The following is a 72,089-nucleotide window of genomic DNA, read 5'->3' on the forward strand; positions in this document are numbered from 1 at the left end:
AGCTCTTGCTTCCACTTGTGTGCTTCCACTCGGGCTCTATCTTTCAATTGGTATTAGAGCCAACCACTCGAGGAGCTTCTTCATCTTTTGGTTCAGCTTGGATTCAAAGCTTTAGCTCAAGGTTTCATAGCAGCCATTGTTTCTTCCCCCTGAGGTATGCATTGAATTTTCCCTTCATTTGGCATGTTCCATAGCTTGTTGAGGAGTTTTCCAAGGGTTAGCTAAGCCTTGTTGAGTGCTTATTGAGCTGAAGAGAGGCTATTATATCCATTTTGAGTGGATATAGAGCATGTTGTAGAAGTCATGGATAGCCATGGTAGCTTGACAGTACTGCTATATTTTGGCCCATAGCTTTTGCATACGGTATCGGATCCATGCATTCTATAGTTCAAAACAAAGAGCAAGATGAGAGCTATACATCTAGGCACTCACAAAGTCGATTCTATATAGTTTTTTGTTTTTTTTTCACATAGAATAGAATAATTCTAGTTTGATAGCAAATACTAAATTCCATAATACATGTTTGATACTTCAAGGATGCTATTTTGGTACCCACATGGTATGATTATGCTTTTGAGATGCTTCTTGGATTATCTAGAGCTTGATTAACTCAATTTTGCAGAGGTTCATTACTATCATAACAGTTTGGATAGTAAGCATATAATAGTGAGCTTCATGCTTTGAATGCCTATAGTGCCTACATGGTATTTCAGGTACGCTACATGTCTATGGTGATGCCTAGCATTGATGTATGAGCATGAATATGGTTATGATATGCTTTGACACTTGGATTTGGGTTGCATTTGATGTACTTGGGCTTTGATAATTTGCTTTGAGCTTTTATGCTTACTCGCTTTTATGGATATTGAAGCTTCATTTAACACTTATGCTCTTGGATGTATTTGTGATACACTTGGGCTTCTGGATGCTTTGATGTATATGTCTTGAGCTTTGCTTGCTTACTTTGCATTCTAAATTTACTTTTAGTGGGAGACACTTGTACTTACTTGGCAAAGCTTGGTTCTTTGAGATAATGGGACTCTCCATGTGGTCTATTATTTAGTGAACATCACGAGTCCTCAAGTCCTGCGGACTAGTCATCAACATTCTACATCATGTGAAGCTCCACACAAGCTACTGCTTGTCATGCCAAATTGACAAGTTGTTGTTGTTAGCGGCATCTATTGCATCACAACCATTAGCAACACCCTAGCATTTAGTGACTATTTGTCACAGTAGGCTGCTTAGTCTTAGAGTATCAATGACACCTTCCTCATTGCCCTCTAGTGGCAACATAATAGATGAGATAATGTTGATAAAAATCATGCTACAAGGGTAGAGGCAAGTTGTTCCATGCAGTCCTCGACCAAGTCACAAACTACAAAATTTCCCTCAATCTTCATCTTCATTACATGATACACATGTTGACATCCTACATGCTTCCTTTGTGTGAGCTCACCAATGTCATATACTATATGGTAATCTTCTTTGTGAAATCCATGACCTTGGAGGCTTGGAACTCCTTTGATCTCAATGTGTCCTTTAGTTATTTTCTAAATGAAGGGATCCTACAGACCTATATCTCTTAGCTTAAATATGGTGGTGATTTCAATGACAATGTCCCCCCTCCCTAGCCTCTCCCCTCATGTGTGTGTGTGTGTGTGTGTGTGTGTGTGTGTGTGTTTGCACTTTGCATATAGAAGGTAATGAAGGTGTACAAGGATGTTTGAGACATAGGCATGGTGGCTAAAAAGATGAGTAGCTCATAGCAAGTCTACAAGTAGAAGGCAAGCATGGCTCTCTAGCTCCTCCATCTCACCACTAGGTAACATATGTGTGTTAAGCAAGATTTTAGAGTGATGCATGTTGAGAGAGATTCATATCTTTCTAACATATAAATTTTTATATGTATCAGTAGATTGCTTGGTAAACACTAAATTAATATGTATTTCTCATGAGTTTGTCTTACTCTCACTTGTTTTCAAAATAGGCTTGAAAGGGCAACCATCTAGAAATGCAACACCCCCCCTTAACTATTGTGTTTCAAGATCATTGGTGTATTTAGTCATCATTATCATCATCACCATGAATGGTGCACTACAAGAACGATGTTGCAAAATCAAGCATTTGCAATCTTCAAGCCTCAACTTCATTAAACATGATGATCAGGGATATGTTAGAGGAGACTTGGGCCACTTTGGGGCATCTGGTTTCATATCTTGTGACTTTAGGCCTTGCATCTACCTCCTCGATGGCATCGACTATCACGATGAGATTATTGGCATATGGGTGAGCATGCCCAATTATTGGATGATGGGATAGATCATCCAAGATTGCAATATTGATGTTTATTTGCACACTATATGTTTTCATTATTGATTTATGGTGTGATTTTGGATTGTAAGAACTTGCTTATGCACCATTTTTCTCCCTCCTTAAGTCCTTAACACCTCTCTCTCTCTCTCTCTCTCTCTCTCTCTCTCTACCCTTAGTCAAAGTTTGTGATGATCAGATTTTGGCTGGAGTTGATTGCATGATGTTCAGGGAGAATTTCTTCTGTGGGGTTGGTTAGGCTTGAGCCCCACCCTACCCCATGGTAGATGCAATGTTCTCTTAGCTGTGGTATTTGTCAAATCCCATGATTATACGCCTAGTGGCTTTTGCAGCCTTATTGATGGTACTCATGAAGCTCATAATTTAAATTGGCCCTGAAAGGACAACCATAAGGATTTTTGAGCTTGGTGTCAAAGGTATAGTTCTTTAAGTAGGCATGGTAAGATTTGTCATGCTTACAAGCCTAAACCATGGTAGATGATCAGATGATACTCCACTGTCTTACAAAGTATTTCCATAGAATCAAAGGTTTGGTGGGTATTTGCTAATTTGGAGCTGAATTTCGAATGTTCGTGGTAGCACTATTTTCATGCATTGTTTTTTGGCAAGGAGTACGATTAGCAAATGAAACAACATCTACATGTTTATATCTATTCAAAAACAAAGACACATGGATTCCATATTGTGAATGGCAAGCATAACATGCGCTTCATACCTAAGATCTCTCTCTCTCTCTCTCACACACACGCGCGCGCGCGCGCGTGCACACACACACACACACACACACACACACACCCATTGGCATGCATATAGGACTTCAAAGAGTGTTCATAAATGAATTTCAAACTAAGAGCACAAATAAGTGGGTGTGAATGAGAATTAACATTACTTAAAATGGGTGTTTGAGGGTAGACTATGGGTGGATGTATTATGTATGAGAGAGAGAGAGAGAGAGAGAGAGAGAGAGAGAGAGAGAGAGAGAGAGAGAGAGAGAGAGAGAGAGAGAGAGAGAGAGAGAGAGAGAGAGAGAGAGAGAGAGAGAGAGAGAGAGAGAGAGAGAGAGAGAGAGAGAGAGAGAGAGAGAGAGAGAGAGATGTGTTTGTGGTAATATTTTTGCACATCATTACATGTGGAGCATTAAGGGAGCTTTGCACATACAACAATGTGAATCGCTGAACAAACATGAAAATCTGCTCACATGAACATGTCACTCATTGGCATGAGAAAAGAAACCCATCTCCTATGACAAGATTAGGCCTTGTGAGATGACATTTTTGGCAAGGGATGCCCACACCCCCCCTCTCTTTCTCATATCACTTATTGCCTTTGTCTCTAATGCCACAATGCCATGCTAAATTGGTAATCACTAGATGGAGTAAGATTTAACAGAAAAGTTTATGGCAAACTATTTGATTTAGTAATTTTCTCAAAACATGTAGAGAGTGAAAGTTGATGCAATTGCATATATATCCACAAATGAATGTTTGTAATCATGTAAAAAGGTCTAGTTGGATCTAAGAGGGACCTGAAGCGCATATGTGTGTTCACTTGAAAGGAGAGCATGCCATTGGATTATGTACTAATCTAAACTATGTAATACTTAAGCATTTTAAAAAGTATCAAATACTTAGGGGCCTACTTTTCCACTACAGTACTTTAGTTATGATATTTTATATAAAATGATTTTAAATCAATTGTGTTGCATTACGTGTACTTCATTGCTTACTATGCACGAGTGCACCATTGGTCTGCACGACTGCTTCCCTTTGCTATGAGAGGTGTAGCTTCACGAGCTTTGCAAGCCCACAAATCGTACACCACGGGGTTAGTGGGTTACTGAGATGGGGCCAACTTGTAGGAGTTTATATGGTGAAGGAAGATGTGACGACAAATATTTTTCTGGGTATTCATTTGTGCAAGTAGTCCTAGTGCTATTGGTTACTTATCACATTTTGAAAATAGACATTTATTTGGCTTTGGTCCGAGCCAATGCTAACCTTGTAGCAATGATAGCATGTGAACCGATCCTTTGAGGGTGAAGAAAGGGGTGGGCCCGATGCCAACGGAAGCCATGTGGCGCTGGCAACAAAAAGCCAACTCAATTCATTGGAAAAGCCCCCCTTCCCCCGCCCCGTCTCCAACCCTATAGGAATCCGGGTTTACAAAATTTTTGAATTTTTCTTAAAATAATAAAAGAAGAGGACCAAGGGAAAAGGGACAAAACAGAAATGAGAAAAAGAAAGAAAATGGACGATTTTAAATAAAAGGCAGTAAACAAATGCGGAGGCAAGGGGGGGTAAATCTACGCTCTTCCATTTTTTATTCCTCCCCCCCCCCGTCCTCCCCTCTCTCTCTGTCTGTGTTTCGTCCACCCCTCGTCTTCACCAAATAGCGCGCACGCGCACACACAACAAAATCGCACAACACACACAACGTACGCACACAGCTCCATCGTCGCCATCGCCACGCTGCCGCCTCCCTCCCCCGCCTCCCCTCTCTCTTTCCCGTTTCATTTTCCCCCCCTCCCCCTCCCCCTCCCCCCCGCTCCCGGCTCTTTCTTGTTATTTTTTCCCCTTCCTCCCCCTTCCCGGCCCCCCCGGGCCCTAATATCACCAGAAACCCTATCCATTGCCAGTGCCATTACCGGGCTTGTTTATCCCCTCCCCTCTCATCGCCGCACCTCTGCCATCGGCCGAGACTTGCACAGCCTCCGCTGCACAGCTGGCCATCGCCATTCTGCAGCGACACTCCGACATCGTTCAGTTAGTGAGGAGCAAATTCTATATTACATATGCGGTAGTAACTTGTTTTCGGCAAATCTTTTCACTGGCGCACGAACCTGGCCTTTATGACAGACCGGGGTTCAATCACAGAAGATCTACAGGTATTGCGATTATGGCTGCCACAAGCTTAGTGCACGACATGCGCATCAGGCATCACCACTACAAAAGCAACAGAGCGGCATCTGCCATTGGTTGAAAGCTGAAAGATCTGGTCAGCCGAGGGCCATGGTTCGCCTTCTCGGCTACAATTCTCTAGACGGGGATGAAGAAGCCCCCCGGGAAATACTGAAGAATCCCAGCCCTGCTGGCGAAAATGGATGGCTTATTCGATTCTTTGATTCAGCTTTCTTTTGTGAGTGGATTGCCGTAAGCTATTTGTACAAGCATGAGCATCAAGGAGTTAGGGATTATCTCTGCAACAGGATGTACACCCTTCCATTGACAGGGATCGAGAATTACCTTTTCCAGCTATGCTACATGCTTGTGCACAAGTCAAGTGCTGCATTGGAAAAGTTCATGGTGGATGGTTGTTCCAGGTCATTAAAGATTGCCCTGAAAGTGCATTGGTTTCTACTTGCTGAAGCTGAAGAGGCCGACGATGCAAAAGAAGTAAAGAGGTTATTAGAGAAATGTCAGATGGCAGCGCTGATGGGAGATTGGCCTCCATTGGTACGGCCAAAGAAAACAGAAACAAGTCCAAGCAGCAAAAATCGCATGTTCAAGCTTCTCTCCTCGCGTAGGCTTCTGAATCTTACTAGTTCTCCTCCTTCACAGAAAGCTACATCACCGGTTGCATCCCCTGCTCCTGTGAGTGAAGAAGAAGTCATTAGAAGTCCCTCGGATGACCTGGATTCATCATTAAAGGTTTTAAAGAAGTTGATGCCAGGTCCAAAAGTGCGTGATGCATTCTTGAAAAAATTTCAGACCAAGGATGATGATGAAATAATAGAGCGGCCCAAGGAAGTAGAGTCTGATAGCTTTTTCCGTAGAATTTTGAAAGAGAAAGAGGATGAAGAAAAAGCTGTACGGAGTGATGACTTGGTCAATTCTGAGAGTTTCTTCAGACGGTTGTTTAAGGACAAACCAGAAACAGAAGAGAGAGCTGCAAGCAAGATTGGGGAGGAGGAAGGGTTTTTCAAACGCCTTTTTCGCGACAAGAATGATGATCGTGAAAGAGTAGATGACAAAGAGAGAACTGATGAGGAGGAAAAAGGGACCTCGAGCATTGAGGAGGAGGATGGTCCTGAGTTTTTTCTCTTCCGTAGGTTTTTCAGAGTTCACCCTGAAGAAGAAGACAAGGTGTTGCCTGTGTTGTCAGTTGAAGCTTCTGCTCTAAGCAATTCTGAAAGCAGTCCTGGGACAGATGGCTTTTTTAAAAGGTTATTCAAGGATCGGAATATTGAAGAGTCAAGAATCTTCAATGTACGTCGAGAAGATGGAATGAGCCCTTCAAGTATCCTGAAAAAGCTGTTCAAGGACAGGTTTGACGATAGTGGAGCTGTCACTGTCGAGGAAGGGCCAAAAACAGGTGGTGATGGCTCCTTTCCAGGAGAACACAAAGACAGTTTAAAGGCTGCAGAACCCAATGTCAGGAATGGGTTTTACCAAGAAAAGAAAATCACTGAGGCAGATTCTAAATTTGAGAGTTGCATGTCAGAAACACCAGTTGATGTTGTGTACAAACAAAATGGTGAAGATAAGCCAGCTACTGCATCTGTAAGGTGGTCAATGCCAAGGCCAGGTGAAATGAGCCCAAATTTCGGCAGTGGACTCTTCACAGTAAGTTTGGCTTCTGCTAGTTTTAAGCATTCTATGCAGATAGCTTAGGAAGAGAAGCTCATGTTAAAAAAGGGCGGTTTCTTGAAATTTGCTTTGGGAGCTATCTTCACCTTACGTTCTATGGAAATAGTCTGCACATTAGATTAGGAAGAGAACTCTTGTTTAAAAAGGGTGGTTCCTTGAAATCTGCTTCAGGAGCTGTCTTTGCCTTACTGACTCTACAGTAGAAACAGATGTATATATATGTTCTTCAATTTGGGATAGCATTATTATTTAAAATTTCAGTGAGAAATGTTTGGTTCCTTGGTGTGCCATTCTTGGTTAAGGGGCTTGAGGGTGAAGCCAGTTCATACTATTTTCAGGTATAACAGCTGTCAGCTTTGTAGTAGGTGACTGTTGCCAAAAGGCAGTTGGATCAGTGTACGGTTGACCAGCCTTTACTCAGTTCATGTGTCACTTTTGGGTTACTCAAACCCTCTTCTTCTTTGTGGGGTTGTCATTATGATTTTGGCCTTGTATATTCTGCTTGCTTTCTCTCTCCATTTTTGTTCATATGTTCATCTCATGTTTACTCTGTATTTCAAAATTCAGTTTTTGTTAGAGCCCTTGATACTAGTCGATATAAAAGGTTGGTTACATCATAGACTGCACACTGAAGGCCATGGAAAATGGCTTGAAAGCTGGAATTAGCAATGGTTGAGAAAGATATTAGATTCTTCTTGTTACCTAGCACACAGGGAACATCTTGCAAGAGCATAGGAGTGCACACGTGATGACCTGTACATTATCAAAGCCTTTGAGAATATGCAAGGCGTTGTTGCCACACATGATGATAGCCCCCTTATGGGCGTCATGACCATCCCAATAGATTTGTTCTTGAGTGGGGACATTGAAGTTGCTGAAGATGACTCCGCATCATGAGTGTCATCTCTTGACATAGAGCCAAAAGGTGGGTTGGATTTGTGAGACACAAGCCATTGCTTGGTGCCACATAAAATATTCTAGATTTCTTGGCCATGAGGACATGCCTCTTCATATCATCAGCCCATGCAGGATTGTTTGTGCCATTGATCTTGTTGTTAGCTTCAAGCATGCCTAAGAGATCATTATTGGTGCTGGTCATTATGAGTGATCACCAAATAATTCTATCCAATAAATGAAGAGAGAAAATATGACCTCAAAAGAAAGGGCAACCACAATGGTAATTGAGTAATGCCTGTTTGGAGTATCAAGTTGAAGAATTGAATATACCTTTCTCTTCTTGTTTTGAAGAACTAAAGAGAGAGAGCATGTTGAAATTAAAAATACAAATGAATGTGCTTTACCTGAGATGTGGCAGACAAGTGAAGGCCAAATAGAGTGGTTGAAGGCTGTAAGTTTCCCCAAACAGATGGCAGCAGCAGGTACCTAGTCTGAATGCTAAGTGAACTATCCCCAATTGCACAATTTGTCTTCAATATTGACCCAAATGGACTCAAACAAGCTAACAGATGATATCTTCAATGCACGAGCAAAAGCCCCCAACATTTGCGGGTCAAGGGTTGGGAATTTCAAGGACAATGTTGGAGTGGGTAATTTGATGGTCGAGAAAGACACATTGGAAAGAAGTCCCAATTTTTAAAGTGAACTGAAATTGAAAAGGAAATTAAGAAATTGTTATTGATTTGTGTTGGATGTTGCCTAATGTCAAATGAATTGCAATCAATGTCAAAGAATTCTCCACATGGAGGTCAATTATAGTATTTGTTCGAAGTTGTTGAAAACCCCAATGTTGGAAGTGAAATTGGTAGAAGTGAATTTCTACAAATTTGTAGAAAGCTCCAAATTTGGAGTGGAAGTGGAGGCAAATTGTGAAAAGCCACAAATTTAGCACAATTTTTTGCAGATTTTCCTCATTAGGAGCATTCACATTCTACCCTTGTTGACATGGTGTAAGCATGGTGGACTACGTATTAGCAACCTCAAACACAGAAAACCAAAACCCCCCCCCCCCCCCCCCCCCTTCCCCTTGACCCCACAAAATGCCCATTCCCCATATCCACAATCTTACAATATCCCAATGGCCCATTGGGGTTATAGTTGACCAAGCCTATTCTCATTCATAGTGGATCTTTAGTACACAGAGTAGTGCCCCGCGCACAATTCCTTGACACCCAAGATCTTTTCCATGGAGACAATGGGCATCTGCTTAGGAGAGATCTTCAGACTATTGTATGATGTTAAACCCTCCACTCCACTACTTGAGCTCACTTAGCATTTTAGTGAGGTTTTTCATGCAATAGCAATACAACTTTTTTCCACTCTTAGCCCACATAGTGAGCTACTTTTGGGCTGATACATTGGAATGGTTGGTATGATGATGATTGCCGCAAGGCTAGAGCACACCTATAGAGAGAGGTGGCGCTGGGATTTGCCATCCACAAATAGGCAAGGTTCCTCTTCAGGTGCTTCACATGGTGAAAGAAAAGAGTTTTCCTTGCTTAGTTGGAGAGAGATATGTACTAGCTATTCTTGAGCTAGGATTCCAAAGAGTTATGGAGACTTTTCAGAGAGCATTGTTTCGTCACGCTCATGTGGGAACAAACTAGGAATAAAGATTGCTTTTTGTCTCACCTCTGATCATGAACCTTAAAAGGCAAAGTTGCTCCAAAACACACTATGCAGTGAAGGAATACTGATCCTTAGGGCCCAAACTTCCATGTTTCAAGGACTGAGGCAAAAAGTATGAGTTGGAGAGTGTATCGCACTTTGGCAGATCTTGAATCATAGCAAAGTATGTCAAAAGATGACGTACCAGCGAGACAGTAGGGTTGGCAGGGAGGAACACGGAGTGAACTCGGCAAACATGGAGAAGAGAAGAGAAGAGAGAAGAAACTCTAATGAATGGAATGATGAAGACCCGAATCATGGAGTGAATGTGATACAAGGGAACAAGGGTGCTATAGCACAAGGAAGATGATGAAGGCAGCCACGAACCACGAACCACAATGTCCTCCTGAAGGGGGTGAGGGCAGCGGAGAGGCTGGAGAGAAGAGGTGACGGACTGAATGAATCAACCGTGAGGAATGAATGAGAGAGTGGCCTATAAATAGGCATAGTCAGTCTAGGATGGCACCCCTTTTTGGGGCTGCAAACCCTAAATGCAAACGCAGAAATGCAAAAACGCAAACTGCAGGTGAAGGGTTTCTCAACACCCCCTCTTAGGCCTAAAAAGGGAAACAAGAGAACAGTGAGGTGGAGATGCAATGCTACATGCTGAAGAATGCTCATGCAGCAGGTGCCACTTGGAGAGTGTCCTTTGTGGGGAAATTGTTCACTTGCCCAAGCGCCCTAGTACAAAGATGATGAAAACATGCAATGCATAGGAGGAATGTCAGACTTTGTGTGGTGCTGAGAACCATAAGGATATGCTCGTACTCAATCTCAGGATGTGGCTTTATGTTGACCAAGGGACGAAGGCAAGAAGAAGAGAAGGAAGAAGATGTAGAGGATCCCTAAGATCCAAGATTTCCACCGGAAAGGGAACCCGCAGGAAAGACCAGTAGACAGAGTGAATTGGAGAACCCGAAACTCAACCTCGGGAGAGAAGCCACTAGCTCCATCCATCCATGCGGGAAGGAATACGAAGGCCTCGTCACCAAGTCACGGTTGAACCTCCGAGGTCCCGATCTAGGTGGTACCTGAAGATCCTGGGTATCAGTAGAAGAGATGACTGGTCGAAGATAGCCACCCTAAGAAAGTAGAGGATGGGTGAAGAACTTCATGCGGAGTAGGTTTCCCCTTTGATGCGGGAGGTGGAGGGCCTTTTGCTGAAGTTTAAGAAGAAGTAGATGTCCCTCTCTGAGGGCAAAGAAATAACATCCCCCTCTGAATCCCTCTCTAAAGTAGATAGGGAATCCAAAAACTCATGGATCATGGACTCTAAAATGTTTGATGACGAAGGAAGTGCCACCGGTTGTGTCGAAGAAGGTATTTGGGGTGCTGAAGAGCTCCTAGAGGTAGCCTCTCGAACTTGAGTAGTCGAGGGTGGGGAAGGGTGGGGCTTAGAATGAGCAAAAGGTGGGCAACGGTTGTGGTCTCTTAGCGGAGCAAACTGGGTAGTCGAAGAAGAGGAAGGAGTTGAACAGCCACTCTCTCTCTCAGGAGTAGACTGATGAGGAGACGGTATCAAACAATCACTCTCTCTCGATGGAGCAGACTGCAGAGCCATAGTTCGTGGAAGCCACTGTACCTGAAAATAAGTGGGAGAAGACTGCCGCTGGCATTGCGACGATCTCCAGGAGGTCGTAGCGCCAATCAATCCTCCATGTGCTTGTAAGGACTTAGTGCGCATCGGATGTGTCTTATTGCCTTGAGCATAGTACTCTGATAGCCGATGTAGAACGATCTCTATGGTCCAGAAAGGAGAGGTGGCACAAGGGGTGCTTGGTGGAAGATGCATATACTCCGGGGGGGTGGGGAGCAAAGGTCGAAGTTGGCAAGCATCGGTGGTGTGTTCGGTGATGCCACAGTAGGAGCACCCAATAGTTTGGACATCTGTTGGTAAAGAAGCCATGGATACCAGTCTGCCTTGCTAAAGAAGGAAGAGGTCAGCCACCATGAACCACGAACTGCAATGTCTGCCTCAAGGGGTGTGAGGGTAGTGTGAAGCACGAACCGCAATGTCCGCCTCAAGGGGTGGGAGGGTAGTGGAAGGGTTGGAAGCGAGTTGCCAGTGGGAGGAGGAAGTGACCAGCAGTAAGAGGTTGCAACCAGGAGAAAAACGCAGGTGAGAAGAGAGAGATAAAAAACGCAGGCAGGACAGCTTGTAGGAGAGAGAGACTAAAAACGTACGTAGCAGGTGAGAGAAAGACTAAAAACGCAGGCATGACAGCCTGCAGGAGAGAGAAAGACTAAAAATGCAGGAAAAAAAACAGCAAGAGTAGTCAATATGCTGAAATCAGCTCCAAACAGTGTGTGATAGGCTGGAGATAGGCGCCAAACTGTTGTAGATAGCAATGGCAAGCTTGGATCGCGATGTCCTCCATGTTTGGAGTGTGGGCAGCAAGCTGAAATACCTGAAATTTGCAAAAACGAGATTGTTTTCTGAATGGAGAGTGATCAGCAACAGTCGTTCTGCTGTAAACAGCTGCAAACTGCGGGTGGAAGGCTAGAAAAAGGTGCCAGACTGTAGATAACATCAAGGGATAGCTGAGATTGCGATGTCCTCCGCAAAAGGGGTGTGGGGAGCAAGTTGAAAACACCTAAAATTTGCAAAAACGAGAATTTGATGCAGCGGAAGAAGAAGAGAAGTGGATGCCGAATTCGCCACCGGTCTTTGCCTTCACTGGAGTGGAGGATCTTTGCCGCTGTTTGAGCAGATCTAGCTCTGATACCATGTCAAAAGATAACGTACCAGCGAGACAGTAGGGTTGGTGGAACACGGAGTGAACTCGGCAAACATGGAGAAGAGAAGAGAAGAGAGAAGAAACTCTAATGAATGGAATGATGAAGACTTGAATCATGGAGTGAATGTGATACAAGGGAACAAGGGTGCTGTAGCACAAGGAAGATGATGAAGATAGCCACGAACCACGAACCACAATGTCCTCTTGAAAGGGGGTGAGGGCAGTGGAGAGGGTGGAGAGAAGAGGGGACGGACTGAATGAATCAGTTGTGAGGAATGAATGAGAGAGTGGCCTATAAATAGGCATAGTTAGTCTAGGATGGCGCCCCTTTTTGGGGCTGCAAACCCTAAGCGCAAAACGCAGAAACACAAAAACACAAACTACAGGTGAAGGGTTTCTCAATAAAGTAGCCTTCATCAGTGTTTGGCAGTAGCAAATGCAACAGTAGGCAGTTGGATTAATGCCAAATAGGTAGAGGAGAGAGAAAAACATCAAATGTAATAGGCTGGTGATGACATGGTAGGCTAGTGGTAGCTTGATCAATAAATGCAAATTTGAAATGACGTGGTTGTGAAGATACACCAGGGCTTGCACTGAGGAAACATAGCATGTACTACCAAGATTGAAATACAAAGACTCAGATAGAGACAAGCAAAACTCAAACCCCAAATGCAAAACACAAAACACAAAGACAAACACAGAGAGAAGAAACTTTGAAGTGAATGAATGCCGTAAATGAATGTAAGAGTGTACAAAAGGGCAGAGCAATGTAGTGTTGGAGAGTGATGGCCAGTGGAGATGGATCCCAAGTCTTATGAGCACTAGTTGGAGTGTCGGAGAGAGGAGGGTTGTTGAGCGACATAGAGAGATGCTGGTGACAGCTGTGGAAGGTGGAAGAGGAAGGTGGTGACACCAGGAGGCTGCAAATGTAGGTGAGTAGGAGACAGCTGGATGAAGAGTGACACCAATTGCCGCCTAGAGTGGTGAAGGCCAAACGCAAGTTGTAGAAGGTCGCCAAAAGGTGTGGGAGATCACTGCTAACTGTTGCTTGATGGAGGGGTGCTCAAATGCAAGCTGGAGGAGGTAGACTGTGTGCTGGCGATGGTAGAAATGTCCAAATGTAGCAGGGAGGAGGGCGCTAGACAGTGGGCGATAGCTAGGGAGAAAGGCATGAAGCATTGCAAGGGCTGATGGTGGAGTGGTGGCAATTGTGAAAGGTAGATTGCCACGTGGTTGAAGGTTGATGGCTGAAATTTAGAGTGAAAGAATAAGGCTGAATGGTGGGCTGCCTGTCTATTTATAGATGTTGAAGAGTGCCCCAAAAAAATAGGGCGTTGGAAGACCACTAAAACCCTCTCGAACTATGCACCAAAATTGGTTTTTCATTAATTAAGCATGTTTTGGGGCTGTTTAAAAATGCTAATTAGTTGTAAAGTGTGTTTTAGCTCAATAATGGCGATTAGGACAGCAACCAGAGATAAAAATGCAGCCTTGGCAGATGTCGTCGGCACTAGACGAAGTGCTAGATGCAGCAAATATAGTCTCCGTTGGTCACTAGGCTTTAAATGCAGCCTCCAAGTGAAGGTGGATAGTAGGTAGTAGCAAAATGAGAAGAGGACAGCGAGAAGGCTGCAAACAAGTACCAAACGATGGTAGATAGTGTGGGGTTGGTGCGCAGATCGGACGCAGGTAGCTCACGTAGTGAATTCCCAAAGGTCCCCAAGAACAAAAGTACTCTACTTTTTAGCACAAAGACCAATGTAAAAGCAAGCACGACATGAGACAAGAGACAAATTGGGTTGAATCTCCCCCATGCCTTGTGTGAGCGCTTCACAAAGCATGTATTTAATATATATTTCCAATCTTTTTGCTCAAAAATAGCCCAATTACGAAAATATGACAAGCTTTTAGCTTTTGAGTTTGCTTTCTACAAAAAATAGGAAAATAAAGCTAATGGACGGTGCCCAAAGAGTCTGGCACGCCCAATCTCAATGTCCAAATAAAAATAACATATCCAGGCGCATAAGCGCATACAAAATAATAATAAATAGTCGATGTCTCTATAGACATAATCAAAATATAGGCGTGGCGCCTATCAAAATATAGTCGAAAGGTCGAAAACCCGCTAGACTCCAATGCTTTCCTCCGCCACTGCTGCTATCTCTACACATCAACTGAAGCATTCACAATCGTTAGTAAAATAACACAATTAAACCGACAAAAGTGAATACCTAGCAGTCTTCAGCTACATAAATAAATCAACTGGTTAGAAATAAATCCTAACCTTAATTTATTACGAGTGCGCACTCTAAACTCATAAACGTTTATTAATTTAATATGCATTTTGCGGAATCACCCGCTATGGAATCACCCATGTACACACTAAATTAATGAAACGCCCGAAAAGGACAGGCGTCCCCATCAACTTCTCGCACAAAGAATCCTCTTTGCGTATGAGCCCCGGTTATCTAAGTTTACGGAATCCACCGTAAAACCTCACGGAATCCACCGTGGAATATGCCTCCTGGCATCAGGGGTAGCTTTGACTAAGATATCCTCCAAGAATGGGGTGTGGGCAACAAAGTTATGGCACTTGCAATTTGCAAAAACGAGATTGATTAAATGGGAGAGCCACTTGTCTATTTATAGAAAGGTAGGGGCCTCGCCAATTAGGGTTTGCATGTGGGACATTGAAACTCTCTAAGACTATGTTTATTTTTTAGTAAAAGGTTAAATTAATTAATTAATTAGAGTTTTGAATTTTAGCTCAACAACGCCTCTTAGGCCCAAAATTGGAACTAAAAAGGGTTTGCAAACAGGCCCAAGCCATTTTTCTTTTCTTTTTCCTAGGGCATCCCACCCTAAAGTAGCCAGGGCATCGAGGAAAGGGTGCATGTTTGTTGCATAGTGACCTACCAAAACTACAGAGGCGATGGTTGTCTTACAGAGGGAGTCTAAGTGTTTACTCCAAAGAGGCAAGAGCATCGGACAAAGGGTGCGCATTGGTTGCCCAGTGGCCTACTAACTCCTGCAAAGGTGGATGGAAACACAATGGACTTTAAAAAAAAAAGGCTTTTGTTTTGTTTTCCAAAGATTTAGTATTAAGTTAGGTTTTTTAGGAGTTTTTCGCGTATTGGGTAACAATGCCTGAAAAGGAGAGAAGGGATGGTCAGACCATTACAAAACAAACAAGACTATCCCTACCACTTTTGGATATCAATGACAAAGAAGAGGAAGTGTGGGGAGGAGGGGAGGGAGGAAATGTGGTAAGAGGCAAAAAAGATAGGCGGAAGCAAAGCTCGGCGAGCTAAGTGAGTGAAGCAAGCAAGAGAGATTGTCTTGAAGACTGCCATGTACAATGTTGCAACCTCCATCCCCAAAAAGTAAGATAATTGACGGAGGTCGGTCTTCTCAAATGTGAAACTAAGTGTTAGAAGTGGATGCAATGATGGAAGTGTGGAAAACTGTTGAACACAAGAGATAAAGGAAAGAGAAACATTGCAAAAGAAAAAAACACCGCACAAATAACTTAGTAGCAAAGAGATGCTTGGGAAATGGAATCTATACATCAAGATATGAGACAAAACAAATCCAATGTGAGTCATTGGTTGTGAAGGCACTAGCACTTGCTCCATCTCTCCACCAAAACCTGTAGGAGGTGAATGATACAAATTGAGGAGGAGGAGCCCCAGAATATATAGGTCAAATCTAAACCATAAATGATGTTAGGTTGGCCAGCAATAAATGCTATAAACACCATCAAAATGACAAATATAAAATGCCTAAAATATCTAGAGTGTACCCAACCCTCTTTGGCATGCACAGACTCACACATGAACTAACATATCCACTAATACCTTCTCTCGAATCATGGGTGATTTTGTATATTTTTTTTTTTGCAAGCAAAATGTGGCTGATTATATTACTTAAAAAACTGATTACAACAGAGTGCTCATGCTCAACAGACTAGCTGGAGCTGATGCGAAGTTACCAATACATCATGTATACAAGCCTCTCAAGGTGGTCTAGGGGGGATGGGGGCAAGAAGCCATGGGGGGGGGGGGGTATATCGCCAACTGGGGTTGCCTGCCTGCATCACAAAGAACAAACCTTGACCGCCCCAAGTGCGCATGAAGTGACCACGGAGCTCCTGATGAGCCCTGGACTCGCCCTGCACCTGATCCCATCGGCCGAGAAGGGAGTGGATAATGGAGGTCCAGAGCTCTGCTAAGGTCGCATGTGCTGAAAGTCTCTCTCCGCCGAAAGCCTCCTGGCACCGCGCCTTCCATATATGCCATCCAGTAAGACTCCCTATGATCTCCCTTACCTCCGAGTGGTTTGCTGTGGGCTCCAGTACCTGGCGGATGGGTAGAGACTCCAGACTGACCACTGCGCACGACCCTGCCTCGATCATGAATATCGTGTCCTGCATCCCGGCCTCATACAAAAGGTGACGGCCGTGGTTGACTGCCTGCCAACAAAAAGCTCCCCATGAGATACACCCAAGCCTGGGTGCTATACGTCGAAGGATACGACATGCTCCTCTCCACACGAGTTGCGCCTCCTCACATGACCAAATGCAGTGCTTTGGGGTTTCCAAAAGTTGCTGTGTGCAGTGCTTACAACCTCCCTCCTTCTATATCTGGCCAAGGCCAACTTTCCACTGCCAAGCCTCCATGTGCCACCAACCAAGCTTCGTGATGCTGTGCTCCGCCTAGTGCCTGCTGCGTGACGGCGCCTAGTTCATATCCTCCTGCATCAGGGCGATTTGGTACATTATAATGATATAATGATAAGAATCCATCAAAGTCAGTACAACATTAAACACCAGAAGTGAACCATGGATAGCCAAGTAGTGAGTGGCCAGTCCACAACTAAGATGCTCAGAGGGAATTTGATGCCAATGTTGATTGTACTAGCTCTTTGAAATAGAGAAGAATCATAGCAGCTCTCAATATTTGTCAACAATGTCTCATAGTAGCATACAAGACCATCTTGTCAAAAATGCCTTTGAACATATATGACCATGGATTCCCTGCTTTTGGCTAGACTGCCAAAGTGTCCCGTCATGTGAGCTCAGACTAGGAGCCTATCCCGCTCTCTATCAAAGAAGCAGCTCATCCTAAACCTGGATGTCAATCCTAGCTCTAGGATTTGAACTTGCTAGACTTTGGTCGATGTGTCAAGGAAATCCCTCTTTGGAACTTGCGCACCTGTACGCACTAGCAACCAGGAAGAGTGGCCCTTGCAGCCATTGCCAGGGCCACATAGTTGGAGCTAAACTTGGATCGGGAGATGAGGAAGATACATTGAGAGAGTCGTCACCCTTCATCACCATCTGCACCTACTCCTGCCATAAAGCTGCTAATGTCTTGTAGTCCTTTCAGAGATGTCCCTTCTTGTGACAATAATAGCATTGAGACTACTTCTTCCGTATGTCACCCCTCTTTGAAAGTGGAACATTCGGAGCACTAAGAGATAGCATCCTCATAGAAAGTTGAAGTGGAACACAACAATTCTCCAACATAAAACTTGTAGACGAGTAAAGAATATCTACATGTTGACCAATAGGAGGAGATGTCAGAGGAACCATGATGAGGGAGATACAAAGGGGATGAGTAGAGGCAAGGGATTTGGAGGGATAAAAGTATGCCAAAAATAGAGATTCACAAGGATTGCATGAGTTCAAAGTAGTAAAGAAAGCACATAGAGAAAAGATCAAGAGTAACTAGAGTGTAGTGATGAGAACACAACAACAGGATGCACATGAACCCCTCTAAAGCTGAGCAGTATATCACAAGGGGAAAAAGTAACAGATCAAACACAGCCAAAACCAGCCTGAAAAATTGTTGCCCAGCCTTGCAAGAAGCAAAAGAGCAAAATGCAGATGCTGATGACAAAACGTAGGTAGTAATTGCAGATGACCTGCTGGAAAACAGGTCGCCTTAGCCTGCTGTCCCCAAAATGCAGATGTGGAAGGGTCAATAACAGGTTCCGAGCCTTGAAACAACACCAAAAAATGTAAATGCAGATGGCAGACTGCAAAACACTGAGAAAATAGTAGAAAAACATGCCAAAAATTAGCAGAGGAAGATCGCCTAGGCTGTAAATCAGTCGCAGAAGTTAGAAACAGGTCCAATCAGCAGACGAAAAGTCAAAACTCAAACCTGAAATAGTGTAAAACAGCAGCAGGAACATAGATCCTACAATCTGATACCATGTTAGAAGTGGATGCAATGATGGAAGTGTGGAAAACTGCTGTAATAGATTGCTGAACACAAGAGACAAAGGAAAGAGAAACAATGCAAAAGAAAAGAACATTGCACAAAGAACTCAGAAGCAAAGAGATGCTTTGGAAATGGAATCCACATACCAAGATATGAGACAATACAAATCCAACGTGTCATTGGCTATGAAGGCACCAACACCTACTCCCTCTCTCCACCAGAACTTGTAGAGGGTGAATGATACAAATTGAGGAGGAGGATCCCTAGAATATATAGGCTAAACCTAAGGCATAAATGATGTCAGGTTGGCCAGCAATAAGTGTCATAAACACCATCAAAATGACAAATATAAAATGCGTAAAATATTTGGAATGTGCCCAGCCCTTTGTGGCATGCACAGGTTCACACATGAACTGACATATCCGCTAACACTAAGGTGGGCCTTAATTTCTTCTATGGCAGTAGAATTTGAGCCAATGAGAAGTAAGTTGTCAACATATAGCAAGATATAGCTGATCCCCTCTGAAGTAATATAGACATATAAGTTCAAGTCATAAGGGGTAGAATGGTATTTGTGAGTGTGAAGGAACTTGGCCTATCCTTTGGAACCAAGACTGTGTTGCTTGCTTCAGCCCACAAAGAGTTTTTTACAGAGGAAAGACCTTATCCTTTTGGTTAGCAAAAGAAAATCCAGATGGTTGCTCCATATGGAGTTTCTCTTCCAGATAACCATTGAAGAAGGCACTTTTGACATCCATCTGATAGATTGGCCAACTGTGGTGAGTAGTGAGTGCAACCAATAGATGGAAAGATGTCAACCGTGCAATAGGGGCAAAGGTCTCTTCATAGGTAACCCCTTACTTTTATCAAAACCCTTGCACTACAAGGCGAGCCCTGTACTTATCTAAAGGCCCATCAACATTTAATTTGGTCTTAAAAATCCACTTGGTCTCGATGACTTTCTTGTAACTTGGATGATCCACCAAGGTCCAACTCTCATTTTGGTCAATATTCTCTAGCTCCTTTTCCTTAGCCTCTTGCCATTGGGTTTCTAAAGAGCCTCGTGCTAGCTTTTCGGCTCGGAATGTGCTATATGATTAGCTGTAAACAACGATGGTAATGAAGCATGAGGTGCAAGCCAGGTAGATCTTCTAGGGCCCTTTAGAGTGGAATTCATTGGTAGGATCCTTGAATCCCCCACGATCTACTAGTACCAATGAGGTAACGAGTGTTGAGGAGGGGGGCGCGTGCTGAAGAATGTGCATGAAGGTTAGGAGTAGGTAGCAGACTTAGCTCAGAAGCACTACCTTCGATGGTATATCTTGAGGAATTGGCTCAGGGTCCGGTGCAGAAGACTGCACAATGTTGCATTCCTTAAGAAGACTCCCTCATTATTAGTGGACTTGGCTTTGTCCTTGGACTTTGCAATACTAGACTAGTTAAGGTGACCTGCCATTGTCAACCTTTCATGCTTGTGTCATGTGGTGCCAACTCTGCATATCACTCCAAGGAAGCCAATCTCTGGGCGTCCACGGCTGCCAAAATAATGTTATGCAAGCTGTCCATAAATTTTGAAAGAGTCATCATTAGAGAGACAAAAAGGACACATGAATGGAAATTTGGTGAAGCAAGTTACATATCCATGTTCTCTTAGTATCTACTATCCATGTTGTTTATGAGGATTCTTGTTCTTTTCCTTTGCCATAACTTGTAGTTTAATACTGTAAAGTGTTTGGAGAATGGCTGAGTGCATCTTAGACTAAGTGCTCACAGCATGTGTCTTCAAGTGCCATTATGCAAGCCTCTGCGTTGATCAGTCATCCATGTTACTCATCACCAGGTGTAGAGAGAGAGCTGACCATCTTATTGGGTCTACTCCTTGTCCTCTTTCCAACAGTCTCCGTGGTTAAATAATCTTAATTCCTTAAATTCTTCATTCAAATGTAGACTTTTTTCATTGTTTTAAGATTGTCAAAACCTCCAATGAAATTTGAAAGTTTGGGGAGATGAAATAATACTGGCAAGTTTTTCTGTAGGTGCAATCTTGAATGATGATATGTAGTTTGAAGTTGAATTTTGCTTAACATAAATGCTCCATTGTTCCAACAGAAAATAACATCAATTTGGACAGTGGAATACCTGTCTTTTATTGTATTATTGTTGAGGGCTCTACTACATATGTTTCAGGGGTAGTAAGGTGTAAGAGTTATTGGCCTTAAATTGTAAATATTCAGGCTCCATGGGTTTAATATGTGAGGGACTTGACTATCACTTAAAAACAAGAAGAGAATTGCTAAATGAAAGGGGAAATGTGGTTTAAGAAAAAACAGAACTGTTGTCTTCCTGCTGTAGAAACCTCTTTGACGGCAATTATTTTGTAGTACCTCATCTTGCTCCAATCTCAATAGCATTCAAAAAATTGGAGAAAGAGTGGAACTCCTTTGGCACCAACCCTACTGTGTATAGCAACCCTTCATTGCTCTACATGTTTAGTTGTTGTGTCTTGGGTTTCATTCAGCTGATAAAACAGTCTCATATTTTTCTCATGTATTGGGTTTCATTCAGGTGATAAACAGTCTCACACTTTTCTGTATAATCACATATTTTTCTGCTGTTTATAGCTTATTAGAGCAGTTTCAGTTCTATTGAAAAAACCTTCGAAACTTTACCGCTTCATCTTTGCAGAAACGTCCAGGGTCTCCGAAACAAGGGACAACAAAGTCAGCTGCAAAACCACCCCTACCTAAATACTCATCCTTCCATTTAAGAAAAGGAACGTACCATGCAACGTTAGATTTTGTCCAATCATTGTGTGACACTTCTACAGGACTTGTGGATGTTTATCCTATGGAGGACAGGCAAAAGTCTTTGCATGAGGTTGCTCACTGCATGATGGTTATTTGCTATTTGTTTGTTATCTTCTGCCTTGCCTTATTGTCTCTTTTTATTCTAATTACACACTTATAATTGTGGTGGAATGCAGTCACTTGTAGAGCTGAACACACATCTGGTTGAAGCTCAAAATGATGGCGGTACAGCTCTGCTTCTCACAATCCTCTAACTTTCAATTACTGTTTCTGCTCCTCCATGTTTAGTTTTTTCTCTTAGGTACCATGGTTGATGCACCCTGGTTAAGAAGGCTGCTTTTAGCATCCTCTAGGGTAAAAACGAGTTTGCTGCTGTAGGGTCTATCTCATCAGAGAGTAAAAATGAATTATGAGAGTGGTATAAAGTATTTTCTTCCAAGAACAGGTAGATGTATCCTTTGGGCAAGGGCTGAAGATGCTTTGCTTGACTTTTTTTGATGGACAGGTGTGTGCTTTCCTTTAGGCAAGGGGCTCTACAGAGTGATACACATCCCGGAAGATGAGGCGACTCTTCTCAATTCGAGAGAAAAAGCACCTTATCTCATATGTATGGAGGTTCTCAAGTGCGATGAACCAAGGTGGGCATTGCAGAAGCTTGAGACATGGCATTTGTTGTATTGTTCTTTTCCTAACTGTAGGTTTCTATAACTCAAAGCAGAATAACACATTGGTAATCAGGAGGTGAGTTGGTGGGGCATTCAAGACTTTGACAAAGAAAGGTTGCTCACTGTCTCATACCTGCTGCACATTCGTCCCTCTCTTCTTTTTTTGATTCTTCTCTTGCTGGCTTCTGACTTCTGCCACTGACTTCTTGTCTTCCCCTCTTTTGCCTCTAATCTTCTCTCCCCTATGTGCAACTTCTATGCCTCCAACTCCTGCTTTCCATCCTCACTCTGATTTTGCCACCTCCCTTTCCCTTCTCTCCAGCTACCACACTTGCCCTCACTTTTTCTCCACCCTGCCTCCTCTCTATTTCTCACCTCAGATCCTTGTGCCTTCCCTTCCCCCTTCTTTCTTTCCCCCCTTCCTTCTTCCCCCTTCCTCCCTGCCTTCCTGCCTCCTTCCTGCTCTCTTGTTCTTCCTGCTCGTCCTTCTCCATTCCTTCTCTTCACTCCACTCCACTTTTCTTCACTCAAACTCTGTTGTGGCTTCCCCTCTCCCTTTTATCCACCCTACCATGTGGTGCGATGCTTTTAAAAAGTTTCTTGTGTGACCATGTCAAAATATATCTCTGTATTGTCTCTTGCATTGAACAGCATTGATAGTCAGGGAAGATGAGAAAACAGTAGGAATAATACTTAAACATAGAAAGTGAAGGTGACAGTGGTCATGTCAATTCAGCATAGCTCCAGCCAGCTAAATCTCAACTGCTGGTTCTGATCAATGCCTTATATTTGTTCATTATGTGCACAATCAGACGAAGATTTTTGATTTTTGGGGGGTTTTTAAAGGTAACGTTGATGGGCCCTCCCTTCCTTTTCCCCACCTTTCTTCCCTCTCCCGTTTTGGTGGCTTTACTTTCATGCATCTGTCCATGTTGCCATATGGCTGCCATATATTGGCCTTGCATGCCAGCAAATTGTGCTTGCTGCCCCATCAGCTGTGACTTCAAGCTCTAGAATTTGGATGCTTGCCACATCATCGGTGGCATCATCTTAGTGATGCAGCCGTGGCTGTTTATTTTTATCCCCCCTCAGTTACTTGCTTCTCACGATTTTCTGTGCCCTTGAGTCAAAACATTAAAATGCAGAAAACAAGTGATGACTTCTATCTGGTCTTTGTTGATCACATTGAAAGTTTCTAGGGACTTGTTCAGATGGACTTTGGGAAGGTAAAGGCTAGATATCAATGGCGTGATTTGACCTCAAGACAAGCAATGCAGGTATTTTTCATTGATTTTGTGAGATTAAGAATTTTGCTCAGAATGCAGTTCCTTTACATGATTGATAAACATGAAAGCTACAACCAGGAGAAAAGGAATCTGTGGATCAGGAAGAAGTCACTTGCAGTGATAACTTTTCTTATATTTATTTTTGTGACTCCAGAAAACATTTGCAAAGAAAAGTAGGTGGGCAAATTGCTTGTCCATGTAATTGATTACTCTCTGGGCAATTACAAATGTGGCTGTGAACGCATTTTCTTGGCTGCTGCAAATAAGTGCCATTAGTATTGGTCACCATTCTAATCTTGTTCCAATGGAGGATATGGATGCTTCAAATGAGGGATTTCAACAGGTTTGGGGGTACTTGGAAAGGAATATCCTATGCTCTTTATTCTGTGATGAGGGTGTATTTTGTGTAAGTGATCAAGGATTGTTATAGCTACATCGACTCTCAAAACACATCAAGTGTTTGTTAAGGAGAGTGAGATATTTGTTCAAGTTTTAGGGCAGCTTTTGCAACTTATGGTACCATTAGGAACTTGGGAAAGTATTGAGAAGCACAGCAATGGATTTACCATAGAAATTCAAAAGACCTTGAATGGGAATGATGATGTATTGTGGATATGGTTAGTCAGTTTGCTCACATTGAAGGATATCATGTTAGAAGTTTTATGGTATAGATATTCAATATGCCATCTTTCAAATTACGTAGTTGTAGATGCAAATATGAGGAGTACCAGCTTATTCTAGGGAGCCTTGTTTGGTAAATTGGGGATAAAACTCATTTTTTCATCTTTGTATTATCCACAATCAGATGAATTTTAGGTTCTTGATTTGTTGAAATCTTGTTACCATGATCAAAAGATAGAATGGGAGAAGTACTAGCCTAGTGTAGAGCTTGCTTATGTTAATTTGTGCCAACTTTATAGAGTAGTATGTTTGAAATGTGGAGCCGGTTTTTGAAGAGAAAAAGCGAGAAGATCTTATTTGAAAACCAAAAAGACTGTAGTCTGTAGATAAACTAAGAAAGATGTTCAAATAAAAGGAGACTAGGTTTTGCTCATCAAGCTGACAACGCTTGATCAAAGCATCAAAAAGAAAAGGAGAGTTGGAATACTAAGCTTTTTAAGAGGAATTACTTTTGCAGAAATTAAAATCCTAGTGGGCCATTGGAGGAGTACAACGTTTTTCATGTGAGTCTATTGGTGAAATATGTGGGTGATCCATTGGGTGAGCCAGTTCTTGAAGATCTAACTAGTAGTTGAGTTGGAAGAATTTCTTGAGCACAGTATTGGTGTGTCTGAAAAGTGCAAAATCAAAGCCAGAATTTTAACAAGGCAAGGCTACTGGGTTTTCACCAGCCCTATTGAGCTCATCAGCAGCCTTTGCCTTGCTTATATGTTACCCCACTGTATACAAGTTTATGGAGTTTTAAGGCTGCATTTTTGTTTTGGTTGCTAGTAAACTTCTGCTAGTACTGTTTGATATGGCAGAACTGATCTGATTTTAGGGTTTACAGTGCCAGCTGAGGTGAGAGAAAGCAGTTGGTGGAGAATGAGTAGTTGAGGTGAGAGAAAGTCACATTTGTGGAGAGAGAGCTGATTTGATCCTCTTTCCAGCCTTTACATGACTCATTAATAATACTTGAGTCTTTAGTAAGGTCGGTCCATGTGTGCCACATGACCTACTTACTTGGCTGTGGCCCTTGTTCGCATTCATTAATTGGCTTCTACTCTTGTTATGTATTCATTAATTGTCCCGGGCCTGTAAATGCTTGTGTTAGCCCTTGATCACGCATGTATCTCATGCATGCTTTATGAGTCATGTCCCCTAAACCTCAAATCAGCAGACCATCAAAGCTCTTAAATGTTTCCTTGTCATGTCACATAATTAATTAGTTACTTTGTATTTATCTGTTTGTCCGAGTAATTTTGAGCTAGATAAGGCCCCCACTTTTAATTTGTCTGTCAAATGTTTGTCTGAGTAAATTTGAGCTAGATAATGCGGCTGGATCTATCCAGAACTAAGCTAGCATGCTTGGCTCACATAGTTTTCAGAACACATATAAGCCAATTAGTATTTCAGAATTTCTATTTTGTTAATTGCTTTGTTGGTTGTGTGCTTTTGAATGCTGATGAACCGTGTTTGTGCTATCAGTGTCAGAGATGCAAAAAACACAGGGCCACAAAAACTTTCACAAGGGGGAATACCCCTTGCCAATGGTGATGTACAATTACAGCGGCCTCCACCTTGGGCTTATCCAGTCTGGAATCAGTCTAAAATGCAGCGGAATAATACAGACACGATGCTTAGAGCAGCTTCTCAGGCTATTGACAGAGCAATGAATCATTTGTGGGAAACAAAAGTGAAATATGTACATGTAGGCCTTTCCATATCAGAAAGATCCTCTCTGGATTCTAACTCAAGCACATCAGAAAATACTGCAACAGAAGAAGAGAATGGAGACACTAGGAGCTCAGACTGCAGTGGAAACTTTGGTGGTTCTGGGAATTTGGAAGGTTGTCATGAAGGAGAGGTGAAAAATGCAGGAGAAAATCATGTTGGCGCAAGACATGAACCTGTGGAGGAGCCCTGTCAGGTGCCATGGATTACTGTGATATTGACTGCTGTGCCCGGTGTTAGCATGGAAGATATAGAAGCTGAGGAGCCTGCTAAAAGAAAAGATCATCGCCGGGTGCCCAGTACAGTTGCAATGGCTCAAGTCAAGGTGCACCCTCTTTCACTCCAGCTCCCTCTGGTAAAGAGCAAGGTTGAAGCTCCATGGCATTGTGGAATTTACTACCTGTTTCTGGTATTGTGGAAGTTATACTTGTAAACTCAAGAGCAAGGGTGGAATTCCATGGCACTGTGGAACTTATCACTTGTTTCTGCATCTTTGTTGTGATTGAGGAATTCATGTGAGCTGCTGTAAGTTAAACAATATATTATCATAAATTTGTAATTTTTTATATGGAGGATTGGTTTCCTGTATCAGTGATAGTGATGATGACTCGAGACAAATGTAGGTATGGATCCAAGTTCTTAGTGCAGTTCATGCATCCACTAGTATTGACATTCTAAGTATTCATTTTTGGTTGATGTCAGCAAGCAAGGGAACGTTAAAAGTTTGTTTCTAAGCTGGAGTATTGAGCAGATCTGCTGTCTGTTTACATTCCTTGGACATTCAATGAAACATTTATCTATGTACAACCTGCTTGACAATAGCAGCAAGTCATGAATTGTGCACATGTATGAACTACATGTAGATTCAGTGGTAGAGAGCATCTTGATCATGCTTGTAGTTCTCATTTTACAGGCTGCTGCTGCTAAAGGAGAGTCTCCACTTGGTCTCCCTGTGAAGAAGACTTTGACAGGGACCACACAAGCACAACCAAATGTACATGTTTTTCCTGGATTACTTTTTTCTTCTTGATAGTGGGTCAGTCTTCCAGCATGCGTTCAATTATCTGCTTTCCTTTTCAGGGTGATGCTGAAGTTTAGTCTTTGTGACCATAAAACTAATGTTAGCGTCTGATTGGATAAATCAGTACTTATTTGCCCAAGGGTTGCACTGGTTCTTTTCCTGCTGTTTCTGAGTTTCCAAGTTCTGATAAGTGCCTGCAACACTAGGTGATCAGTTTCCTGAATCTCTGGATTGTAGGACATTGAGGGTATGAATGGGAAAGACACCGATGCTCTTGCAGGTGAGCTGTGGGAGGCTAAAAAGGAAAGGATAAGAGCAGCATCAAAATTTGGAAGCATGCCTGGTTGGGATCTTTGCTCAGTAAGTGCATGAATCTCCTTGCTCAATTTACATTTCCCCATTGGTTTGCTACAAAACATTTGGAAGCATGCATGGTTGGGATAACTGCTTAGTATAGCAATCTCCTTTTTTGTTTAACCATTGGTTTGCTACAAAACATTTGGAAGCATGCATGGTTGGGATAACTGCTTAGTATAGCAATCTCCTTTTTTGTTTAACATTTTCCCATTGGCCTACTACAGTAGAGTGGGTCTGTTCTATGATTCTGAACTATGCATGTATTAAGGATGACATTTTCACCCTGATGTGATAAAAATCCTCTGATATAAGCTCAATATGCAGGTTATTGTCAAGAGTGGAGATGATTGCAGGCAGGAGCACCTAGCAGTTCAACTTATCTCTCACTTTTATGGTTTGTCTTAGTGGCTTTTCCACACTTTCAAACATTTACTCAGCATACTCTCTCTCTCTCTCTTTCACACACACACACACACACACACACACACACATGTATATGTATGGTTGTATATGTACACATATACATTTGTATATGTATATGTGTATGTGTATGTATATGTATATGTATATGCGTGCGCGCACACACACACTTTTTTTTTGGGGGGGGGGGGAAGTGAGATGTATTTATGTCTCTAAAAACCCAGGATGGGGTATGATACAATGAAGTGAGTACATCTGAACATGCTATCTCGACTCAAGAATAACAAAGAAAATGAAATGAAAACAACTAACTATATTGATACTCATATTCTTGAGGGTTGCTGGCATAGGCTGCTATTATGTACCAAAAAAATGATCAATAGGCCTCTATGTTGTACTCTTCTTGGGGCAAGAATATCTATCATTCTATGATCCAAGACAATGAGTCCATTGGTGGGACCTTTGATGTGCCCCTTTGATTGGGTGTTTGACAAGGCAAAATATCCCACTCTTGTGTATCCATATGTGAAGATATTGTTTCATTTTTGTAGATTTTGGGGGGGTTGGCTCAATTGGGCCACGTGGAATGCCTTCATCTTTGATTCCACCTTTAGGGTTCAAAGTCCTGTTGAGTATGAGTGTGGTGAAGGCACATAAAATGAAAAAAAAAAAAAGATAATTAGAATGGAATAGACTTTGAGCTCTTATGAGAAAGATAATTAGAACGAATAAAGTTTGAGCTCTTATGACTCATGAGAGCTTTAATTACAACATTGAGTTTCTATTACAAATATAGAGGATAGCTAAATTTGTTAGAAGATACATTTACTTTTGGGGAAGTGGGTGCAGAAATCCTTGATGATTGCTTTTCCTCCTTGATGCGTTGCTCGCTTACCATTTCTTCATGCCTCTCTAATTTGGGCTAATTTAGTTGGTTGATTTTTGAGCTGGAATGGAGTCAACTTGTCCACTATCCGCACTCTTGTCCTTGTAGGGACTTAGTCTGCTTAATCATCCCTATCTTCTCTATGATATCCATGCAGATGTCCTTTGCTTGTGTGCCTTTTGGGATAATGTTGATGGGCTCTCCCAAATCTATGAAAGGGATAACCCTGCTTATGTGATTGCAAAGCATTTATATCTAGGATGAAATCTTGGTCAAACTTGGGAGCAAGATTCTCCCTATCCCATCCAAGAGGGAGACCACCAATCCCTCTCTCTCTCTCTCACTACTTTCAATCCTCTTATTCTCCTTGATTATTGACACAACATCTTTTTAAAAATGTGTTGAATCTAATGAACTCACTTTTTGTATTTGATTGGCCAATTTTGCTAGTAATGACTCTTTTACGGACTCTTCCTTTGCTTTCTCTTGTTCCTTCTTCATACTTTGTAGCTGTTCTTGCAATTCTTTGATGTGTTCCTTCTCCTTGATCATTTCTTATTTCATTACTACTAACTCCCTTGAAAATTTTCACCTCGTGCAATGGGTTAGATTCCCATGGCAAGGGCTTTGCTACTGCTAGGGGGATTGAAGGAGGTGCTGATCATAGAGAGTGCTGTGTAGACTTTGAGGTTCACAGCCAATGAGATTGTCGAGGTGGAGTTAGGCAAACATATGCACTACGTCTGTATACATAGTTGTATTCTTTCTTGAGTTTTCATCATTTGCAGATCTTTTGTGTGTGGCGCCCCCCGCCCCTCGCCCCCCTTCGTGTTCACTCTATCTCAATTCAGTCATAATGCTTTCGCACCGTTGCGCTTTGGCATGGTATTAGAGTAGTGTACAAGGTTTGATTGATCATGGGCAGACTTAAAGGGGAGATTTCAGTGCGAAACAAGGCTGTGTGGACACAAGACTGAGGTGAGCGTGGGCATGTGGGAAAGGAGCAAAGTTGTTACTGATTTTTGCTGTTCAAGGAGGAAGGCTGCATTTTGAACCTTCAATTGCAGATTTTACCTTTTCATCGCCTTCCGCGAGTGAAGAAGGAGCAGGACAATTGGAGAGGAGCTCGAGCAAGTTGGATTTGCACAATCAGAGGGGCTTTTTTTTTGTGTTTTTGTTGACACTATAGGTGAAGATGTCTTCTGAGGCTGACACAAAGTTTTAGGCAATCATGGTGTCAGAAGTGGCTGTAGTGATGGAAGCGTGGAAAATTGCTGTAATAAACTGTTGAACACAAGAGACAAAGGAAAGAGAAAGAGAAACACTACAAAAGAAAAAAACACTGTACAAGGAACTCAGAAGCAAAGAGATACATGGGAAATGGAATCCATATACCAAGATATGAGATAGTACAGAACCAATGTGAGTCATTGGCTATGAAGAGATCGGCACCTGCTCCTCTCCCTCCATCGGAACCAGTCAGATGATGAATGATCAATGAATGTGGAGGAGAAGCTTGAATAAATAGATAAAAATAATGCCATAAATCATGTCAGGTCAGCCAACATTTGATACTGGTTGGCCAGCAATAAATGCTACAATGACCTTCATAAAATGCTAAGAAAAATGCCTAAATAATTAGGATAATATTTCGGTCCCCTAGCCCATTGAATCACATGCACAGACTTAGCCATGAACTGACATATATGCTAACACCCTCTCTCAGATCATGGGTGATTTGATACAATATAATATACAATGATAATGCCCCTTCATAGTACATACAACAAGGACCACCAGAGTAGAACTATGGATACCCAAGTAGTGAGTGCGCAAGCCACCACCAAGGTGCCTCGGACCTGATGTCAATGTCAATCGTACTAGCTTCTGAAAATAGAGAAGAATCATAGCAGCTCTCAATATTTGTCAATAGTGTCTGGTAGTAGCATACAAGACCATCCTATCAAAAATGCCTTTGAACATATGTGACTATGGATTTTTTGCCTTTGGCCAAACTGCCAAAGTGTCCTCTCATGTGAGCTCAGACTAGGAGCCAAGTTTGCTCGCTGTCAAAGAAGCAGCTCATCATGAACCTGAATGTCAATCCCAACTCTAGGCTTTGAACTTGGCAGATTTCAATTGGTGTGTTAGGTAAACCTTGGTCGTGAACCTATGCACGTGCATGCTTGTATAGATGAGGTTTACCTACCCCATCTCATCACCCTCTTACACTCTCCCTTTGGCATTGGAGAGTTGTGAGGGATGACCCCAACACTTGTACTAGCAGCTTGGAAGGGAGGTCCCTATAGCGATTGTCAGGGCCACATAGATGGAGCCTAAACTTGGACCTGGAGAAGAGGAAGACGTGCTGAGAGAGTCATCACCCATCATCACCATCCGCGCTTGCTTCTGTTGTAAAGTTGCTAATGTCTTGCAGTCCTTTCAAAGGTGTCCCTTCTTACCACAATAATAGCACTAAAACTTCTTCTTTTGTCGTATGGCACCCCTCTTTGAAACTGGAATATCTGAAGTACCAAGAGATAGCATCCTTATAGAAACTTGAAGAGGAACATAGCAAGTCTCCAACGTAATATTTGTAGACAAGTAAAGAATATTTGCACGTTGATCATCAGGTGGAGATGCCAAAAGAGCCATGAAGAGGGAGATATAGAGAAGATGAAAAAGGTAAGGGATCATTAGAGAGAAAAGTATACAAAAAATATAGACTCACAAGGATTGCACGAGGTCAAAGCAGTAAAAAAAGCACACAGAGAAAAGAACAACAGTAACTAGAGTGTAGTGATGGGAACACGACAACCGGATGCACATGAATCCTCTCTAAAACTGAGCAATGTATCTCAAAATGACAAGACAGACCAAAAATAATTAGAACCAGCTTGAAAATACTGTCGCCCAGCCTTGAACGGGAGTAAACAACCAAAACGCACGCATTGATCAGTAAAATGTAGGCAGTAGACACCAAAACATAGATTTGAAAGGGTCAGTAGCAGCTCTCCAGCCCTGGAAGAGACCCCAAAACTTGAAAACAGAAATGGCAGTCTAGAGAACGTTGAGGAAACAAGTCGAAAATGATTAGAAGATGGCCGCTTAGGCTGTAAATCAGTTGAAGCAGTCAGAACAAGTCCAATCAGCAGACCAAAATTCAAAACTCAGACCTGAAATAGTGTAAAATGGCAGTTTACAAGGATCTTGCAATCTAATACCATGTTAGAAGTGGATGTAGTGATGGAAGTGCGGAAAATTGCTGCAATAAATTGTTGAACACAAGAGACAGGAAAGAGAAAGAGAAATACTACAAAAGAAAAGAACATTGCACAAAGAACTCAGAAGCAAAGAGATACACGTGAAATGGAATCCATATACCAAGATATGAGATAGTACAGAACCAATGTGAGTCATTGGTTGTGAAGGCACTAGCACCTGCTCCTCTCCCTCCACCAGAACTAGTCAAATGATGAATGCTCAATGAATGTGGAGTAGAAGCTTGAATAGATAGGAAAAAGTAATGCCATAAATCATGTCAAGTTGACCAACAATAATGCTAAAATGACCATCATAAAATGCTAGGAAAATGCCTAAATAATCAGGATAATATCCTGATGCCCTAGCCCATTGAATCACATGCATAAACTTAGCCATAAATTTACATATTTGCTAACACATGGACTGGAAGGTGTTAAAAAAAAAAGAGAGACTAAGGGACGAGAGAGAGAGAGAGAGAGAGAGAGAGAGAGAGAGAGAGAGAGAGAGAGAGAGAGAGAGAGAGAGAGAGAGAGTAGTGTTTGCAGGGAGAAACAAAGTGTATATGGCAAACACTGAGAGAGAAGAGAAAACTCAAAAACTCAAGAACGTGGTGACGATGCACTGAATCATACTATGAGAAGAAAAGCTGATATTGCGAAGTCGAAGCTGAGCAAATGACTGCATTGTTCTATCTGAATGAGGTGGCAACACATGTGGGAATTCACATAGTGAAGGGAGTGAAACACAGTCCTTTGGGTAGTTGGCTATTGAAGTAATCATGGCAAGTTGAAGGACAAATGTTGAAGGAACCGACCGCCATCCTCTGATGTCGTTAGGGATGAAGAAGATGATCACCAACTGTTTATGGAGCAAAGTGTAGTCCTTAGATGTTGGGAAGTGGGCCAGGGTTGCAAGCACAAATACTAGAGGCCACAAGGTTGCAAACGCAAATATGATGACTGATGCCATGTGTGATGTACTGTTGCTATAGGCAAGGACGTTGACACTAAGGTGGAGGAGGTGATGCTAGGGAGGGAGATGGCCTCTAGACAACCAAACACAAGTGGTGACACTGCTTGGAGATGGAGGATATTGATGCCAAGCTGATGGAAGATGATGCTAGGTGGAGAAGATCCAAAATACAAGCTAATTGATGCTGCAAGGTGGGAGAGAGAAGTTGCCAGCTGTGTAGGATTAATGCCAAGATGTGGGGAATCCCCCAGGCAGCCAAACACAGAGTGTAGGCTGGCCTAAGATAACATTGGGGTGAGAGAGAAGGTTGCCATGTTGGAGAAGAGAGATGGATCTCCACCACAAACCACAATGTCTGCTTGAGGGGGTGTGAGAGTTGTAGTTAGACAGGAGGGAGAAGGAAAGAGTGTCGGAATGACGAAGGAAGAGGGGGTGAAGAATGATTGAAGTGGGTGAATAATGAATGAAGTGATAGCCTATTTAATACCGTTCTTGTGAAACAGAGAATTGAAAATTGCAGAGAAGCAACTCTATGAGTGCTCAAATTGTATCTCTCGTTGTGCTCTTTGTTTCTAGTTATAGAACATCTAAATCCGATACCGTATGCAAAAGTTATGGCCAAGATATGACAATGTTGTCAAGTTGCCATAATTGTCCATGACTTCTATAGCATGATTGCTCCTCAGCTCAATAAGTACTTAATAAGGCTCAATTACCCTGAGAAGCTTCTCGAAAAGTTGGAATAGGCTGAGAGAAGGGACGACTCAATGCATACCTTGAAGCAAAGGATGAAGAAGCTCGTCGAATGGTTGGTCCTGATACCAGTTGAAAGGTAGAGTTTGAGTGGAAGCACATAAGCGAAAGCAAGAGCTATCACTGAGTGGATACTCACTGAAAAAGTGCGAAACCTTGACCGAAGTGGAGAAATTGAATAAGTGGTTTCTCAATAGAAGGTACTCGTCCTACCAACTCTTCCATTAGATTAATAGCTCGATGGGGAGAACTACTGCATTTGGCACGTTATGATGCTTACCATATTGGAGTCCTATGATTTGGTGGTGGACGGAGGCTATCGATTGTCCTTCATTGAGAGACTAGTCCAAAGTTTCTACAACAGATCTTTTGGAGTTGGAAAGGGTTTAGGTGCATTGGGAAAAACTGAATGTTTGCATTTGTTTGTTTCTCTTTCTTTCATGCACTACAACTGTGATCCCTTAGCCATATAGAGTACTTGATGGTGGCTAGGGAGATATGGTTGGAGCTTGATCAAATGTACAATACAATGATCGTTATGAAACGTGTTTCTTTGGAGGTATAGATGGGGACCTTGAGCGTCAATAAGTCATCTTCTATGTGGGAGCATGTGAACAAGCTAAGGCAGCTATAGATGCAGGTGCAGAATGTGGGGAAGGTGATCACTTCCGAAGACATGGTGATAACATCACTTTTGTAGTTACCCCCTAGATTTTGTGCATTTTACTTCGCTTTGCTTGCTTCAGGGCGGACAGAGACTCTTCGTGGGAGGAGTTGGCTCCTATGGTTTTGGACTAGGAGGAGCAATTGAAACGGTAGAATGCTTTCAAATCAAAGGCATTGATAGGTCAGTCCTCTCAGAAGAACGAGAAGGACCAAAAGCAAGAGGATAAACCAAAGAAGAGCAAGGAAAAGGACTCCACTTATCATATCAATGGCAAGTTAGGTCACTGGAAGAAGGATTGCCTCAACAAGGAGAAGCCTTCAAAGGATTCAAGAGCAATGGTTGCTTCCTCATTAGCTGCCTTTCTCCACTTGGAGATGGTTGAGGCATCAACCCCTAGGGCTTTTGATGGCCCTGCATCCTCGTGAGTGGATTGTCGATAGTGGCGTCTCTCGGCATAGGACTCCTCTTGTAGCAGGTGTTGCCCATTGGCAACCTTTGCATGGGCAGATTCTCATTGGTGATAGCTCTTCTATTCCTATTCAGGGGAGGGGTGACATGCAGCTTATGTAAGATGGATATGGTGGTGCCCATACTTCAGAGGTACTTTATGTGCCAGGTTTGGTTTACCATTTACTTTCGGTATAGAAGATTTATGCCCTTGGCCTCTTGGTTGAGTAAGCTAAGGTCTCCTTTTGCCTTGGCTTCTCTTCTTTTTACCTCTCAGATACAGTTTGAGCTATGGTATTCAGTTTGGCCATCTAAATTATGAATACCTTTGGAAGGCGTCTAAGGGACAACTTGCTCGAGGATTGTGGTGAATCAACAGCTATGTGTATCTTACATTCTTGGAAAACAACATTGTGATGCCATTCCCAGCAAGGCTTCGAGGCCATCTTCAATGCTCTTGGAGCTTGTTTCTACAGATCTTTGTGGACCTATGCGGATAGAGTCCCTTAAGGGGAGCTTATATTTCATGCTGATTGTGGACGATTTTGGCAGGTTGACATGGGCTTATTTTTTGTAGTTAAAGTCGGAGGCTTTCTTCCACTTTAAGGATTGGTTACTCTTTGAGGAGAACCGATCAGGGCAGAATTTGAAGATACTACGGTTGGATAAGAGAGAAGAATTTGTTTTTAATGAGCTTACAAGGTTTTGTGCAGATCGTGGTAGTCACCAAGAGTTTGTAAACACAAACACACCTCAAGAAAATGGCATATTGGAGTGGAAGAACTGAAGTGTGATTGAGATGGCGTGCACCGTAATGGAGCATAGATAGACGCCTTAGTGTCTCTAGGTTGAGGTTGTGGCTACTATAGTCCACATCCTTAATTGATCCCCCACTTTAGCCGTTGTTGGTATGGCACCTTGTGAGTCATATTTTGGGTCTAAAGTATGTTTCTTATTTCAAAGTCTTTGGGTGTGGTGCTTATGTCCACATCTCGAAGGCAGAACATGATAAATTTGAAGCAGCTTTCCGATGATAGTTGTTTGTGGGCTACAGCTCGTAGTCCTAGGGTTATCCGACTGTATGATTTCATTAAGCAAGATGCCTACATGAGTTGAGATGTTTTGTTCACGGAGGTTCCATCCGCAGAGGGGCGTGAGGATCACCCCAGGCTTGGAGATCCAAGAGATAGTTGGGCACCAACGACTGTACCTTTGGATCTCGTCCCTCGTGGGAATGCTTCATCTTGGGATAAGGATACTACTACACCACGCTTCCTTGATTGAGCCACGATTGGTGGATGTTTCAGAGACTCTAGCAGATGGAGTGTGATGAGGAGAGATCTGGCCTTCTCGTTGGGCTCGAGACACACTTCGTGATTGAGGGAATCCTTGAGGAGTGGCAGCTATAGGATGGTCTGCGATGGTCTCAAAGGAACCGGACACATACTATCGAGCTTGTTTGTACTAACTATTATTTGATGATCTGTGCCATACAAGATGGGGAGCCCACCTTCATGAAGGAGGCTTTGCAGTTACAATATTGAAAGAAGGCTAAGGGGCAGGAGTTGGATGCTATTGGGTGGAATGGCACTTGGGATTTTGTGCCTTGGCCCGTTCGTAGGAAGGTGATTGGTGCAAAATGGGTCTTCAAGACCAAATATCACATAGATGGTACTTTGGATAAGCAAAAGGCACAACTCACTACAAAAGGGCTTTGCACAGTGGCCAGGGGTGGATTTCTATGACACCTTTGCACATATAGCTCAAATGGCTATCATTAGGGCCATTCTTGCCTTGGCTAGCCATAGGAGATGGTTGGTTTATCAGCTTGATGTGAAGTTTGCCTTTCTCAATGGTGATTTGAAGGAGGAGATCTATGTTGAGCAGCCTCTTGGCTTTTCATCATCATATGGACAAGTGTACAGGTTGAAGAAGGCCCTTTAAAGTTTATGACCTCAAACATGCTCCATGTGCTTGGAATGATAAGATAGACTCGTTCCTCCAAGGGATGTTGGGGTATTGATGTTCCTCTTTTGATCCCCTATTGTATGTTCACACCTTTGTCGGAGGACATGCATTGGTCGTGCTTTATGTGGATGACCTGTTTTTGACAAGTGACCATGCCCATAAGGTCAAGGAGACTAAGGTGGCATTACCCGAGGTTTTTGAGATGATGGATATGGGCCTTCTCCATTTCTTTTGAAGCCATGAGATTTACCAAACTCCAAGGGGGGTTTTCATCTCTGAGCAACGATATGTGCAAGAGCTTTTGGCGACGTTTGAGATGGATGGTTGTAAGGCCATTTCTACTCCTATGGATTTGAATGGGAAGGCTATTATCCATGCAGATTCTCCTTTGGCAAATGCTACACGCTACGGGTAGTTGATTGGGTCCTTGATATGGCTGCTCAACACTCGTGTTGACTTGTGTTTTGCTGTAGGATTGCTGGCCGGGTTCATGAGTGAACCCAAGATGGTGCATTGACAGGTTGCTCAGTGGAGTGTATGGTTTGTGAGGAGGACCCCTTGATCTATTATCCAACAGGTGTAGATGGTTCAGATCTTATGCTTACAGGTTGGAGTGATTCAGATTGGGTTAGAGATGTGGATCACAGGAGGTCCACGATGGGTTAGAGGTCCACGACAGGTTATTGCTTTACCTTGGGTACTTTTGCTATTTCATGGAGCAATAAAAAGTAGCCCATGGTAGCCCTATCTTCGATTGAGGCAAAGTATTGCGTGGTGTCTTCTACCACATGTGAGACAATATGTTTTTGGAGGTTATTGGTAGAGCCCGGCTGTCCACAGTCAAGTCCTACTACACTTTAGTGTGACAATGAGAGTTGCATTGCTTTGGCTCGGAACCTTGTGGTCCATGCCAGGATGAAGCACATTGAGATCCACTACCATTTCATTCGGGACAAGCTCTTGGATGAGACTATTGATGTGGTGTATTGCAAGACAGAGGACAATCTTGTAGACTTGTTTACGAAGGTGCTTCCATGGTTTTTTCTTTGTTAGCATTCAAGACCTCACCCTCATGCCTTGTCTAGGATTTGAGAGGGGGTGTTAGCAATATGGTCATCCCTTGGACAGACATTCTAGAGGAGTCGCCTGCAGTTTGGTCCCTTTGTGTGGCAGTTCGGGCAGTCAGACAGGTGCCATGTGGCAGTGCTGGCCAGATTTGCACATGTAGGAACAGTCTGTGCATTTACTGCAGGTGCCACGTGTGCTATCAAGCAAGTCAGCCTGTTTTTGTGAGTAATTACTGGCCGACCTGTCCTATTTTTTGGGGCTATTTATGTCAGCCCAGCCCACACACTTTTTCATCATACTGATCACAAGTTTCTAGGTTGCTGATCATGGAGATTGCTGTACAAACTTCGAGGTTCACAGCCCCTGAGATCATCGAGGTGGAGATACATAGAATACACACTGTGTCCATGCACATATCTGCATTCTTTCTTCAGCATTCATCTTTGCAGATCTTTTGTGTTCTTTTGTCCCTCTCTCTCTCTCTCTCTCTCCTCTCCATGTTCACTTTGTTTCTTAGTCTCAGTCATACGCTTTTGCACTGCTACACTTTGACATCTAAGTGGAGAGATTGCTTGCTTCACTCATGGAAGTCAAAGCTTCCCTACCAAGGGAAAGTTTTCTTTGGATGCTTCTCGTTGGGGGTCTCTCGATAGGCAACGCGCTGCAAGCCCGTAAGATATCCTGGGGCAGATGCATCTTTTGTACTACTTGTGATGAGGCACTAGTTCATCTTTTTATTTCTTGCCTAGTTGCCAAACAGGTTTGGGATTTCATTTCTAGAGTGTGGACCTCGCTAAAAGGTCAAAGAATCACGGTGTGTTCTTGGGTCCTTGGTAAGATGCCTTCTTTAGCTAGGTAAAGGGTTGCAGTCTCATCATCCTTGCCTCTTTCACTTCATGCGATGGGCTGCTCTTTGGCACATCTGGCGGACTAGAGATGCCTTTATATTTGATTCAGCCTCAGATATCCGTGGCCATGTGGGACGAGTGCGAGTCTTGCTATTATAGCAGATTTCTTCTATGATTTGAGCTGGTCTCTTTATTGGAGAGGTGGCTGCTCCATGCATGGAGGCTATTCGCTCCACCCTTGTTGTACCATATTCATCATCCCCTTCCTTTGCTCTTGTGGATTGTTGCTTGATACCTTTTTAAGAGTTTTTGTTTGTGCATTGTGTTCTTTTGCTAGCCTTTTGGCTTTGTGACAGCCATTGCCATTTTTTCTGGTAGGCTTGAATTCAAGCCTTGATGTATTCCAAAAAGGCTATGATTGTGCTTGGTTGGTGAGAAGGCCTGATGTGAATATTTCTATGCATTAATTCAAACTTCACGAAAAAAGAGAGAGAGAGAGAGGGGTGGAGGGAGGGGGAGGGGGAGGGAGGCACATGAAATGATTTGTTAATTTCTAGAAGAGGCTGAAATTGTGAAATGGCCTGTGAGACCATAAGTTGGGATTGTATGTAGAATGATACAAGTGTTTGGAAATAATAGTACAACAAAAGAAATCTACATCTAAATGTTGATGATAGATAAGGTAGCTGGTAGTGTTAGAAGTGACAAAATGGACCTAGGAGTGCCATGAGGGTACATATCATCTCAAAAGATCCCTTATTGGTCATTGACAGTCTCAATCTCATCCGTGTAGAGGCTCTAGCTCAAGCTGCTGTGTCCTCTTGTGCATGTGCTGTCAGCATACCTGTTGGGGTCTAGGACATCTGGTTCGGCCGAGCTGAACTGCTCAATCAATCAATTTTCCTTAGATAGATGTAAGCTGAGGGTGTAAATGACTCCTTGGTACTCCTTTTAGATGTAGACTGAGTGTGGTCATTGTCTGGGTGGTACTCATGAAGAAATCTATGAGCTGTCTCTATATGGACCCTCAACAAACTGGTGCTCTTACCTCTATGGATGGTCTCTCCAACCTCGTATCTCTATGAGAAAAAGACCAAGGCATTTCTGATGAGTGTAGTCCATGATTCTCAACAATGGCCTAAACCCATGCTTCAATAGACAATGTAAGTTCCCCCAGATCTTATAGGATGCCAAGCAATGATAGATGTAATGCTCCTCTATCTTTCGCTCTTGCTGGCAGATCCAGCATATATGCTCCTCTAGAAGATATGGATGTGCATCTACCAGTCTCAATATCTAGCTGGTGTGAAGAGGTGTGTGTCTGACCAATAGCACATCTAATCCCATGTGAGAGGTGAGTATGTCTAAGGCATATAATAAATCCAACCTTAGGTGTTGGAGAAAATCGTCTTGGTAGAAAGCCATCTTCATCCCCATCTCATGTACTAGTGCAGCCATGCCCTCCATTGTGTAGCCACTCGGTGGGGCATTGTGTAGCTACTCGGTGGGGTGTGTTTTTGGTGGTTAGAGAGAGAGAGAGAGAGAGAGAGAGAGAGAGAGAGAGAGAGAGAGAGAGAGAATTTTTTTACGAAAAAAAAAGAGAGAGAATTTTCATTTTGAGAAAAAGAGGAAAGAATTTGTTGGTTTTATGCAGATATCTTTCAGGAAGCAGGGCTACCTCTTTGGCTAAGACCTTACGAGGTTCTAGTAACATCATCTTATACTGCTTTGATTGAGACCATTCCAGACACTGTAAGATCCATTGTTAACGCTTGCTGTCAACATGTGCATACAGAGCACTTTTAACTGCTCTGCTTTTTCAACTGCTCTCTGCTTTCTTCTGATAATGGAACCATATGTCCTTGTTGCTTACATCCAGGCTTCCATTCATGCCATTAAAAGTCGGAATCCCACTTTATCCAGCTTGCGTGAATTTTTCTGCAACAAGTATCAAAGTGGTTCACTTGCTTTCAAACGTGCAAAGGTTTGTCTTTGTTTTTAAACATTTTATCCTTTTGGTAAATGGCAATCATGTTACTTCAAAAAAATCATTCAATAAGCATAATAATGTGTTACTGTCACTATTAGCTAAGGGTAATGCAACACATTATGTAGTGGTTAGAAGGGAAGCTTTAATGAAAATTTATCTGGTTTAAATCAAAGATAGAACTTGATGAATCTCCTTGGATCATTGCTTCATTACCTGCATTTATAATTTGCCATGCTTCTATGATATGTAAACTGCTTTTCATATGCTTGGATACTTTTGTTTTGCATAGATACTTCTAATTCTCAGAACGTTGGCAGAACGCAAGTAGAATGCCCATAGAATGAACAAGGAATAAGGGGAAAAATACAAAAGCAAACAGGGAGAATGAAAGAAAAGATAAATAAGAGAGAAGAATGAAGAGGACCAGAGGAGGGGGTCTAGTAGGGAGGAAATGAAGGATTCTAGAAGTGAGAGGGGACTTATAGCTATGATTCATGCAGTTAGTGTTGGGTAGAAGTAGCAGAATCGGTAGAGGTTTGCATTTTGCAGCAAGGTCTCTTATTAGTGGGCTGAAAAGTGTCCTCTAGACACTGTTTTACATTTACAAACTTTGCTTGGTTTGCCACCTAAACAAGGTCATTCTTTGGACATGATGCAAAACTATCCATTATCTAGTGACTCTTCCTTGAAAAATAGTACAGTTATATACTCACTAATAAATATAATAGATATCTTACATCATTGTTGCAGCTCATTGCATTGATTATTCAGTGTGGGTTGCTGGAAACACAGACAGGGATTCTCTTGATAGATTCTCTCCACATTTATTTTGTGGAATGATGGGAGCTCTTCTGCTTAAATGCAAGGATCTATTCTCGTGCAAAGGTAGGGGTGGGTGATACTTCACTTTACTGCATGCTGCACTGATGATATAGGCTATAGGTTATGATCTTGGCTGGAACTGCTGTGCATAGGTCTTGATTCTTGAACTGCATCAAGAAGGTATAACTCCACACCTGAAAAGAATGCATTGTTACCCCTGTTGCTTGCTGCTTCACCATGGTGCTCTACTATTGTGGTATGGCTTGAACTGCTGAACTGGTCATATGTGGCTTTGAACTGCTGCATACACTATGCTTGGACATCCTGGATGGGTGCCCGTGATATGAGTCATTGAGCGTGGACCATTTGGTCACTAGGTGTGAACACATCCTAAAAGTTAGGAGTCGGAAGGGTTAAGGGGTTTTGTAGTGTCGACCAGCCCTAGGGCTAGGGTGGTTATGGAGTTATATAAAATGGACTTAGGGTTCATTGTGTGCGACATCTTGTGAGATCTGTCTACTCTTGGATCCTAGTCTTAAGGTAAAAAAGGCACGTTACAAGTTAGACCTTCATTAGCTCATCAAACAGCCCCAAAACTCAAACTCACTTGGTGTGTTTTAGTGTCCCATAAGCAAACTCCCCAATTTTTGGTTGGTTCCTCATCTATAAATAGAGAGTGTGCTAGGTCACTTGTACCTCTTGTTTTGTAGGTTACCCCAGTTCTTCATCGCTTCCATCAATCAAGTGCCTCATCTAGCTGGTGCCGTTGTGAACCTTAGTTGGCACCCATCTATCTTGGGACTCCACCAGCCTGTGTTTCATTCCAGTTTGCTCTTGCCATTACCTTCAGCTCCTATAGTGGCCATCCACAGTTGTTGCCTTCATTTTGGTGACTTCTTCAAGCTGCTTATTATCCCATCTTGCTGATGTCATCATCATTTGCAGATGGTCTTTTTTGCGTTTGCAACACTTCTCAACATTTGCTTGTATTGGTGGTTACTACACTCAGAATAGGTCTCTGATGGATGCCACGCATTGACACATCCTTCACCCTACTCCCACAGGAGCTACTAGCTGTTGGACAGCTTTGTCATTGAGCACTCATTACACTTTCATTCATTATTTGTTCATTTATTCATTCATTATTCAAATTATCTTCATTTTTGCATTTTTGCATTTTTGCGTTAGTGTTTGAGTTAACTATGTTTCGGTTGTGGTTGTACACTTTATGCTTTCTTTCGCAAACCATAGCATATCTTCACATGGTACTAGAGCTAGTGCTCTTAGAAAGGGTTGTGAAAATATCATTATAGTGTTCTGTTTGCTTTTGATTACACTATACATTACGTGCTGACTCACGAAAGCTTAGACCAATCCATCTTGGGATGCTTTGATATTTCTTAGGCTACTCCTATAATGGAGGCTTTATTGAGGCATTATGGTCTTGATTTGGAGAAAAATGCTCAATCAGCTTCGTCTACTAACCTTTCTTCTAAGGATTAGTTACAAGCCTAACTCTTCTTTGTCTCGTATTCCTTACAAGATGCATCTTAGTTGGAGTACTTCAGTAAAGAGACTGATCACCTCTCAGTTGAAGAAAGACCATCTCCACTTGGGATGCACTCAAAAATTCAAAATTTTCACAATCAAGCTCGATGGCAGGCTTGTGCAATCCATTTTTATGTGATTCTGACTATGTCTATATTGATCCTTCAATTATGTAAGGATGGACTGTAAAAGTCACCATGGAGACCCAGATCGTTACTTGGATTAGAAAAATTCGCCATGATGAGAGGTGTTTGACAAGGTAACCTCTATCTTCTGTTTCATTTGAGTATGAGTTTAGTACTTTATATTCACCCCCACATTGCTTGTCCTTCCCTTTCTAATTCACTTTATATTTAGATTCATTGACACACTTAGAAACCTACTTTAGACCTAGTATAGATTATCAAATCTCAACACACATTGTCTTTGATGCGCATTCAAGCTTTAGGCCATCATTAGAAGACAAAGTTGAACCACGTTGCATTGTGGTGCATTATTGTTAGGAATGCCACCTGCACACTATGGATCCCCCCAATGTTTGGAAGTGCGTCATTCTCTCCGGTTTGGTTTTGTGGAGAATCCTTCTCCAATACATTGTCCCATCCTCGTAGGTTGCTCAAAAGCACAGAATCCCCTTGTGTTGATGAGTCACCTCCTTCTTTGAAAGAACCAAAGGGTGGAGAGGAATCGCCTAGATACTTAGACCCAACCACCGTCCTTGATTGATTCTAGATAAGAATCATGTTTTGATGTCGACGCTAATGTTGGGTTTTACTTACGCCTATGCTCACAGAGGAGTGTCAGTGATCCGCAATAGGATACTTGGACAGTTTTTACTCTGTCTAAGAGAGGTTTTTCCCCCCCATCACATTATTCTCTATTTGTGTGTTTATGTTGCACAGTTCGGTCACCTACTGCACTTTACACACTTTCGGGTGTGACTTAAGGCACTTACACAACCCTAAGGTCTAAGGGTTGGACTTTGTACTTGACTTGCACATTAGTGAATGAATCATGTGTTGAGTTGTGTCTACACACTCTCTCTCTATTGTCTACATTGGGTATTGAGGTGATAGCTGCCATCTCCATCTTCAACATTTGGTGTGAGTTGAAGATTCATCAACCTCCTTGTCAGTCCCACTTGAGGTTCGATCAGGCAATAGTTCCCATGCCAGCAGTAGTAGCAGCCACAGCTTCGACTACAGCTCCATTGCCCAACCACCCTTCCAAGTAGGCTGTGTTGCCTGCAGCTTGCCCCATCAGCAGTTGTTGCATTTGTTGCCCTGTGGCTGCCATCCTGCAGTGGCCGCTGCCCAGCAGCCGCCGACGTCTCCCTGTCCAGCATTTGCCGTCCCTTGCTCTACTTGCGTCGCCTGTGTAGCGCCTCCTCCAGCCCCATCGCCAGCTCCAGACACCCTATTTGCTAGCGTGCTGCCAACTCTTCCAGCTTGTTCAGGCTGCTGCCTACCAGTGCGGGCAATCTCACCTGCATTTTTGGCAATCACAATTCGTGTTCAGCTCGTCTTTTCCTTGTTTTCGGCCATCACAAGTATATCTCATTATTTTATTCAAAAAATCAGAGCTACAACAAAGAGCTTCTACAAAGAAAGGTGCATTTCTGCTTCAGCTAGTGTTTTTGGGCACAAATCGCAGAAAATTTTTGAAATTCAGGTCCGAAAATTTGGGGCTTTTGCATGTTTGGCAAACATTGGCACATGTACTGAAGATTTAGTCTGAAATTGACTGAAATTTTGCACTTTGGACTGTTAAAATTTGAGGCTTTTGCATTTTTCATGCTGCTGAGCATTGTTCGTGCATTGGACAGCATGCTCTTTGTTGAAATCTGTGGAAATTTTAGCACATTGGACAGTAGAGATCAAGTTTGACACAGTTTTGTTAATTACAACTTGGTGTTTGCTGTAATTTCTGGAAATTTGCAGATTTCTAGGTCAATCCAGATTTGGTTATTGCTCGTGTGCCTTTTGGAAGAGTGACATTTATCATGGCCAATCAAGGATAGAGTGATGTATTCACTTATGTATCTAAAGAGGATAGTTTGGATGGCAATAACTATTCTTTGTGGTTCTTCATGATGAAGAATGCGCTTGTTGCTAAAAATCTTTGGGAGTATGTTAGTGGTAAAGAAGTCCGTCTTGGAGTTGTGGCTCCTGCAAGTCCTCCCCAAGGAGGACGTGGTCAAAGGCTAGCTCCAGGTCAGCCACTACCTCAAAGAACAGTTGCATAGAAGGCTTGAGACACTCATGATGCCTAAATATTGCCGCTTATTGCATTGGTAGTTCAACGGTCCATAATCTCGCATATACGGTTTGCTACTTTTTCATGAGTAGCATGGCTTACACTTGAGTAAATGTTTGCCAAAAAAAATGACACACATTTCTTTCTTGAAAAAGGAGCTTGAAAATGTGAAGATGGACGAAGGTGATGCTATGTAGGATCATCTTAACAAAATTCAAGGCTTATGTGAGTAGTTGATGAATATAGATAAGTGTTATTTTGATGCATAAATGATCTCTACTACTTTGAATTCCTTGCCACCTTCTTATATGGACTTTCACATGGCATTGAATCTCACAATGAGAATTTTTGTGCAGCCACTTACATTTCTTCAGTTGGTTAGTTTGTTGTTGGAAGAAGAGCAAACAAGGTAGAATAGTGGGGTGGATGTTGCAGCCTCTAAACAGGCCTTTATGGCAAAATAGAAGGGTAGGGGCAATCAATCTAGGAATGGTCCATAGAGTTCTTGAAGTTGAGGCACTTCATATAACAACAAGGAGTAGGGGGGACACGCAAGCCAAGAAGGGCAAGTGCCATTATTGTAAAAAGCTAGGTTACTATATCACAAAATACAAGAAATGCATTGCGAAGGAAAAAAAGGAGTCTGGGATGTTTGTTTCCGTCTATTGCTACTATATAGAGTGTGCGTCGTTTGTTGTTGACCGTGACTACTGTTTTTACACTTGCAGTTGCGATTCTTCTTGGGCAGATAGAGCATTCAGCTCTATATAGGATGCTAGCACTTGGTTCTTTGACAGTGGTGCTTCTAAGCACGTTACATCTCGCAAGGATTTGTTTACTTTTGTTATTACAACTCCTGTTGGAAAATTTGTGCAATGTGCCAACAGTGCATCTTATCCTGTTAGAGATGTTGTCTTAAAAGCCATTGATGGCTCTATTCTCTGTTTGCAGGATGCATTATATGTGCCAGGGATAAAGAAGAATTTGTTGTCTATTTTTTCTTTAGCAAAATGCAAAACGCAAGTCACATTTGATGATAACAAATGCATGGTCAGGGATAAGGAATTCTTGACTTTGGTATTGATTGGCACACTATGTCATGGACTCTATGAGTTAGATGCTCATTCGATTGATCAGTCAGTCTATTTGGCATCTACTATTACTTCGGCTATGTCATAGGCAGAGTTATGGCATGCTTGCAGGGGGCATGCTATTATGGGAGTTTGATGCTTACGCAACGTATTCAGATGTTAGATGGTTTACTTCTCTTGGAGAGATCTCTTGAGCATATTTGTGAGGATGCATTTTGGGAAATGTGTTGGTTCTCTTTTCCTCATGATGTTCCTTTAATACATTCGGATGTATGTGGACCTATGTAGATAAAGTCATTGGGTGGATGTTATTATTTCATTACCTTCATTGATGACTTTACTCACTTTTGTTGGGCTATTCATTGGTGAAAAAATCAGAAGTGTATCATGCATTTTTGGCTTTTATTGTACTTGTGAAATTCCATTAGGGGACCGTTGTGCTAGTGTGAATGCTCACTTATTCATGAATATTTTTACTTCCTAGTTGGAGAAGGTTTTTTGTCCCATGTGAACGCCCACCTTGGGTGTCGTACTATAGTACCTTAGGGATTTTATTTTCATTTGATTCATTCTCACATAGTGGATGTGACATTCCAACACTCCTCTCTTTTGTTGCTGTTCTCTATTCACTCTGAGTGTGAGCATGTGCATGTGTGTAGCTGAGCTTTGGCTGATCCAACTGATGGTCTTTGCCTCTGAATCTCCTGCAGTAGCTCTTTAAATGTGAACCAGTCTCCCACTGAGGCAGCAATCTCTAGAGTGAATGTCCCCCAAGATGGGTAAGTACTTTGTTCAAGAGTGTGGCTTGACTCTAAACTGAAATGGTAATTGAATAGAAGGGGCTGCCTCCATGGGGCACCTTTATGGCTAGTCGGCTATATTTTACTGGTCCTTAAATGCAGGTTGGCCAGCTTCAGGTCAGCCATATTTGCAGTTCTTGGCTATTTATGCATGCCTACCATTTCACTCTGTGTCAATCATCATTATTTCCAGCCTCCCTCACCATTTTGTTGTTCAACCTCTTGCCTGTGTTTGGCACCCTCATTGATACTCCGTGCTGTATGTAGGGCCGGCAGACTGCAGCCTTGTACCTTTGTGATCGATTAGTTTTGTTTCTTTCGTTCCATTGCATCTCTTGTCTCCATCTTCTCTTCCAACTCTGTATTCTTATTCTTTTCTACTGTGCACTCTCATGTGATATCATTTGCCAGGGTGCACTGCTCCAAAATGTCTAGAAAAGGGCCACCCAGATGTCACAACTCTATAGAAACAGAATTTGTATCATTTTTCATTAATTTGTCTATATAATGATTTATTAAATTTGTTTCCTTTGCACTAATTAGATATAAAGAAAAGTGCATTGGAGCTGGCCACTGATGAGTGGTCACAGGTTATGGTGGACCCACGCGGTGGGTTAGAGAAAAGATAGTTCACACTTCCACCTATATGGCCCGATTCAGTGCCTGTGACTAGAACTCATGCATATCAAGGTTAGACTCGCACACAGAAAGGATTGATGCCTTGAAGTATGGGCTAGATCCGCCAGAACAGACAGTTACAATCAACAAGATGGCATGATCATGAAATGCTTGTACAATGTGCATGTGTAGGCTGAAAGCTTGAAATACACATTTTCTTTGCATAGGAATATCACATGAAGATTCTGATACCGTTTTTGCGATGTACACGGAAAAAGCATTCATATGACACCCATATTGGGGGGTCCCTAAATTTTAGGAGGTCCCTAAATTTTAGGAGCCTCGAATTAGCCTAAAAATGCTAGTTCTAAAAAATAGGGATGTCTTTTTAAAAATAGTAAATTCTGTACTCTGACTATGCTTACTAAATTTGGTTGTTTCTATTCTTGATACTATTCAGCCCAAAAAGGAAGGCCATACAGAAGAGACAAGTGTCAAGACACTTGTCACACAAGTTTCCAAGTGTCCTACCATTTGTCACATCTCATGACATGTGGCTGGACACTTGTCTTGTGCTACTTCACTTTTCCCTTTTGTACTAGCTCTTCCCTCTCCTATAAATAAGAGCTCGTTTTTCTTCATTCAGCATCATTTTTCTTTGCTGTAAACTCATGTACAACACCCAGAGATAGACAGAAACTGGCCCCATCCATCCCCATCATCATCCCCCACTTCTCTATTATCAAATTCTTGCATATTCCCTCTTCTATCATTGCTGTTTTACAGGATAGCAAGTCTGTAAATTCATTACAGCACCTCCTTCTCGAGCTCTTTCTTCCATTTTAGCAACAACGCATGTACTGCTGATCAACGATGGAGAAAGGCTGATTTCCCCTCTTTCTTCTCTCATACTGTAAAGAAATCAGTTCTTATCATTGCATAATAGATAATGCATGTGTGTTTGTACATCTTTGCATGATCTTGTGAGAGTGAGAATTACTTCTCCTCACTCTCAGGTTGATTGTAACTGAGGTCTTCCCTAAGGGACTTGGGTTGAGCAGAAATACATTTTCTTCAAGGAGGGGGGGTTGCCCGTCTTCAACCCTCAATCTTGTCTCCATTACTTTTACATTTTCATGGCTGTAATTTTATGAGTAATTTTCATTTTCAGCTTTAAGTGTTCATTCTCTTTTATATTAAATCTCGAAAACAAGCGAATAGCATAATTGTTAAGCATACTACGTTGTTCAGGGCGTTTACAGTGGTATCAGAGCTTTGGCTCGGTCCTCACCCCAATACTGGTAGTGCTTACAATTATAAGTTTGTTTGTTTTCAGCCCTTGCATCGAGTGCTTGAGCATATTTTTCTTAGAGTCTCAATGGATCAGTCGAGTGCTATCCTTCAAGCCATTCAAAGTCTTAGAGAGGAGAACCAACAAATTCGTGAGTAACTTCTCAAACTAGAAAAAGTTAAGAATCCCAAAGAATTCAAGGAAAGAAGCCCACTTGCTTCAAGGAGACAAAGCCATACCAATGAAAGGAGCCGATCAAGAAGTCCAACTACTTCTAAGAGGCAGAGGCAGTCCCATTCTACTTCAAGACAAAGAAAGAGATTGTATCAAAGCTCATCCTCTTCTTCAAAGTCATCTGGCGCCTACTCTGATGGACCCTCTTCTAGTGACGAAGAGCCACATCCTTCTCGTGGAAGACCTTATCATCGTCCAAGGTGTCGACATTCTTCACCCTCGTTTCCATCTTCATCCCCATCCCCATTAAGCACTTCATCATCTTCAACCTCAAGTTCCGGGCTTGGACGAAGGCATAATAAGAAGAAGAAGACTAAGTCACTATCTTAACTTGAAAAGAAGATCAAGTTCAGTATTCTCAGGGAACTCATTGACCATGCTGAGACATGGGAAATGGAGCACAATGGCAACAAATCATTCCAAAAGAATGATAAGCAGAGAGTAGCTGATGATGAGGAGTATTCAGCCCCAAATGAAGGACAAAAACACCGGCAAAAGCAGCCATCAAATCAAAAGAAGATGAAGCCCTATGCACCTCCTAATGCTCCTCAATTTTGCTCCAATCTATACCCACAAGAAAAGTAACTTTCCGAAGAAGAAAAGCAGCGCTTCATGAAAGAAGGGAAGTGCTTTAAATGTGGACAAACAAGCCACATAGCGAAGCAATGTCCAAACAAAGGACAAAGCAAGGCTTTTGACAACAAGCCTAAGTCGCTAGTGAAAATCAATGCTATCAGTGATGTAGTTGCAAACACAACTCACACTCCAGAGATGCGCAAATTATTAAAAGCTTGGGCACAGTTGCAAGGTAAGCAAGCACTATTCTTGATAGATCTTCAATCCTATCCTCTCTTCTTGCATCCGACAAGATGGATGGGGCAAACTAACCTCTATTTTTGTGCTACATGAAGTGTCTCCTTGATGATTGTGAACTTTGGGATTTTGTTACTGTCCCAATATGCTGATATACTGTGGATCATTATGATGGTGTGACTGCGGATTTGATAGCTTTATGGGATCCGTGGAGTGCTAGAGTCTATTGTTCTCTCTGTTTGAGTCGCATAGATTTTGTGCTCGTGCATGTTAGACATATGTGCACTGCTGCAAAGGATTGGCAAATATTGACATCTCTCTTCTAGATCTAGACATCGGGGCATTGATTATCTCTTTAGTTGAAGTTATGACAGCTTTTTGTCGCACATTTCCCTACGATGAGGGATCACATTCACATGATGGAGGAGATTTGGGATGAGCTTGTATCCCTTGGTACAGATATTTCTTCAGAGGACCTTGTTGTGACACTTCTCTCACATATTCCATCACTGATATATGATGTGTTCTATATGAGTCTTTTCATTTCTCGTAGCTCGGAGACTCTCACTTGGGAGGAGCTAGTCCCATTGGTGCTTGAGCAAGATGCGTGTCATAGTGAGATAGATTCTTGCGGAGCTCTTGAACATGGCTATGCTCATGTATCCTCATTTAGAGGCATAGGATAAGCCGATTAGAAAAAAAAGAAGAGGAATAAGTTGGAGTCATCTTTTGACTTTGATACAGATTTTTTGGGGAAGCGTAGAGGATATCCCACGTGCCCTCGTTATGGGAAGACCTCACACCCCGAGAAGAAGTGTTGGAGAAAATATCCTCACCTTCGTCGACGAGCAAGGGGTGGATCTACATCGGACCCTTTATCTACCTCTTCTTCGTCACATTCTATTACCATTGAGTTAGTGCTTCTACACATTTCTTAGGTGGAGGAGCCTTCTTCGATTGTCTCGTCTTCTAAGCAATGTTGGCTCATTGAGAGTGGCGCATCGACATAGCAACAAAGAAACATGTTTCTTTGAGTTTAAAACTTACGAATCATGTCTCGAAGTAAAAAATGTTTCTGAGAGTAAATAACATGAGGGTTTTTTTTTTTTTGGGTGGATAGGGAATAAAAAAACATGGCTTTTTTGACAAAAACTGTTGGGCAATGTTAAAATGATGACGATGATGATGAGTAATGACTTATGAGGGCTCAAAATTTGTTATTGGATTCTATCAATTTATGATGCATTATGGATTTTGGCATTTTATTCGTGTATTTTGGAATGAAAATCATGATGTTGCAACTTGACTCAATCCATATTATACATGGGCTATTTACATGTTTATTTCAATTTTCTTTATATGATATGTATGAATCATAATGTTTTAGGTTTGAACCATAGTATAGCTTGTCCAAAGACTATGACATAAGTCAATAATGGGTCATAGATGTGTAACATATTATTCTGAATTGGCTCTCGTGTATTATCACTTAAGATCAGTCGGCCTTTTTTTGTTTAAGAGAGAGTTTCATAGAGGTTTAAAACCTCTTTTCCTACTTAAAAATATAAAAAATTCCTATATAAAAAAATCCGCATTTCTTATTTTACCCCCTCTAGAAAGAAACTTATGAAACATGGTTATGATGTTTCATTTCTGAATGTTTCTAATGTTTCTAGCTGCTATGTGCATCAAGTCTTATGACTCCACGAGGTGATTTATTGCAGGAGCTCCATTCGTCTGAGGGTCTTGTCACTATTGGTGACCTCTCTTCAATGCCTATAATGGTGTTGGCACATTGTCTCTATTTTTTGACTGTCCATTGAGCTCCGTTTCAGAGGCCCTACATATTTTGGACTTGGACTTTTATCTCCTTTTAGTTTATGGGCTTCCTCGACTCACGACCTGTGTTTTCTTCACCAAGCTGGCTATCTTTGTTGAGGATTCTTTTGTAGGAGCCACTTTTGCGACAGAGTGGTAGGAGAGGGGGACTATCCCTAGCCCATTCCCCTTCCATTGTGCATGGCTCTCCGAGGCACCTTTCTATTGCCCCATCCATTCTTGAGTGTGCATCATTTATCCCATAGGTTCCATTCCATCCCTTACCATCTCTTGTGGTGGTTTCCTCGTACCTTTCATTCCTTTCAAGGGGGGACGATATCGGTGATGCAGTTGTGGGTTTCTTGGCCCTTTGTGTTTCAGAGGGGGCTTCTCAAGATTGTGAGGAGTTTTTTCAAGGTTTCCACTCTACTTTGGGCTTTTCCTTTATGTGGCAATCTCTTTTCTTCATTATCAAGTCACCCTTCCTTGTTGCTCGGCCCTTGGTCCGTGTTGTCTCTATGCAACTTCTGGCGCCTTCAATAGTTACTCGCTATTGTCTCATAGTTGGGTTTGAGGCTTGGCTCTCCCATCCCTGATTGGAGTTTTCAAGAGTGATCTGTTTGAGTCTCTCGGTTTCCATTGCCCTTTGATGGCCTTTTGTTTGAACAGGCTTTCGATATGGAGAGAGGGTCTTGCTCCTTGGCTGGCTTTCTCTATCGACGGACTTCATCTGCTTTGGCACTCTTTTTGCCACCCTTTGATCCGCATCTCATTTGGTCTTTTGCCACATCCAGGACTTGAGAGGGGGTTTAGCAATCATGTGTGTCTTGTGTAATCATCTCTTGCTTGTGAGTCTGCGTTAGCCGAGGATGTTAGGAGCTCTGACATTGTCTTTGCCTGCCACTTTATGTGCTTTAGGCACTTTAGATGAAGGGCACATTAGTGCATTTCTTTTTGGGCAATTTTGGTTTCCCCAGGCGCCCTATTTCGGGCCTAGACACTTTTGGCCTTAGTTTGCTTATATATAGGTGCCGGCAGGCTTGCCCTCCCACTCTCATTATCCATCATTGATCCTTCGTGATCAGCCAGCTCTTCTTATTCTCTCTTCCCCTTGCTACCGTTTGGCACCATATTGATGCTTAGGGTTGTGTGTTGGGGCTGATTGTCGCAGCCTTGTACCTTCAGCCATTGCAGTCACATTGTTCCTTCTCTCTCATGCGTTCTCTTCTTATCTCCTCCTCTCCATGTTCACTTTCATGTTTCCATTGGGCACTCTCACGATATTGACATATACAAAATGCCAATGTTGCCTGGGAGAATTCAAAGTACAGCCATGTTTGATGTCATCTCATAAGTAAAGTGGAGATAACAAGTGACATGAGATATTGCTGAACATATGAGAGAGAGAGAAATGAAATGATATATTAACGTCTACAAAAGGCCAAAATGACCTTTGAGACCATGAGTTACAATCATGTGTATGATGGTACAACTGTTTGGGCAAAATATGTAGCACAAAGCAAAATAAGAAAGGAAACTAACTATGGCTATGTGTAAAACATAGATCTCTATCTAGTAACAATGAGCTCCAAATGGTACAATTTCATGTGGGTATATATATATATATATATATATAGAGAGAGAGAGAGAGAGAGAGAGAGAGAGAGGATTATAAAAAAGAAAATAGAGAGAGGGAGGGAGGGAAGGAGGTATTTACATCTCCAAAAAACTAGAATGGCCTATGAGATAGAAATGAGTACATCTAATCATGTTGACTCAACTCAAGAACAACAAGAAAAATAAAAATGACTAACTATGCTGATGCTTACAATCGGCACAATTGTAAGTATAAGCTAACATCCTATACAAAATGATATGTCGATTATCCTTCAGTGGACTTGGAGGATCCCATCTTGATCAACAGGGTTCTCTGGAAACACTATACTCTCCTTGAGGCAAGAATATCTGCCATGGGGTGGTCCAAGATAGTGAGTGCATTGAGAGAGAGAGAGAGAGAGAGAGAGAGAGAGAGAGAGAGAGCTGTGTTAATGTCTACAAAAGGACAGATTGGGCTATGAGACAAAAGTAGATACATTCGAAGTCCAAGAAACTATCATGTTTCCTAAGTAAAATAATGAATACATAATCTAAATACATCTAGCTAGGAAACAACAAAAACCTGAAAATACTAAAAAGCACTAGGGATCGAATACAATGTGGAACTTATATGGGGATCAGTATTATCTCAAGATATTCCTCATGGGTCTGCCCAGCATGTTGAGTCATTCCTACATCTTGTAATCTTGTACCTTTTTCATGATTGATACAATCACCTATTATAAAAAAAGAAGAGAGAGAGAGAGTATATAAGATGTGGATTTTTTGTTGTCCCTGGCAGACCAACTTTGTTGAGAGCATGGCTGGCTACTCTATCCTTTGCTATTTTCTACAGGTACCTATAAAGTGAGAAGTCAGTTTGAATGTGACTTCCAAAAAGTTTTGCTGTCTGACCTTTTTGCATCTTCAGGTTAAAGACCGGCATAATGGAAATTTACTCATTGATGAAGAGGGCCACATTATACATATTGATTTTGGTTTCATGCTTTCCAATTCACCTGGAGGAGTCAACTTTGAGAGTGCTCCTTTCAAGCTAACTCGTGAACTTCTGGAGGTCAATTCACTGCAAATTGCAATGCTTAGTTTGTAATTTACTGCCCGATCTGTATTATTAATTGTAGTGCATGATTTTATTATTTTGCCGTGTAAATGAGCAAGCAGGTCATGGATTCAGATGCTGAAGGAACTGCCAGTGAATTCTTCGACTACTTCAAGGTATTGCAAATGTTTTAAGTAGCAGAATAGGTAGTCAGTTTAGTATAAAGCACTCCATCAATTGGGAGGATTGTATCTTTACTTATTCTAGTAAGTTCTTGTGGACAGGTCTTATGCATACAAGGATTCCTAACATGCAGAAAGCATGCGGAGCGTATAATTCTTTTAGTGGAAATGATGCAGGTGAGGTCTTCCCTAGCTGTTAATTTTGGTTAATGGCAGTTACCCACTGAACATCAATTAGAGCTATTGGATTTTAGCAACCTGAAGGACTGCTCGTTTCAAATTTTGTTGCTGCAGGATTCTGGATTTCCTTGCTTTAAGGGAGGCCTAAAGACTATACAAAATCTGCGTAAGAGATTCCATTTGAGTTTAACAGAAGAGGCAAGTCTGACACTTGTCTATTTTCAATTGCATCTTTTTATTTCGAAACTATGCTAAAACATGAGAATCTTACTAAAGATCACTTTCTGTGAACAGCAATGTGTATCGCTGGTGCTTTCTCTGATTAGCAACAGTTTGGATTCTTGGCGAACTCGGCAGTATGATTATTATCAGCGTGTGCTGAATGGCATTCTTTGATCCACCGTCTACCTTCTTATCTCAATATTCTTTATCGTTCTTGGTTCTCTGCTTGAGAGCCAGGTTAAGCTTTTTGCAGATGCTCTGATACCATTTGTATCTGAGCCAGTTGTATTCTATTGGCTTTGTCAGTCAAGGAATTTGGCATAGCCAAACAGGTCTGATTTGGCCTTGTTGTATGCCTATATGGTGCCATGTGAAGGGGAAGTATGGAATTACATATGGCGTCAGGTTCAAGGAGCTGGGTGGTAAAGTTCAACCTGCCAATGGAAAGGAGCGTGCTTTACACATCGTGAGCTGTTTTCCTACACTCTGGCACCATATTCCCCATCCGGTCAAGCCATATAGTCGGTAGAGGTTTCGATAAGTCTTGTAAAGAAGAGCAGTTTTGATTGGTGTAAAGTGTTGTCTCAAATAGGTATTCTAGTAGGGTGTTGTCCCAGAAACAGGGGCATCACCAGAAATCAATCTAAGGTTGGGAAAAAGAAACATTCCATTTGTTATGTCTTCTCCTGAAAGTTGTTTATTACTCAGCAATAATACATGGCGGTGTTGCATTGTATAGCAAAGAGATCTTTCTGAGGTATATCAATTTTTGCTTTGTATGCAAGGCACAGGATTGTAACAATGCAGAGGTGGCCTAATGGGGATGGATTGACACCTGTAGGAATTGAAAGTCACCCTAAAAGTCCTATGAATGTTCCAAAAAGATTGAGATGTGCATTGAATGCATTGAAAATAGATAACGAGGTTTCCTGTAAGATCGGCTAACTCATGATAGAATATCAAATTGAAGGGAAGGAAAAAAGGAAAAAGAAAAGAGGGGATTGAAAACGGTTAAAAGTGATTAAAGGTGATGGAATGCTTAGTGCAAGTATATTTTTGACGCCTTATTGGCATCTTGTGTGCACGCCCCAAACACCCACCCCACAAATAAATCCACGCACAAACATAAGAGTACGAACGAGGACATTGGTCTGGTGTTATATTTGAGCTGTGTCTTAAGGAGCAATCATACATGGTGAATTGTGAACTTATTGTATTGGCCTTGTCTAATGTGCTATCACATGATCCTTCAATTGTATAGGCCCTCTTCGGGCTTTGAGCGGATATGCACTCGTAAATCTTAAAAGTGCCTTTGCTCGCGAAGACTACCTAGCTTGCTATCATAGATTAGTAAGAGGATTGTAGGTTGCGATGCAAGTTTCGATGTGTCTTGAATAATAGTGTGCACACGATTTTGCAACTTCTTAGAGCCTCTTGTTTTGATATTTGTTAATAGATTTATATGCATGATTTTCTTGTTATACCCTCTCTCGAATGTGATGCAAAAGCTCAATTGCAACCAATGGTCCCAAGGGATACAATGTGTTGAGATGTATTGTCCAAAGAATTAAACCATAACATAGTGTTACAATTGTAACGTGCCCAAAGCACCAGCATGTAGATTTGTGAGGAGTTATGCATTCAAGTATTAATCATGTTTACCAATTTCATGGGTGGCTTGCCATAAGACCTACATTCACTAGGTGATTTACCCACTATAGGGTACTTGTACCAGATGATCTATTTGTAGTGGGTGGCTCTTTGTGCTATGTATATTCATGCTTGTTTACTTTGAGTTGTACCAGATCATATCACTTAAGAGAGAGGGAGATAAGAAGAATTGTTAGTCGTCACATGTGTTGCTGCTTGTATGAGTTGCATTAATCTTTCTAATGCTTCGAGCTTGGTGTTTGTTGATCATTTGCTTTTTGAGTTATTGTGTTTCCCATTGTTAATTGTATCAATGTTTATACATTCATTTGTGCATTCTCATGTGGTATTAGAGGGCTAGATATTTGATTATAATGCAATTTTTCTTTTGTTTTGATATACGCAGGTGTGCAATTGTGGTGTTTGTTATCGTGGGAGATGTTGAACTTTGCACTGTTGCTGTTTGTGATTCTAGTTTGTTTGTGGGGGGCTTGTTGGGTGATTGTGATTTTGGTTAGAAAACTTGCTTTCCTTGCTTAGGGATGTTGAAGATCGTGTGGTTTGCTTGTTGCTACTATTGTTAGGGTTGGAATAGTTTGTATCTACAATTCTTTAATCTTCTAGACTTTATGTGTTGGGTTGACTTGCTCCTCTCATTATGGTAACCTTCAATTATGTTGATTTTTTGTCTTCGTATTGGTTGTTTAACTTTTTTAGGTTAAGAGAGGGCCTAGTGTGTTGATTGTGGTTCATTACTATCCTCACTTCACTATTGTGCTTGTCTCTAATTGTTTGTGTGCTTGAGTTGTGTATGGACTATTGAACTCTTGTGTTGTTCTAGTGGAACAACCATAAAGCCCCCGAGTCTCTCTCTCTCTATGCCATTCTTTGTTATCACCTTTGCATATCACCATTTTTATTATCATTATTCTATGTAATGCGCTTAGATTTCTTTGATAATGGTCTAAGCTTGTTTTTGACAAAAGAACGAATCTAAAGCATGGCTATGGTAGCTTGAAGAGAGAGAGAGAGAACTCATGAAGATATAGAATTGAAGATGGAATGTTACACAAGTGAATTAGGTTCTAAGATTGATTAGCTTGGACTCATAAACACAGTCTTGTGTGGTTCGATAATGACTTATACTCTCAACTGAAAGGACAAAATTACCATCATGTTCAATTACTCATTTTGCAAGTACAATGCTTTATAGTAGTTAGGTTGTTCCACTCTCCTCACTGTGCATATGGGATTCAGGATATCTCTTCGTAGAGCATACATAATTTGTTATTTCTCAACACCCCTCCCCTCAAATGATGAGTCCCTACATTTGATGGCTTTTGCCCCCTCCCCCCCTCTCCACATGATAACATGGCCCGAGAGATTGGCTCATAGGCAACCTAGTCAAGTTAAAGCTTGAGAATTTACATCTTTGGCAAGGGTTTTTACAAAGAAAATCCACTAAGGGAAACATTGAGATCCACTATGGGAACAAATTCCTTAGAACAATTTGTCAGAGTTGATGGTAGTGGAAGTATCTTTTTTTTCATTCATGAATTGGCTTTAGTGGTGGTCATTTTGCATCTGTTGTGCTCTTTTCTTGTGAAAACATTCAGTGGCTATATGGCTACTCTTACCACAATAATGACATGCCATCCGACTTTTGTTGTCGGTGTTGAATCCTCGACCTCTTTCTTTCGGTCCAGCAGCTCCTTTGGTGTATAAGAGATTTTTCCTAGATGATGGAATACTATCTTTTGCATTCTTGTTCATCTGTTTGTTCTCTTCATCAAGAAGAGAGTGGTCAATACCTTTGTGAGAGGATGGAAACATTACTTAGTAGTGTTGAAACAAGGTTCTCATATGGTTCATGATTAACACTGACAAGTAGTATTGCTATTGCCTCATCCTCATCAATGTTCTTTTTAAGAGTTGCTAACTGAGTGTTAAGGATTTTGAACTTATTGATGTGCACAATTATATATGAATTGTCTTAATATCCAACTTATAAAATTGCATGAGTAATTTTACCTTTGAGTTCTTTGCTTGTGTACCAAAGATCATGTTAAGTTTTTCCCCATGCTTTCTTTGCATCCCTAATGCAAGAGATGTGGTGTAATACATCATTTGATAGACCCCAGTAAATACTACCTAGAGCTTTTCTGTTAATCTTCTTTCATACCTTTGTTTTAGGGTGGGTTTTCTGCAACATCCTCCTCTTTAACATCTTCTTTCTTGTCATCTGCATTATCTTTCTCAAAGAGATCCTAGAGGTATTTCCTCATGAGATGGTATATGGTTTTCTCCTTTTAGGCATGAAAGCCTTCACAATTGAACTTTGCTATCTACTCCAGTTTAGTCATCTTAGAAGGAGGTCTTACCACGAGGACACTCGGGTAGTGTTGTCCTTTTACAAAGAGCTTGAGACTTACAAGGAATTGGAAAAATTTCAAATCATTACAAACTAAGAGTAGGGTTTGAAGTAGTTAGAAAGAGATCATAAGATGATTTACTCTTGATTAAGTTAAAAAATCCTAAGTGCCAAGAAGCACTTGTTGAGTATAAATAGTTACTAGATCTTGCTATTGGGCTTGATGTTGCTAGGTAATTTTTGAGCTTCCTTGGCACTTCTAGATCTGCAATAGACTTTAGAGGTAATGTCAGAGTGATCAAAATCTTTATTGATGATGGCAGTGAGAAAAGAACAAGGTTGCCAAGAATTTTCAAGTTTCTGGCTATGGCTTCCTCTAGGGTTTTAGATAGCCGACTGTTCTTTCAGCTCATGCAACTCAAGGAGTTGACCATTGCAAAAGATATTGCATGGGGAGTAGGCTCACATAGTGAGATTCCAAAGCCCTATGCTCACAAGGTAGATCACACAGTGTAGGAGACGAATCTCTGTAAGACCTGAAATCGGCGTAGTTTTGGGTAGCAAAATGCATAATGTCGAGCAGGGAAGAGGTCAATGTCAAGGTTTGATATACTGGCCTGAAGCAGAGTAGGAGGAGATTTTCTTAGTTCAAAGCCTGAGCTATCTCCTCTTTTTTGACTAGATCTAAGGCCTCCAAATAGGCAGGGTGGTGTTGGCTATGGCTGCCAAGAACTGTCAAGTGAAGGTAGAGATAAAAAATGAGGTCATAAGCTAGTATTGGATTGAACTAAAGTTGAGAAGGCTTGAAAGAGCAGAGAGGAGAGATAGATTGAGCTGGGCCATGCTCAGCTGAGCTCTGATACCATGACAAAAGAACGGATCTAGAGCATGGCTATGGTGGCTTATAGAGATAGAGTGAACTCATGAAGACATAGAATTCAAGATGGAATGTCACATAAGTGAATTAGGTTCCAAGATTGATTAGCTTGGACTCATAAACATAGTCTTGTGTGGTTGGACAATGACTCAAACTCTCAATTGAAAGGAGAAAATAACCATCATGTTCCATTACTCATCTTGCAAGTACAATGCTTTACAGTAGTTGGGTTGTTCCACTCTCCTCATTGTGCATATGGGAATTATGACATCTCTACTTGGAGCATACATCATTTGTTATTTCTCAACAGTTCCTCTGACGCTTACTCTTTGAGGTTAGAGTATGCCTTGGATAAAGCTCTCTATAATTGTAGGTTTTCCTTTTGCTTGGACTAATTTTTCTAGCTTTATAGATTTGACTTGAATCTCTAGTGTCTCTAGAGGCTTTCTTGATGAATAGTAATTTTTAGAGTGCTTGGTCATCAAGGTTCCTTCTACTTTCCAATGGGAGTGGTTGCAATCTTCCTATGCTTTACACATGATATGGTATCATGTTCTTCTAGTGGTGATGGAAACAATTCAATGGGGGTCAGAGGGATGTTGGGTTCTTTGGTGGCGATGCAAATAGTGCAATAGGGTGATTAATGTAGAGAGGGTCATTGGGTTCTTCTATTGGTGATGCAAATAGTTCAATGGGGATGATTGATATAGAGAGGGTGGTTGAGTTCTTTGGTGGCATAGACAATTCTATTTGGATGGTGGAAAGATGGTTGCTATATCCAGCTTTGATCCTTTGGTTTGACTTGGATGGTGATTCCTTGTTTCCTGTTAAGGCTAGACTCATATCTAAATCATTTTGTATTCTTGAGATTGGTGGCTTTCTTGATTTCCTCTACAACAACTTTTGAATATCCTCATGTATACTTTTGCATGGAGTAAAGATGACCCTATTCTATAGCAATGGAGTGGTGCTCCTCATGTATCCCTAGGCAAAAGAATGGAGGTTGGACATGTTTATGTCAGTCAAAACTTTGTGTGATGGAGTGTATCTTGAAGGAGGCTTTTTATATGCATAAATAAGTTTACTAGTTTGAATCATGCAGTTGGTGTATGTGGGAGCTTACGCTCAACTGCCAAGACCCATGAAACGCTTATTGCTTCAAGCATTCTAAGCCGAGCACTAATGACTACCTCTCATATAGCTGACGTGCCATCCATATCTATAGGTGTAGTGAGCTTACCTCCATGTCGCTCAAGTTACCTCCTCTCCCGCTCACTTTGGTAGCTCCATGATCCAAGTGCAAGCTTCAAGCAAGCTCCATCCTCAAGCTCCAAGCTCCAAGCTCCATTGCCGCGAGTAAGACAAGAGAAGAGAAGAGAAGAGAAGAAGAGAGGACAAGATGGAGAGCTTCTCCTCCTCGGTTCCTCACCCTCACAAGCTCACTCCCTCACCCTCTCACACTCCTCTCTCAAGCACAAGCTCAAGCAAGCAAGAAGAAGAAGAAGAAGAAGAAGAGAGCCACTTTTGGCCATACACAAGAATGAGCTTCTCATTTACTTTTCAACTTTATATACAAAACCCTAAATCCCTTTTGGACGGTCATCCCCTTTTTTACATGGCCGACCGTGGCCTAGGCCCTTTTTCCCATTGTCCTTCTATCTCCTAGCTTCCTTTCCACCTTCCGTCTACATTTATAAATTGCACGGGTGAGAGACCGACGCTCCTTAAATTAAATCATGATGCGCTTGCGCTCTTTTACAAAAGTATTGACTTGCGCTTTTCCTTGTGCGCATTTTTCCCTTATTTAGGACTTTTCTGCACTTCTTGTATTTCTAGATTTTTCTTGGCGTGCCTTCGTCTTCCGTTTCACTTTGCCTTGGCCTTTGTCTTTTTCTTTAGTTTTTTTAGATTTTTCACCTTGTTTGTCTGACGGTTAACATTACCCCCTCCTAGACGAGTGTTAGTCCCATGGCACTCACTGTCCTAGGTAGCAGGCTTTGGCCTGCTCTGAAGACGTGGGTGGAAGGGGCATCGATGGTTGCCGTGGAGGAGTGTTGGTGGTGGTGTGGAGGAAGGTTATTGGGAGCACGTTGGTGGCTGGTAGTAGGGTTGTTGGAGTTGGTGGTAGGGCTGTTCTTTGTTGGGGATTGCACTGATGGCCAGCACAAGTGTTGGTTTGTTGGGGATTCTGCACATGACGATTCTTGGCAGGCTTGCAAGATGATAAAGGATAAGAATTCAGAGGTGGGTGTCGATGAAGAGCGAACGACACTTTCGTTGGAGTCTTCGACACCTGCAATTGAAAACCTCTCATAGGTGGTCTCTCCCTAGGGGTAGTGCTAGTCTTCTCTATCATGCACAAGACATAGTTCAATTAGTTTGGGAGACAGGTCAAACTCTAAGCAAGTTGAGAGTATTGTCCTGTACTTGAGGATCCAAACTGTGTATATATTTCGGTGCAGATATTATGTGAGTGCTTGTGCATACTTAGATATTACGTACTTAGAAGACCGCGGGCTAGTTTCTCATAACAATGTGTGGATGAAGCAAAGTTGTCCATGTTGAGAAGAAGTACACGTGAAGGTGTATGAGACATTCTTTGCATTGTGACTACACGACGTAGCATAATTGAACACAGGGACACTGCACTTTCGGTAGTAAGCTGGTAGCTATTGGACATGCGTGATGAGGACAGTGTACTTTTCATGATCATTCGTGCGGTGCTTACCACGATTGATTACAATGGTATTAAGGCAAAGTGCAAGAGAGAATCGTGTGAATGGGTCAGGGTGACAGGTCTAACTATAGGCGAGACAAGCTCCCTAGGTATGTCCTGCCCTTGGTGTGCCCTGAACAATTGTGGGTGATTCTAAAGGGTTAGGGGACTAGGGATGGAGCCAACCGACCAAGGTCAATCGACGTACCTAATTTGAGGACCCTAGGTGCCGTGCTGTGATCGTGGGTGCTTCGTATCATTTCGTTCTTTTCTTTTCTTTTTTCCTTTTCCGTTTTCTTTTTCGTTTCTTTTTCTTGTTCTTTTTTTTTTGGACTTGCATGAGTACAACTACTGCAATATGTTGAGGCTATCAGCCTTTTAATGGGTTGGAAAATGTCAAGCTTCGAAGGCTCATGAAATGGATATTACAGTGATGATTGTGCCCTAGCCTCGTTGTTAGAGAAGCAGTTGTTGAGATGGGGAGATACACTTGAGATTTTGCAATCCTCTTTGGAACGTGCGATGTTGGTACAATTGAGGTAACAACTGTCGTGAGTGCCCGGCATAGAGTGTAACCCAAAAAGAGGAAGTGGTTAAGATCATGCTTCGGGCCATGAGATGTGGGCACTCGCAAGGGTGATTTTTTGCTTTCGACAATGTGGCTTTGTCACGGCTCTTTGTGAGGTTGATGGTCTTGCGGTGACTTGGGCATTGAACACGTTTGCACGAAGACCTGCATCGTCCTGCATCCACTTGTCACTTCATGAGAGTATATGCAAGTCACATGCATCAAGTACAACGAACAATGCAATCATGTCAAGATATTAATTTATCAAAATCCTATGATGCTGATTGCGATGCATATTCCGATGCTTGTTAAAGACGTGGCATATATTAGCAATAGGTAAGGAAAGTGTATACAGGTGGGCATTTAAAGACAAAAAGTTATGGCAGGATGGCCTTTGTTAAGGCCTTATATATCATAGTGGCTACTCTATTTGCACGAGGGTGGGGCGAGTCGGGTGGTCGGGCGACTGAGGCTATGTCGGTGAGGGGCTCCTGTGAGGCTGGGCGGGGAAGATGTTGGCTGGGACCCGGATGGTGTAGTCCCTGGCCGCAACTGTTTCTAGAACCCTTTTAAACAATGCGTCAAATTCCTGCTTGTCTCGAGCTGCCCTCTCCTCTTTCGAGCATCTAGTGCCTGAGCGTCTGGTGGGAGCCTGCACGATTGGTGTTGCCACACCCCATGTGCTCCCTTGAGCCCTCGACCTCTTGGCTTGGGGGGTTTTCGGCTTGCGTCCTGGGCGGTGTCGTTTAGGGCCTCTTTTCGGTGCGTACCTCTTTAGAGTAGGCACGTAGCGTTCTGATGGGGGTGCTAGTGCCTTATGCTCTTTCCGACGGTGGAGAGCTTCCTTGCATGCCAACTGCTCTATGTGGTCCATGGTTGCTACCGTAGGGGGACCTGCAAAATGTGAACCAAGGATTAGGCCCTGAGGCAGAATAAAACTATTCGCATGGAAGGGATTATACAGTGGGTTATCAAGCGCATATGACGAGGAGGGGAGAGGTGAGGCATGCAGTGTTTGTTGTAGAGGGATGGCCTCCATGATGATGTTCATTTTGCCTCCAGCCATTTGCAGATCTTGGCTTATGCTAAGTTGCGTGGACTGGTTATCATGGAGCGGGGTAGGGCTCATCCTCGGAAGGATAGACCGGAAAGGGGAAAGGTGCATAGAAAGGGACAATGCCCTGTCTATACCATCAGAGATGTTGGTTAGGGATTCCTATGGCAGTAATGAGGGTTGCATGCTCTCCACCTGGAGGCGGGAATGGTCACATGACTTCTAAATGTGTGGTGAGAGGACCTGAGGAGCTTAGCTTGTCAAACCCAACTCTTCTCCCTGCGCTTGACCATCATTGCTTGTGTGTGTTGATATTATCTATACAGGGTCATAGAATTCATTGTTTATTTATGTATATATTTATGAATCCAAGTCACTTCACGAGGATAAAAACCAATTGTAGAACTCAGGATTGTACTGGAGTGTGGCACATGCATCCAGTACTCGCGGTAGCCTTCTTAATAACATCATGTATTTTGCAATGTCAAGTATCATGGTATCTTGTCCGAGTCTACTTGCAACATGTAGTTCCTCCTCAGTGGGAACCTTATCAGCCAGAGAGTTCTCTTGGCTAGTTCCGGGTAAGTCCATACCTTGAATTGCAGTCAGTACTTGAAAGGAAGTCGGTGCCACATAGATTGGGTCTCTTTGAGATCGCCATTTGGCCAATCACTCCTCTGAGACTGTCATGATCCGGGCTCCTAGTTTGGCCATTGCAACACGGTTTTCAAACCAACGTTGTTCAAATTGACCGATCCTTTGATTGTCGCTTTAGTTGCTCTATTTCTAAGAGATTTGGTTGGCAGAGCACATCATTGAATGTTATAGTTAAGCTTAGTTCGTCGGCTTCCTCGTGAGAGGCGAGTCATATGCGTTCATGCAGGAACCAGTCATAGTGCTCGTCAAGATATTCTTGCTCTTCCCAGGATAGGGGAAATGACAAGTATTCTTCAATCTGCTCTTTAGGGAATGCACCCATGTCCACAAGGACATAGACACGTGCAAACACTTTGAGCTTAGCATCCAACTCAGTTAAGCATTCTGCGACACTTTTATGTTCAACGACGGCTTGCTCGGTTGCTATCTCATGCAAGGTTCTAGGAGTTTGCCTAGGCTTTAGCATAGCTGGGGACTCAGGCCTAGATGAGCAAGATTGGTCAACGCTAGGATTTCTTATGCTCTCGGGGTCTCCATGTTTCTCCTGAGGCCTTGTTATTGCGTCATGGTTCTCCTTGGATGTGACTGGTACAATTTGTCACCCTGTTGTGATGGCATTGTATCCACTCTTGATTGGTCAATGCAAGTTCTGTTGTCAGTGGATTGAGTGTTGCAAGCAACTGTTGATGGTAATGACTGCTTTGATTTTTCAGAACACACAGATGTGTGTGAGGTTTCATCACTATTAGGAGAGAAATCAATGGGTTCATTGGTGGATGGGCTGGATGCTTTATTCCTCAACTCTCTAGTGCTCTTGGTCTCAATGTTCTTGGGGTCCACAACCACTTGTAACTACTGCTGTTTTTGCTGCTTCCTCCTCTTTTTCTTGGTCAGTGAAGGTGCATCTCTCAACGACTCAGGACCTTGGACTAGGTCAACCGTTGATGTGCTTGGTTGGGTCTCAACATTCTCTTTCTCTAGTGTGTCCTCATGGGACATAGTCGTGGCCTGCTCAATAGCCTCACTAGGTTGTGAGGGTACAACTGCCTCCCTTTTTGGAGAATCTAGCTCTTCAGCCAATTCCCTCTGTTTAACTCCTTTAGCCTAGGCTTTAGGCGCTTTGGAAGTGCTGGAGTTGTCAAGGAAGTTGGTTGCGACACCTCCTCCATAGGTAAACTACTAAGGACATGTTTCACAAGGGGCATTGTTACGGCCAAGGGCTATGACTGCTGCAATCGCTGATTCGAAGTGGTAGTGGCTAGTTCAGTGGGTTGGCTAATCTTGGTGGATTGCGATGTCAAGTCCCTAGGGCGATTGGAAGTGGCCGTGTCTTTTGTTGCCCTTTGAGCATTCACCCGTGTAGATCGATCTAGTCACACTAGGGTGCACAGGCATATCCTTGGGCCGAGAGCTACGGATGGTGTCATGTCCCACCTCTTGGATATTTGGAAGCTTAGATGGAAATAGGGATTAGGATTGAGCAGCTACACTTGATGACTGCTATTGTGCTTCCTGTGTCCGTTTAGGGAAAGAGGGTGTAGGAGACTTGGGACTCTTAAGTGGCTCTGACATTGGCTGGAAGTTTTGCTCATGGCTGTTAGATGATTTTACCATTTGCTTTATTGAGCATTTAACCTTGTCATGAGCAATGTTGTGCCTATGATGCCTGCTATCCTCTTGGGGAATCAAAGGCTCCTTGGAAAATAGTGGGTTTTGTGTACCCTCAACGATTATATCTGATATCTGCTTGTCAAGCACGCTAGGTTGAGGATCTACCCTTTGATTGGTCTCGTTTGGTTTCTTGATTTCGACCGTGAGGGGCTTGGTCACTCCGCTGTTGTTGAATTGAGACTTGGTTTTTCGTTTAGATCTCCTCCTATGCTTCTTTGCTCTTGATCCGATCTAGCCTTCAGTCAACAAAGGAGGTTTAGCAAGGGTTTTTGGCACCCAAATCCATCGATTACCTGCGTAATACCCTTGAGCACGTAGCAATGCTTTGGATATCCATCGTGGTGTTGTGCTAACCTTCCATCGATGCGACCACCGACTTATTTAATGTCCCACACTTGCTGATACAGTTGGACACAGCTAATGTCGGTCATACATACTGATAGGAGAGTAATGGGAGCTTGATATTCTAATACTCCCCCTCAAGCTCAAATCATCTAATGAACTCCAAGTAGCTGTCTAAAACTACTAAACTTATCTTTACCCAAAGACTTGGTAAAGATATCTGCAACTTGTTCATTAGTCTTCACATGCATAAGATCTACTCTCCCTGTAAGAACCATCTCTCTGATAAAATGGTAGTGTACCTCTATGTGTTTTGTCCTGGCATGGGAAACTGGATTCGTTGCCAGGAGTTCACTACTGAGATTGTCACATAATAAGGTCATTGGAGCATCCACTGAATATCCAAATCAGCCATAAGCTTGAGCAGCCATGAAATCTCACATGCTGCCAATGCAGTACCCCTGTACTATGCCTCAGTGCTAGACAATGCAACCGTTGGTTGCTTCTTGCTGCTCCAGCTGATCATGCCACTTCTAAGGCCAAAAGCATAACCACTCGTAGATCTGCGATCATATGAGCATCTTGCCCAATCCGCATCTGTGTATCCAACTAGTTTCAAGGGCTTATCTCTCATATAGAACAGCCCATAATCTACAGTGGACTTAACATATCTCATAATCTGCCTAACAGCATCCAAATGTGGCTTCCTGGGCTTCTCCATAAACTGAATTATAAGCCTAACTGCATAACTCAAATCCAGCCTAGTGATGGTCAACTAGATCAGACTTCCAACCATCTACCTGTACATAGTCACATCCTGAATTTCAGCTCCAGTGCTAATGTCCAGCTTGACATTCTGATCAAGGGGTGTATCCAATGGTTTGCATTCAGCCATGCCATACTTCTTCAGCATTTCCATGGCATAATGTTTCTACATCATCCATAAACCATTTTCAGCCTTAATTACCTCAATACCTAAAAAGTATTTCAATTCACCTAGATCTTTCATGTCAAATTCAAATTTCAGCATCTTCATTACATGCTGTATGCCCAAGTCATCATCAGCAATGATTATCAAATCATCAATATATATGACCAGCACTACCAAGCCACTATCAGTCTTCTTTGTAAATAGGCTGTGATCAGCCCTACCAACAGTAAAGCCTAACCTCTGCAAGTAGTTTTGATCCTAGCATGACAAGCTCTCGGAGCCTGCTTCAGCCCATACAGTGCCTTTTTCAGCTTGCATACATAATGCTGAAAATCAGGGTGAACATACCATTCTGGCTGAACCATATAGACATCCTCTGCTAAGTCACCGTTAAGAAATGCATTCTTAACGTCCATTTGCTGTAATTTCCATCCTCTAGCAGCAGCCAAAGCAATCACAGTGCGTATGGTTGCCATCTTGGCAATAGGGTTGAATGTTTCCTCGTAAACAAGTCCATACTGTTGGGCATATCCCTTAGCAACCAGCGTAGCTTTATACCTTTCCACCCTGCCATCTGACTTGCATTTGATTTTGTAGACCCATTTGCAACCAATGGTCTTTTTTCCTTCAGGCAGTGGCACAAGATCACATGTCTTATTTTCAGCCAAGGCATTCATTTCTTCATCCATAGCTGCACACGAGTTCTCATTTTCCACTGCTTTAGCATATGGACTTGGTTCTTTGATCTCCATCACTTTTGTCATGTAAGCATAATGATTTGCAGTGTAGCCACTATATGTCAACCTGTCAATAGGGTATCTAACCCTTTGTGAGTGTCTAAGCTATGGTGCACTGCTCAATTCCCCTCTCTCATGAGGCGGAATGTACCTGCTCTGCCTTGCGCCCGGCATATAGACAGTCGGAATACCAAGTTCACTGTCTAAAGTGTCAGTAGACTCATATCCAAAAGTCATCCTACCAGGTGTCATCATCCCATATACATCCTCAGTAACTTTCTCTTTTCCTTTGTCCACGACATCATATCTCCCCCTCACTGACATACTGGTGTTAGTGGACGCTGAGCTTCTCCATCTCCCTGTCCATGGAGATATTGTCTGACTACTAGGTCCTGTCATAGCAATGCTCTGCTGCATATCAACTATAGATACATGAATGGAAGGCATATCCAATGGCACTGTTGCTGGTGATATATACCAAGAACCCATCTCATAAAAAATAACATCCCTACTCACCAAGGTCTCCCTCGTAGAGGGATCGTAGCATTTATATGCCTTCTTCTCTTGCGAATATCCAATGAAGACACACTTATGTGCTTTTGGATCCAGCTTCTTCCTTTTTTCATCTGGAATATCCACATAAGCAAGACAGCCAAAGACTTTCATGTGACTTACATCCGGCTTATAGCCATACAGCTTCTCAAACGGTGTCATCTCATGAATACCTATAGTGGAAGTCCGATTCAAGATATACATGGCTATCATAACAGCCTCAGCCCAATAATAGAGTGGCATCATCTTCTCATTCATCATGGCACGAGCAGCTTCCATCAAGACCCTATTCTTCCTTTCAGCTACCCCATTTTGCTGAGGAGTGTAGGTGTAGGTAAGCTACCTACTTATGCCATTTTCAGCCAGAAAGTTGTCAAACTCATTTGACACATACTCCCCACCGCTATCTAACCTCAAGCAAGAGATATAACAGTCAAATTCCTTTTCAACCTGCTTTTTAAACTGCTGAAAAATAGCAAACACCTCATCCTTTGTCTTCAGAATGTAAACCCAAGTATAGCGAATGTAATCATCAATGAATGTAACATAATACTTCGAGCCTCCCATGGATGCATTATGGGCTGGCCCCCAAACATCAAAGTGCACTAACTACAACGGACGTGTACTCTACCTTACATGCCTGACAAATGGAAACCTTGACTGCTTACCAAACTGGAAAGCATCACATACATGACCAATATCTGAATATTGGAACTTGGGTAAACCTGTAACAAGATGTTTTTTCTGCATAATTTGCAGCCTTTGCAAATTTACATGCCCCACTCTCTTGTGCCATTTTTCCAAGTCTTTGATAGTGCCAGAACCATGGGCAAACATGGCTGAATTCAACTCTGGCAAGGTATCGTCAAGAGTAAACATTCTGCCATTCTTGTGACCACGAGCTATTAACTTGCATCCATTACCAAACTCTTCAATAAAGCAACCATGAATCTGACCTGCAAGTTTTGCTCCGACCAACAGACAGTAGGTTCTTCGTAATTGAAGGAACATGCAATACATCATGCAAATTTTTTTTTTCCCATCATGAACCACAAGAGGCACTTTGCCTTTATGCTCAATGCTATGCTGCGTGTCATCACCTGTACAGACATAGCCATTTTTTTCAGCCACCATATCAGTGAACCAATTGCCATGAGGAGTCATATGGTTCAATGCCCCTAAATCAATATACCAAACTGCATCATCAGTGGATTTTCAGCAACTCTGTCTTTTACATATTGCATGGCAAACAATCTATCTCCTGAAGTATCATCTGGCTGACTAGATGTAGCAAAATGCCCATGTTGTTTGCCTTTCTGATTCCCCTGCTTCTTCCAGCAATCCTTGGCAATATGCCCATACTTTTCACAGTAATGAAAATCCTTATCCTTGTTTGAATTGTCAAATGGACGCTGCTATTGCTAGGAGCCTCTACCTCTAGGGCTAGATCTCCCCTTGCCTCTAACGTTTCCACTACCTCTTGCATTCGATATCTGATGATTGTTATTGCCATAGGATGCATTTTGTTGGCCTCCTCTGCCAAATCCATAGCCTCTACCATGGTTTCCATGGCCACGTTGATTGGAATAGAAAACTGCATCCTTGTTTTTAGAACTGCTAGATCCTGTAGCCAAACCAAGCTTAACCTCTTCATGGATAAGCAATGCAACTAGCTCATTGAAATCAGGCATTTCAGCCTGCACAGACACAGAAGTATCAAAAGACTTATACTCAGGCCCCAAGCCATTCAAGGTCACAGCAACCATGTCTTCATCTTCAACCTATGAACCAACAGATGCCAACTAATCCGCAATGGTCTTAACCTCCGTGACATAATCCTGTATAGATCTACTCTTCCTCTCCATGTTGTTGAACTTTAGCTTTAACTGTATCTTCCTGCACTTGTGGTTGTGCCATAATACTTGACCAAAATGTCCCATGCATCCTTAGGAGAGTTGCAGTTCATTATTTGCATTACCATGGCATTTGAGATACATAAAGAGAGCCAGTGCAAGACTCTACGAGCTCTTTCTGTCCAAGCTCGGTGTAATCATCTCTGATTAGCCATAGGTCGATCTGGGAGCTCAGGTTCAGCTTCCGCTCCAGTCAACTCCCAATAGCCTTTCCCTATTAAGAAGTTCTCCATGCGGAACTTCCATATGGCATAATTGTTACTATCAAGCTTTTCCCCCACTATTTGGGTTATGTTGTAAGTCCTTTCTTCATTTGCCATGTTGTACCAGACACTATTTAGTCACTGCCTGACTTCCTGCAAGCCAACAAGTCACTCTGACCAACCTCAGTCCTTGATTGTTTATGACAGTTTTCTGCAACCATTCTCTACAAAAAACCAGGGTATTTCAGCCCTTTACAACCTCAAAAACATCCACAAACATGTGGTATAACCTGTAGGTACATCAGTTAGTACATAGATTTTGCAGGTATTGTAACTCTGTGTCATGTAAGCTTATTGCAGTAAAGAGAATACGCAGTCTGAAACCTGTAATTTTTCAGTAACCAGCAGTGAATTTACTGTCAAAAACCACTTTAAAACATGTCATACATGCTCCAAACTTTCCCAAACATTTGCTAGTATATGTAGGCAACTAGACATAGTCATATGGGCACAAAACAGTGCATATCCAGCAAGTGCAAGTGACATAAATCTGCTCACAGATTGTATACAGCCAATAAAGTGTCAAACCAAGATGTATTTCAGCCCAAGAGATCCTCAAGCCACTTCATACATATGCTACAATGTGTAGGGATCAATACATAACCATACGGGCATTCGCAGACTCTCTATCTTCAAGAACTAATGTCAAAAAGTACATGGACTGTTTATGACCAGCCAATACACTGTCAAAGCATTTGTTCTCTGATTCAAATTTCAGTTTTTAAGAGCCTTCAATGCTCATCTCAATTCTCATAGCATTCAACAATCATATCCCGTACCATACAACTCCTTGTAGGTAACAAAAGGCATGCATTTCTTCAAGTCAATGAGTGTATGATGATGATAGTTTTATGACAGTTTTCAGCCTATCATAAAATTTCAAATCTGAATATTTTGTCAGTAAAATGCAACCCAAATGCATCAGACTCAGTA

At 42.2% G+C, this 72,089-nt stretch overlaps 1 protein-coding gene across 1 annotated transcript; it reads left to right on the plus strand.

Annotated features, from left to right (window-relative positions):
* Positions 1–4,675: 4,675 nt before the first annotated feature.
* LOC148018706 (phosphatidylinositol 4-kinase beta 1-like) lies at positions 4,676–55,745 on the plus strand. Its single transcript, XM_087661026.1, has 16 exons — positions 4,676–6,896; positions 21,196–21,387; positions 21,494–21,542; positions 21,823–21,955; positions 25,417–25,987; positions 26,576–26,656; positions 26,921–27,043; positions 27,365–27,434; positions 39,988–40,085; positions 40,213–40,317; positions 54,013–54,066; positions 54,142–54,285; positions 54,393–54,446; positions 54,555–54,629; positions 54,747–54,830; positions 54,927–55,745. Exons 1-16 carry the CDS (start codon positions 5,343–5,345, stop codon positions 55,026–55,028), a joined length of 3,489 nt encoding a protein of 1,162 aa, XP_087517152.1. The 5' UTR covers positions 4,676–5,342; the 3' UTR covers positions 55,029–55,745.
* The last annotated feature ends 16,344 nt before the right edge of the window (positions 55,746–72,089 follow it).

Source organism: Lygodium microphyllum, chromosome 20 (assembly GCF_053477565.2).
Source record: "Lygodium microphyllum isolate KBCC chromosome 20, Lygodium_microphyllum_v1.1.10, whole genome shotgun sequence".
Lineage (NCBI taxonomy): Eukaryota > Viridiplantae > Streptophyta > Polypodiopsida > Schizaeales > Lygodiaceae > Lygodium > Lygodium microphyllum.

Coding starts and splice junctions, on each gene's coding strand:
- LOC148018706 (XM_087661026.1), top strand. CDS start 5,343: ATGGTTCGCCTTCTCGGCTACAATTCTCTAGACGGGGATGAAGAAGCC. Junction 40,086..40,212: donor TTGAGACCATTCCAGACACT/GTAAGATCCATT, acceptor GCTTACATCCAG/GCTTCCATTCATGCCATTAA. Junction 54,067..54,141: donor TCCTTTGCTATTTTCTACAG/GTACCTATAAAG, acceptor TTGCATCTTCAG/GTTAAAGACCGGCATAATGG.